Genomic DNA, 60,948 nt, shown 5'->3' with positions numbered 1-60,948 from the left:
ACACACATACATTGCAGAAAGGTTTTTTTAAAGAATTCATTGATGGCATATGGGTGTCACTGGTAAAGGTCAGCATTTATTGTCCATTCTGTAAAAAGATAGCTGTGAGCAGCCTTCTTGAATGCATCTGAAATTGAGGCTAATCAAGAATCAATCATTTTGCTTTGGATCTGAATCATGTAAATTTAACGAGCTGCAATTTGCCAAAAGACAGGAGTCAACCAGGTAAGCTTTTCATAACAATCAATCAGTCATTCATAGTTCTTAATACTGAGAATTCAAATTGTCTGGATACTATAATAGGTCATGCCCAAATCAACAGTGCATAACTCTGGATATCTCGTTTAGTAACAGAACCACTATGCCATTGCACCAGTGCAAGCGTTTACAAAGAGAGGAAAAGTCTGAGCTGACAACAATTGAGGGGGATACAACGCACGGAGCTGCAAAGGCCAATACTTTCTGACCTGTTTTCTAAGTAATTGCACTGCACAACAACAAAGACAACTTGGAATCATACAAGTCATGCATGAGCTACATAACATATATCATACATATAGTGCCCTAGACTAATTTTCTGTCATATATCTTCATATAGAGAGTGGAAGGAATAAATTAAAATGTACAAAGTAATAAATAAATGTCAGAGTTAATCCATTTTCATGGGCAGCAGTGTTCCATTTCACCTTATATTATCAGGCGTGGTTCATGTTGTACGCTCAGAATTCCGAGCATGCCAGGACTGAGATGTGTGGATGGAAAGTACAAGTTTAAACATGGAACATCACCCCCTAATGGCAAGATGAACATTTACAGCGACTGTTTTCTGAGGTACACAATCTACCATCTGGTGGACATTGCAGAAAAGTGCAAATCCAAACGAGACAAATCAGCACTGAACATACCACTATCGGCTCTTGGTTCAGGGTGGAACGCTGCCACTAAATCTAGCTTATAGATACTTATAATTAGCCCATTTCGATATGCTTTGAGGCACCTCTGGAGCAGATGTGGCTTGAACCCAGGCCTTCTGGCTTACAGATAGAGGGATACTGCCACTGCCACAAGAACCCCTCGACTCTAATTTTTTTTGGTTTTTCTTTTCTCCTCAACACAAATACAGTTCCTCACTAACAAATTTTGCAGTCAATTTTTTTGAATTTAGGGTATCATGGTACCTGCAAATCTGAAGTAAAATTGGCTAAAATCCTGATGGGATCTGCCACTTTATAAAATATTTGTACTCACGACATACATAGACAACATCTTCTAATCAACCTGTTTTGGATGCAAGTTATTATACACCACTTGAAGAAGTGAAACGTGAACCCAGGTCTCCCGGCCAAGGGGTAGGGGCACTATGAGTGCCCTCCCAAGGTTTTTTAAAAATTCATTAATGGGATGAGGGTGCCATCAGCCAGACAGCATTTATTGTCCATCCCTAAGTGCCCAGAAGGTAGTTCAGAGTCAACCCAATTGCTGTGGGTCTGGAGTCACATGTAGGCAAAACCAGTTAAGGATAGCAGTTTCCTTCCCTAAAGTGCATTAGTGAACCAGATGGGTTTTTCCTGACAATTGGCGACGGATTCATGGCCATCATAAGATTCTTAATTCCATATTTTTATTGAATTCAAATTCCAACATCTGTCAAGGTGGGATTTGAACCCAGGTTCCCCAGAGGGTTATCTCACTCTCTGGATTAACAGTCCAGCAATTATACCACTAAACCATCATCTCCCCAGTATACAGGCCTGTTTAATTAGCAGTCGTAGAGGATGAATCAGTTGTTAGTCTTTAGAATAAGCGTTTGTATTAACAAGGTGTGGTTTATTGCATGAGAGCAATAGTTCTATTGGCCAGCTATCCATATTACTAAAACCATCAGAAGCCATGGATGGACACATTTGAGCCCATCAAGATGTTAAGCCAGAGTCTAGATTCTCCACATGATGAGGTTATATCATCAGATTGGGCATAGCTTAATGCTGTCTCCAGCATTAGCATTTATCGAACCATATTTTCTCAAATCTTTTTCCTTCATAGTTAACACCTGTACATTCAGGTGTATAACTACCTTAACATTTACCACCACCCCATCAGCTCCCAAGATTTTGACTTCACAAGTTCAGCCAGACTGGAGGTTTCACAATTCTTCCAGAACACATTCTCTTCTGACTGGAAAGATGGGTGGTTTTTTGGCTTGGAGTTTGCTGATCTTGATTCTGATTGTGACCTTAATTGACCTGTAAATCATTTCTCAGCTGGAGGATCTTCTATCTCTTAGATGTCTTCATGGAGGATGTTATTGCTGCCTAACTTAATATTTGGTTTATTACCTTAACTGGAGGATTTAGCTACCTGACTTTCCGTTGTACAGATACTCTTCCTTGCTAATCCAGGTAGCTACCTCATTGCACAGTCAAGTTGACCTTTAATCTCATAAATGTCCGGCATAGAAAATGGAAGCCCTTTTGAAACAAATACTTTCTTCCTTTTAATACCCTGGAATATTGGACCAGGCATTCTTTTCCTTTTGATGCTATGCTGAATTTCTGTCTGGCTTCCATGTAGTCACATGCAACTCACCTCCATTTTGTTCAAGGAAATCTTTATTCTCAATCCATTGATATGTCAGCGTTGCAATATATAAGTCGGTTACTTCATTTGTTGAGTAAGTCGAATGTCTTCATTTGCCCTTTGTGGTTGCCTTCTTAGTGAATTGGACATTTTCACAACATCTGGCATGGTGCGAGAAATTGCTGCTTACTTAACATTATGTCTCACAGATATGAATAATTGTTCTTAATTATTGATTATTAATAACTATTTACTGATTGATTGAAATGTTTGCTCTTGAACTTGTGACAGCTCATCATTTGGTATCCAAGTCAATTCTTCCATACCAATTTGCTTACCAGACTGTTTTGTTGTCTGAAAAATTCTGGTAATGATTCCTCAAGGTGCTGAAGCGCTTCTCATTCCTGTTCTCAGCATTTGATTCTTCTGCCAAACTTTGCAGATTTTTATTTTCTGATCTGTCTTTAGTGATGACAGGAGTACTGTTCGGAATTGACAATCCAGTATATTCTCAGACTTCACACAGAGTTATGAGATCATCAATCTCTTTTGAGATCTCTGGCCACTAGACAGTTGACTTGGTCCTGCCTATACACACGGTAATGCTTAAACATTGCTGGTGTATCTTTATCCAAGAAATCTTCCTGAAGAAAAGCTGGAAAGCAAATCAATAACATAAGTCATTTATGATTCATAAAGAGCACTTTTAGCGTCAAGTCATGTGTTCTTGGCCAACTGGCTGCAGCGTGATCTGGCAGATCATTTTGATGTAATTCAGGGAACACTAACAGAAATCTTAGTCCCTCTTTTATTTTTGCCAAATTTTCTTGAGCCTATTTTGGCTTGGCAATAGGTTTCTCTCAGCCATTTGAAATGTTTCTTTCATGTCATCATTGGTGTCCTTATAACATTATTACTTCTTTTTGGGTTCCACCACGGAAACTGAACCAAAGTTTGCTCCCTTGATCAGTTGGTCAACAACAGTCGTTCATCCCTGGGTACCAGTTGAATTCCTTCTCCTACTTCAAGGATGTGAAAGATGGGGTTTAATTTGGGAAAGTTGGAGATTAACAATTTAAAGAGAAAAACAGAATATTTTTCAGAGATGAAAGACTATTTGGTATTCAAATGGAATCCACATTCAATGGAAAAGTAATGCTTTTCCAGCTCCACATTTGTTAACTCTAGCATTCAGAATCTGCAGTCCTTACTGTCTCCTTCAGTAGATGTCTTTTACTAAGGTCACTTTTTGAAAAGTTCATCTTCTCACAGACTCAGTGTACCTGGAAATATACTTGCTTGATATGCTGTGGGCACAAACTTCTCTACTCACCAGATACAAGACAAGTGTAGGTAATGTGTATACCTCTTTGCCTTATACTTTATAGCTTTCAATAAGGCATTCAACACAACCAACAAAGCAGAGTCAACAAGATTTTGGGAGAAATTTAGCCATCCACAGTTCTAGTCTTTTGAAGACATCACATCCAGAGTGGATAGAGGGGAACCAGTTGAGGAGTTGTATTTGGACTTCAAGAAGGTGTTCAGCAAGGTACTTCACGAAAGGTTAAGTAATAATATGAGGAACAGTGGTGTTGAAGGTAATATTAATGTTGAAGGGGCAGCACGATGGCTCAGTAGTTAGCACTGCTGCCTCACAACGCCAGGGACCCAGGTTCAATTCTACCCTCAGAGACTGCCTGTGTGGAGTTTGCACATTCTCCCTGTGTCTGCGTGGGTTTCCTTCGGGTGCTCCGGTCTCCTCCCACAGTCCAAAGATGTGCAGGCTAGGTGGATTGGCCATGCTAAATTGCCCATAGTGTTCAGGGATGTGTAGATTAGGTGGGATACAGGGGGTGGGTTTGGGTGGGTGCTCTGAGGGCCGGTGTGGACTTGTTGGGCCAAAGGGCCTGTTTCCACACTGTAGGGTTTCTATGATTTCTTTGTACAAAATTGCAAAGTTAACATTCAGGCACAGATTCTATGTAGAAAGAGAAATGGTCTGATAACTTACAAATCTGGAGCAAAAAAAGTAAGGATGTCTGCAGCTTTTATAAATGTCTTTTGTGAGACTACACCTGGAGCAGTATGTACCATTTGGTCTCCTCACCTTTTGAAAGATGCACTTGCCTTGGAGGCAACGTGAGAAAAGTTCATAGAGCGATTTTTGGAGTGGACCTACTATTCCCAGAGGAAAAATTGAGCAGATGGACTGGTTAACTTCTGCAGCTTAAAAGAATGAAAGATAATCAAAGTAAAACATTAAGAAGTTTTTAAAGGACTTTAAAGGATAGATGCCTAGAGGCGGTATACTGGCTGACAAGTTCTAGGACTAAGGATCATTTTCTCGGATGGTTAAGACTGAGCAAAGAGAAATTACTTCAATCAGAAGCTTGGGCCTCTTTGGTACTCTCTACTCTCGAGAACTGTTGGAAATTGGGGTCCTTTAAAAAATGAAATTTTCCTATTAATTACTGTGTGCCGCGAGGTTTCATTTAACAGCCATGACAGCAGCTATTCAGAACTGTCGTAGGCTACTCAGCTCCCTGAACCTGTTCCATCATTCAATGAGATCACAGTTAATCTATGGCCAAACTCCAGATACCTGCTTTTGGCCAATATCCCTTAATACCTTTGCTTAACAAAAATGTATCCATCTCAGATTTAAAATCAATAACTGATCCTATATCCATTCCCATTTCTGGAAGAGAGCACCAAACATCTAGCACTTTTTTTGCGTAGAAATGCTTCCTAATATCTACCCTGAACAATCTGGCCCTAATTCTCAGACTACACCCACTAGCTCTAGAATCCCCAACCAGTAGAATTATTTCAATTTTATCTGCCCTTTCTTGTCCTGTTAATACCTTGAAGGCTTCAATCAGATCACCTTCTAAATTATAGAGAAAACAGCCCTAATTTGCATGAACTGTCCTCATAACTTAACTCCTGAAGTCCAGGTTTCATTCTAGTAAGCCCATATTGTACCATCTCAAAGGCCATTATAACTTGCCTAAGCTGTAGTCTACAGATCTGCTCACAGTACTGCAAGTGGAATCTAAACACAACTATGTATACCTGCAGTAACTGCATCCTTATACTCCAGTCCTGTGGATGTAAAGGATAGCATTCCATCATTTCTTGTTTATTTTCTGCACCGGCTTGTGACATATTAAATATCTTTGTACCTGAAGTCCCAAAACCTCTGTGGACACCTATGCTATTTCATTTTGTACCATTGAGAAAGTTCCCTGACCTATCTTTTTTCAGTCCAAAATGGATAACTTCACACTTTCTTGCATTAAACTCCATCTGCAACAATTTAGCCCAGTCATATAGTATAAAATTAGAAAAGGGTATCTTTTCTAACACAGCCTGCACTGTCTAAAACCCTGCCTATCTCCGTGTCACCTGCAGATTTGGTTATATGACTTGTTGTGCCATTGTCCAGTTAATAAATTGTGTGAATAACTGAGGTCCTAACGCAGAATCTTGTTGGACACCACTAGTCACATTCTGCCAATTTGAATATCTGCACATTATCTCTACTTTCTGCCACTTGCCACTCAACTAACTTCCCAACCATGTCAGTAATTTGAACTGAAAGAACTGCTGAAGCTGTAAATTAGGAACAAAAACAAAGTTGCTGAAAAAGCTCAGCAGGTCTGGCAGAACCTGTGAAGGGAATAACAGAGTTAACATTTTGGGTCCGGTGACCCTTCCTCAGAACTCAGTTAATCTCTGGGTACTAGTTGAATTCTGCCAGACCTGCTGAGATTTTCCAGCAACTTTGTTTTTGTTATGTCAGTAATTTTCCCTCAGTTCTGTGAGATTCTAAAGCAAAGACAGAAATTTCTGATGAAACTCAGCAAGTCCAGCAGCATCTGGGCGAGAAAGCAGAGTTAACGCTTTGAGTCAGGTGACCCATCCGCAGAACAGTTCCTTTGAATTCCTTCCTCAGAATAATTTTAGAACCTGGTTTTATACTTCCATGTTTTTTACCCTCCGGGTAACTCTTCATCAAAATTGATAGCAGCTAGGAAAATGTGGTATTTATGGTGGAAATGGGGTTGGCGGTGTGAGTTGAAAGGATGCTTTGATGGGTGGTGTAGGGGAGAGGTGAGCAGGTCAAAGCCTAGGTGAAGACGTAGCCCAGAGAGGGTGAGAGAGCTATTGAAGGCTTCGGAAGACAATTGAATTATTGATAGTTACCTAGGACAGGGAGAAGCTGAATAAGTGATAATGAGCGTTGAGAGTTGGAGAGAGCACATCCAATATGATAAAAGGGCTAAGAATGTGTGTGAAAGAGAGTGTAAAAAAAAACATAGAAGTGAGAAACCAGGCTCTGAAATTATTCTGAGGTAGGAGTTCAGAGGAACTGTTCTGAAGAAGGGTCACTTGATCTAAAATGTTAACTCTGATGTCTTTCCACAGATGCTACAAGACCTGCTGAGCTATTCCAGCAATTTCTGTTTTTATTTCTGATTTACAGCATCTGTGGTTCCTTTGGTTAGATTTGTCTAAAATTGTTGAACTTAATGTTGAGTCCTAGAGGCTGCAGAGTCCTCAAGTGGAAGATGAAATGCTGTTCTTCCCCTCCTTTGTCAGCATTCTGTACAGACTGTTCTCTCTTGAACGCTCTGGTACCATTCCTCGTCCACTCCCAACATCTCCTCACACTCCCACGCACCTTCCCATGCAATGAAAGGAGGTGTAATGCCTGCCCACTTACTTCCTCCTTTCTCACTATCCAAGGCACCAGGCACACCATCCAGGTGAGGCACGGATTTACTTGCACTTCATTCAATCTAGTGTTTTTTACTTGTTGCTCACAATGCAGTCTCCAATGCAAGAAACATGGAGATCTCAATGTGCATTAAACCAGCGTCAACAATTTATTTGGCTTGGAGACTGCTTTGTGGAACACCTACACTCGGTTCGTGACAAATGACAACATCTCCCAGTCACAAACCACTTCAACTCCCCCTCCCACTCCTTGGGCGCCATGTCCATCCTGGGCCTCCTCTATTGCTACAACAATGTCACCTGAAGGCTGGAGGAACAGCACCTCACATTCCGTCTGGGAACCCTGCAGCCCAATGGCCTCAATGTGGACTTTACAAGCTTCAAAATCTCCCCGCCCCGACCTCATTCCAAGTCCAGTTCCCCCTCTCATCCCTGCCTCCTTGACCGGTCCATCTTCCCTCCCACCTACCTGCCCGTCCCTCCTCATTGACCAACCCCCATCCCAACTCCCAACCTACGCTCACCTTTACTCACTCCACCCCCGCCTCCTTGACCTGCCCGTCTTCTTTCCACCTATCTGCCCTACTATCCATCCTTCGATTATCGCCTCCCCCTCTCTATTTATTTCAGAGCCCCCTTCCCCTCCCCCACTTCTGAAGAAGGGTCCAGACCTGAAACGTCAGCCTTGGTGCTCCTCTGATGCTGCTTGGCCTGCTGTGTTCATCCAGGTCTACACCTTGTTATCTCAGACTCCAGCATCGGCAGTTCCCACTATCTCTCCACAATTTATTTGATATCCAATGTACCTTATAATCGATGTTTTGATTTTGGAAAGAAGAAGTTTATGTTCTTAGAAGGAATTAAGAGCCATTGGAAATACCCTGGGTGGTTTTAATTTGTGTCAAAAAAGGAAAGATTGTTTGGGAAGAAGTTAATTGAACAACAATGAAACATTTCAGCCCAACAACACTGCTGAGGCAGTACCCAAAATAAAAGCTTAGGGTTTAAGTGTAGAGCTGGAAAAGCACATCAGGTCAGACAATGTCTGAGGAGCAGGAAAGTCGATGTTTTCAGCCCAAAACATCGACTTTCCTGCTCCTCAGATCATGTCTGACCTGCTGTGCTTTTCCAGCTCCACATTTATTGATTCTAGCTTCCAGCAGCTGTAGAGCTTACTGTCTCCAAACCCTTAGGTTTTGTTATTTCCACATTTGGATTTGGGATCATTTTAAAACAAAGATGTATCAAGCATAATTTAGCAAATTACTTGTGAGGAAAAAAGGGTATATTTTGCAAGAGAGAGCAAATAAGCAGAATTTGATAATACTTGAAACCACTAAGTAATGTTTGATTTCTGTTTTCAAGATGCAGGTATTATGAAGACACGAAGAAAGAACAAAAGAACAAAAAGAACAAAAGAGCACAGGAACAGGAACAAAAGAGTACAGGACAGGAACAGGCCCTTCGGCCCTCCAAGCCTGTGCCAATCATCATGACGTAACTTGTCTAAATCTCAAACCTTCTACCCTTATTCAGTCTGTATCCCTCTGTTCCATCCCTTTTTATGCAACTATCCAGGTGCCTCTTAAATGTTGCCAACTTGCCTGCTTCTATCATCTCCTCTGGTAGTGCGTTTCAGGCTTCTATCACCCTGAATCTTCAACCCTGGGAAAAAGCCTCTGACTATCCACCCTATCTATGCCTCTCTTAATTTTGTAAACTTCTATTAGGTCTCCTCTCAGCCGCCGTCTTTTCGGTGAAACAATCCTAGTCTTTGTAACCTTTCCTCATAGCCAATGCCCTTGAAACACAAACAGAAATTGCTGGAGAAGCTCAGCAGTATCAGTGGAGATAAAGCAGAGTTAACTTTTCAAGTCCAGTGTTCTTTCTTTAAAAAGGGTGTTTTTAAAAAAATGGACAATAAGACCTCCCCAGGCCTCCTGAATCAAATAGAATGGTAATTAATGAAATGGCTCCACTTAGAAACAAAGAAGAGTGACAGAGAAAAAAGGACATAGCATTAAAGGCAAACTGGAATCACCTTGGGGGTAAGAGCAATTAAATGGAATGTATCATGTGAAAGGAGTGTGTAGATGAAATTAATTAAATTGACTGCTTTCTCTTGGAAATGTGCACCTTTACCCTTTACCCATGAAATGTTTTGTTTTTAAGAGAACTGAATTGGATGATTTGACCTCCATCCAGAACATTGGGACCAAACATGGAGGACATGCATGCCTCCCTTCAGCTTTTAATCTTTTGGAAAGATCACCTGAAAGAATGCATGGCATGATTTTGGAAACCACTGTAAGTGTGCAGATACTATCGTTACACATGAAGTAACTGATATGAAGGAATGCATAGCAAAAATGCACTAAAGGATGGGTTTCAGCCAGATACACCACAGAATAAGGTTGGGCAGATAGATCTCACAGAGAATGAGCTCCCTGACCAGGCTGTTAACCTGGGCCAATCAGGGATCCCTGGCTGACAGATACAAACAACAATGTCAGGGATTTTCCTTGCCTTAGAGACAGGCTCTGAGCTGGTAAAATAAAGGATGACTTAGTGACAGGGTCTAGGCCCAAAGCATCAGTTTTTGTGCTCCTAAGATGCTGCTTGGCCTGTTGTGTTCATCCAGCTCCACACTTTGTTATCTTAGTGACAGGATATGGGCATCTGCAGTTATTTCAACCTACTTTAGGAAATGGTTATTACCTCTGGAAGGAAAGAAAACATAACTTAAGTGATAAGGCTTTGACATAGTATTGCTGAGAAAAAGAGACCTGGGGTACAGATGTATATTTCCTTGAGAGTGGAGTCGCAGGTAGATAGGATGGTGAAAGTGGTGTTTGGCAAGCTAGCCTTCATTGGTCAGTGCATTGATTGTCAGAGTTGGGACGCCATTTTTAGAGTACTTCAGTCAATTTTGATCTCCCTGCTGTGGGAAATGCTGTTGTTAAATTTGAAAAGGCGCAGAAAAGATTTAGAAGGATGTTGCAGGGGTTGGGGGGGTTTGAGCACAGGAAGAGGCTGAATAGGTTGGAGGTTTTTTCCCCTGGAGCTTTGGAAGCTGAGGGTGACCTTTTCGAGGTTTATAAAATCATGATGGACGTGGACAGGGTGAATAGACAAGGTTCTTTTCCCAGGTTAGGGGAGTCCAAAATAACAGGGCATAGGTTTAAGGTGAGGGGAAGATTTAAAAGGGACTTGAGAAGCAACTTGTTCATGCAGAGGATGATGCATATGTGGAATGAGCTGTCAGAGGATTTTGAAAGAGATGTGGATGAGGATATAAAATAGGAAGGATTTGGAGGGATATGGGCCTGCTGGAAAATGCGACTAGATTAATTTAGGATATCTAGTTTTCACAGGCAAGTTGGGCAGAAGTATTTATTTCTATGCTGTATAGCTCTTTGATTCTAAATAATCTATAGAGAAACTGATTTTAAAGCAATCATAGTTGCACTGTTGAAAGGGGATTAGAATTAATGTCATAAATTTGGGTTGGAGGCTAAGAGGGGAAATAATAAGAAAAATTCACAAAAAGGGTACAGGCAAAGGGAGAATTTTTTAAGTCAGTACATAATCTGCTGTTGTAATTGAATGTACAAGCAGTCCCAAGGTTGTGAATAAATTCTGTTTTAAAATCCATTCACAGGTTGACTTGTATGCAAGTCAGAACATAATGCAGGACAATATAACATAGTGGTGAGTATGTGCAAGAAATGTTCTCATGTCGGACCTTTAGAGTTACACTTTATAAATTCATAAGTACAAGTATTCATAAGTTGAAAACAGGTTAGAGGAAAAATTACATTCTTACCTGCCCCAGAATTTCTGAATCCATTGTACAGTGGGGGATCCTTCCAAACTCACCAAGGACAGGAATCCTCACAGAGAGCAGTGGAGAAACTGCGCCACTTCATGTTACTTTCATGGCATCAGCTACCAGATTGCAAGAAGGAAAGAGTATAAAATGCTTAAAGCTTCTTTAACAAAATATCAAGAGGTAAATGGTCAAGGCATGAGGGTGGTAGATGGATGAGACAGGATCTGATGGTCAGTTGGGAGGCAGTCGGATGTTAATTGATGGTTCAGTTAGGTTGGACAGTAATCTGGTTGCGTCATGGAATAGGCAGAGAATTGGGAGGGGTTGTTGCACATCAGGAGTTAAGAATAGTCGAGTAGTGGGAAGGTAATCAGGTCAGGTTGTGAGTTGTAGTTGGGTGGCAGGGATTGATCGTTGGTTGGGGTAACAGGAGGTTGCCGGGATTTAGGGATAGCCAGAAATTTGAAGACTCAGGGAAGGGTCCAGTAGGGATTTGAAGGCTCACCTTTAACATGACAGTGTGTTATTGTGTGACCTTGCCCTATAGAAAATCACGTTCTAGGGAAATTGCTGTAGAAAATCACTATACCTGGACAACAGAAAGTTTGCATTATCCAAACAGTTTACACTACTCACTAATCATCTTACAGCCAGTGTGCATAAACGAAACATGTGTTGCAGTAGAACTACCTGTATAGTTAAACCTAGAATTAGAATGTGTCTAACAAAGGCAGGTCAGAACCTTCAGACGTCTTTCACTCGAACTCAGAGCTGGGAAGTTTATTTGGAGGGTTTTATTCATCGGGTAATTGTCCATTAAAAAGTTTAGACTTCTTAAACAATTACAATGTAGTCAGTATTTTGTATCCTCCAAGGACTCTGACACATACTTTGCAGGATTGTCTAATTTCCAATGATCCAGAGACCAGTGATCCTGGTCATTAAGTTAACAACTTATCTGAAAAGTGGCACCTCTGAGGTTGCCTTACTCCCTCAGTAAGTTAGATAATGTGGTCCCAGCCTCTGGGTTGCGACTTGACCCATGGCCTTCTTATTCATAGGTTCAAAGGCCACAAACTGAAATATAATGGGCAGCTGACATCCATATCTTAATAATTTAAGCTGTTAAAACCCATGCAATCTGAATAAATGCACAGCTGGGGCTGCAGGAAGAACTTTTGGTATAACAAGGTGTAATGCTGGAGGAACACAGCAGGCCAGGCAGCATCAGAGGAGCAGGAAAGCTGATGTTTTGTGTCTGGACCCTTCTTCAGAAATGGGGGAGGGGAAGGTGGCTCTGAAATGATTAGAGAGAGGGGAAGCGGATGGAAGGTAGATAAAGGAGTAGATAGGTGAGCGGCGGCAGACAGGTCGAGGAGGTAGTAATGTTTTGACCTCAGAGCATAAATATCACCAACCAGGTAATATGGAATTACTCTACTGCAAACCAAATAAAAGCTAATAAATGTTATTGCATCCTAATAATTAAACATTCAGTGTGTAACAGCAATTGGCGTTAAGTGAATGTTATCAGTTCCAGGGAGTACTTTGGAACTTTGCTCAACATCGTTATTTTTAAGCCTGTCAACCTGAGCAGAAAATTGACTGTCCCATCAATGTTTTTGTTCACTTTTCGTCTCAGTGGGAGCTATGCACATGTGTACTTGCAAAGATACCAAAGAATCCTTCCCAATATGAAGATTCAATGAGTCTCAGAATATTTACACATTTATCCTTTGAGAAGGGAGCAACAAAGGGAGCATTCTTTTAGTTGTGATACTCTAGCTATTGTGTGCTTGGAGCATGTGCGGTGGAACTGCTACTCTCCCTGTTGCCTTCAATTTCATACCTTCACATGTTTCATATATGTATATAATTGCATATTTCTATTTTTGTATGTTTATATATTCATTCTTAAAAGACCCTGAAACTGGCAGCCATCCTCATGGTAATTGTTATAGACCAGACCAAACCCCCTCAAAATGCATTAAAAAGATAGTCTAGACCCTAACTTTTTCTTATTTTGAAGGTAAGTGTAATGCGTTGCATTCCTGATACAATTTGATTGATCAATTTATCAACATTAGGCACAACATGCTTTATTTTAAACAGAGAAAATATATATAAACTGCAAAAATTAACTATCCCAACATCTCATAAACATACCCTTGGCAAAGGCAATTTCATTAAAATAGAATGCCCCACAAGCAATTCTAGCAGCAGGAAGAGAACCCCAGTTTTTAGTTGTAATAGAGGGAGGAATAAAAGCTTCCACACCCAACTTCAATACCCTAGCAAGGTTAAAAATAAAAATAAATCATGATTCTGGGAGAGATTGAAGACACTCATCCTGGCTGCTTCTATTTTTCCAACCTCAAAAAAACCCAAGGCCTCACAAGCTGTTTACTTCATTGGCTTTGAACCTCCATATGAGCCTTTCTTGACACAAAAAAGACAAAATACAACTCTTAGAGCCAGTGTATCATTACAGTAATTAATTGAAGAAACAATACAGCAAATCAACTATCTCAGATTTTTCATTCATTTACAGGAGGAGTGTATCACTGGCAAGGTTGGTGTTTAATACCTATCCATAATTGCCCTTGGAAAGTTGGCAGTGAGTGTTAGATCTCGTATTTTCCAAGGAGAGTACGAGTTGCAAGGGGTTTTCAGGTGACCTTTATTTTCAGCACAGCTTCATTTCTCCAGAGCAATAATGCACACACAAAGCTTCAGAATGTCTTAACTTATACAGTTTAAACTTAGAGCACAATGCTACCCTTTGATTACTATTGGTCAGTGGCACTATGTTATCCCTTTGTAATTGGCTGTCTGGTAATAACATCTTATGCAGTTCAAGCTTGCCTCAGCAATTTTAATGTGTATCCAATTAAGCTAATCATATCACTGGATGACAAAGAGGTGGGCAGGCTTGTGGTCCACCCCGGTCCTTTGTGATGTGTTCAGATGTTCTTACCTTCCTTCTTGAGATTTTTCATAATGGATACTGTGTTCAAGTAATATTTCCCAGCTGCCCCATGTTAACTGCCAATTAATTGGATATTTGTGTTTAAGTTCAGAACCTTTTAAACTCCTTATTACAGGAAACACGACAGAATGTTGACTTTGATCAGTTCTAACATAGGTATGTGGTTACACCTAATGTTAGATTTCTTCAGCTAACAAATTGTGTCTTAATGTGTTCATTCAATCTACATTCCAATGTCTGCTAATTTCTGCACCTGTGATTCATTTCTCCCTGTAATGATAAGGGGGCTGCTTTAACTGTCTGGAACTGGTTTGATTAATTTTCTCTCATGCATTTAGTGATTTCTTTTGAATATGGGTGGATCTATTACTGCTTCGGAATAGATTGATTAAATACTTCAAGAGAAATAACAAATCAGTTTGAAATGTTCTTATCTCTGTCTTACGCATAAGCAACTACACCTGCACATTCTATCTCAGCAACCTTGAGTCTACAGAGAAACTATTGCTCTACTTGTGAAGACTGCATTAAGCAAATATTTTCCCAAGATCTCTAATTACTGTCAGCCATGTTCTGCTGCAATAGCCATGGGTAGCCGTTGGTCATTTTGTGCTGTTCAGTCATGGGCAGCCCTAATAATGAGTCAAGTTTTTAAACCTGTTATGTAAAACAATGATTCTGAAGAATGTTGATGACTGCATGATGCGGCACCAATCTGATGATGTCATAAATACTTTGGTAGGGAGAGGCAGGGCAGTTTAAGGGATCTTGTACAGTGAAGACCTATATTCTAGGTCTTCTCATAGTCTTATCTCATGGCCTCCATGTCTAACTTACCAATGTACCTTGTACCTGATTGCTGTCATGTAATAAAATGCATTTTGTTTAATACAAGTACATTCTCCTTTAAGATTAATCAGTGACATTCCGCTGTAAACTAAATGGGTTGTTAGATTCAGTCGATGGCAACAAACTATAACAAACGCAAACTGGCAATGATGATCAATGCAACATATATAACCGGACTGCTACAGCTTAAATAATAAAATGTGAGGCTGGGTGAACACAGCAGGCCAAGCAGCATCTCAGAAGCACAAAAGCTGACGTTTTGGGCCTAGACCCTTCATCAGAGAGCGGGATGGGGTGAGGGTTCTGGAATAAATAGGGAGAGAGGGGGAGGCGGACCGAAGATGGAGAGAAAAGAAGATAGGTGGAGAGAGTATAGGTGGGGAGGTAGGGAGGGGATAGGTCAGTCCAGGGAAGACTGACAGGTCAAGGAGGTGGGATGAGGTTAGTAGGTAGATGGGGGTGTGGCTTGAGGTGGGAGGAAGGGATGGGTGAAAGGAAGAACAGGTTAGGGAGGCAGAGACAGGTTGGACTGGTTTTGGGATGCAGTGGGTGGAGGGGAAGAGCTGGGCTGGTTGTGTGGTGCAGTGGGGGGAGGGGACGAACTGGGCTGGATTTGGGATGTGGTGGGGGAAGGGGAGATTTTGAAACTGGTGAAGTCCACATTGATTCCATTAGGCTGCAGGGTTCCTTCCTTCCTCCCTTCCTCCCTTCCATCCCTTCCTCCCACCCCAAGCCTTCCCTGGACTGACCTATCCCCTCCCTACCTCCCCACCTATACTCTCTCCACCTATCTTCTTTTCTCTCCATCTTCGGTCCACCTCCCCCTCTCTCCCTATTTATTCCAGAACCCTCACCCCATCCCCCTCTCTGATGAAGGGTCTAGGCCCAAAACGTCAGCTTTTGTGCTCCTGAGATGCTGCTTGGCCTGCTGTGTTCATCCAGCCTCACATTTTATTATCTTGGATTCTCCAGCATCTGCAGTTCCCATTATCTCTGCTACAGCTTAAAGTCATGTTAGAGAAGAGAGAAATAAGTTGAGTTAAATAAAATAAACACATCAATGTTTGGGGTGCAGACTATTCATCAGAAGTTTGAATGATTAGAATCGATCAATTAAATTTTGAGTATTGTTATTGAGCTGTTAAAAAGACTAAATCAGTAAAAGAAAATAAAGGTCATTGTTGCACATTTGTGCTAAATGTCAACTGACGTTTGGACTGTCAGAAGTATAACAAAATAATTTACAACATCCTTTCTAAAGCATAGTGCCCTTTTGAAACACAGATCTCTACAAGCTTTCAGGACAATTCCTAGGGAGCTCAATAATCATGGGTCAGGCAGCATCCACGAGGTCGAAAACATTCTCCTACTTGGTCCATTTCCTGTAACGAGTAAATCTCAAGTTCCATGAATTTCAAAAGTGGAGTTTTAATTGAAAATTCAGTTCATTCTAGTATGGGCTGTAAATGCCCACAAATTCTAGTCAAGAGTAGACACATCTTACATTATCTTTTATTCTGAGCTTTTTCCCCTCTGAGGCATCTCAGAAAGAAAAGGATATATAAATGGTATGTTTTTCAAGTTCCTCTGAAGATTAATGTTTATGCAGTTCACTGACAAAACCATACCTACCTCCCTACAAAAAAAATCCTTTATACCTCTGAAATCAAAGTGTTTTTACAAATCTGTATCAAATACATTTATTCTCTAAAACTATACAATACAAATGAACACATTAAGTTATTCCCTCTGGACAATACAACATACAATATCCTTTTCACAGCAACAAACTGTCTATTAAATAACTCCAGGCTTTTTGAGCTCCATTCTTTTTATCTAACATTTATACCACATATTGATTATTGTAAGAAAAAATATTGTAACTTTCAAACATCAGTTCTGAATATGATTTTCCCTCATTTTCCACATTATCCCACCTTCATACTCTATGTTACCTTATAAAATTGTCAGGGTATCACACAGCCCTTCAAATCCAATGAATTACTTTACAAATATTGTTATTGTTGTAAAGGGTAACACTTCCCTCCCTGTAATTTAGAATGCTGACAGTGTCAATATTAACAATCACATTGGAACACCATTTCATCCAAGACTCTTTCCAAGTCAACACACAATCCTCAGACGTGTATCACTGTTTTTTCATTGGCACTGGCCAATATCAAGGCTTCCATATCTACATTACTGTGGTGATACAAGCACCATAAAAACTTCAGTAATTCCAAATTCAAGGAAAGGACACGCTGTTCTTATGGAGAGGTGAAACTGATACTGATTTATATAACTGAAACTTTGTATGCATTCAAATCTTATCATGGAAAAATCAGGAACCCCTGGTTAGCAAAACATTGTGTTTTGTTCAAGGATTAAATGTCCAGGAAGGTGGTTGGATTATCATGAAGATCCAGCTGGTTTAGTAATATTTTTCAGGGAATGAATATTTTGTTCTTATGCTGAGCAACCCATGATTCCACTTCCATATTCTGTGCATCTCTAAATGCTTTCCAACTACACTAGAAGAGAGCAACAATTACTGTTGGAATAAATAAACTGGCAATGATGTAATTGTGCGCATAATTATGGAGCTCACGCTTTGAATAAGGAAGGTAACTGCAGATAACAGTCAGGCACTGGTGTGATATTGAAAGTTTGCAGCATTAAACTTAACTCAAGATTTTGAAAACATGTACATTTTAAAATTTTTCCCGAAGAAAATCAACATAAAATTCCACCCATTTCATTGGTTATCAAGGGTGTTAATGAAATGGCTCCTTCAACCTGACTGTATAGAATTGATGTTCTTCAAGTTATAAAGTGTACAGCTGAGTAGAAAAATTTGCTGAGCATTTCTTTGGAAAATTTAATATGGATTGGAAGTTGAATAATCAGACAGCCAATGAATCAAGATGCTGGCCTCTTATTTACAAGAACGCTGCCTGGTGAGACCAGGCATAATAACCAAAAATATAAAACTACCACAAATCCAGTAAGGAATTCAGGATGGTTTATCTTAAGGATGTTTGTAATGTTGAAGTGGCTAAGGCGTGGTTGAGGCAGATAGCATACACACATGCTGATTAAACAGGAATGAAGGTAAATAGAATAAAGTTTATGCTGATAGGCTCAGATGAAGTTAGATGCATTGAGTATGTATATCTATAACATGTCTTCCATGCAATGTGTCTCAACGCAAGTTTTAGGAGTGTTATCAGGTCAAATCTGACATTGAGCTGTATAAGATGAAATTAGGGTAAGTGACAATGAGCTTGGTAAGCTTTTTGGAACAATTTTAAGGGTGCAGCGTTTAAGGGAGAAATTTCAAAACTTTGGGTCCAGACTGCTGAAAGCAACGCCACCAGTTATGATTAAAGATCAGATATGCAAGAATTCGAGGGGCACAGAGATCTTGAGGAGCTACAGCTGGAGGAGATGACTGTTTAAATAAGAAAGAATAAGCCAATGGGAAATGCAGGGTCATGGCGATAGGGTACAGGTTTGAGTATATGTGAGATGCTCTTTGGAGAGTGAGTGTGGACTTGTTGGGCCGAATGGCCTGTTTCTACACTGTAGGGATTCTATGATTCTCTTGGGAAATAAAGTCAAGAATTTAAAAGTCAAGGCACTGCCATATCAGAGCTAATGTAGACCAGTGAGTATAGAAGATGAATGGGACTCGGTATGATTGAAGATACAACAACAGTTTTGGATGAGCTTAAGCTTATGTAAGGTGGGATAAAGGCAGGAGAACATTGCAATACTCAGGACAAGTGTTTCAGAGGAGAGATTCATTAACAGTGGAACTGAGGCAGGCAGCAGAGCCTGACAATATAACTTAAGGGGTGTAGGAGGCTTTGGTGAAACTCAAGTCAGAATATGACATCAAGATCACAAATAGTCTAAGTCAGCCTCCAACAGTTTCCAGTGTTGTTTTACAGAGGCGGAGGAAGTTACGGAGATAGCAAGAGGGCAGGCTTATTGTGTTAGATGCTATTGGTGGATTGATTCAGACAGCTATATACCATCCTGCCACGTTGGCCCCAAGTAGATGAAAAAGTGATGATAAAAATGGCTGAGCTCTGTCTTTTTTTAAACTCTTGGTAACCTTGATTTCCAAGTTGCTAACATGCACTCAACAAAGTCCATCAACAGATAGCAAAAAGTAACTAGCAGCCTTGGATTATTGTCCTTTAAATAACCCACCTCAGGCTTTATTTACATGGTAACAATGCAACTTCTTAACAACAACGGAATAATAATGCAGTGTCAGTTTATATCTTTACAGTGCTGTAAAAATGCATTTCAGATCTAGATTAACATGATGTCTGCAGGATTGTTTGCAGAACTGCTGACTATTTTTAAATGCATTCACAATGATGTGGGCGCTGCTGGTGAGTCCAACATTTATTGCCCAGAGGGCAGTTGAGAATCATCCACATTGCTGTGGATCTGGAGTCACATGTAGGCCAGACCAGGTGAGGACAGCACATTCCTTCCTTAAAGGACGTGAGTGAACCAGAAGGGTTTCTCCGTCTGACAATCAGCACCAGTCTCATGGTCATGATTACTCTTCTAATTCCAGATTTTTTAAAAACTGGATTCAAATTCCACCCTCCAGGACATTACCTAAGGCTCAGCATCAACAGCCAAGTGACAACACCACTAGACCATCAACTTCCTGTACCATGGCTTGATCCCTGTCCATTGACATGTTGATTTTAAAATCCTATTTTTTCGTTTTTAAATTTTTGGCCTTACCTCCCTAAGTTTATAACCTGTTCCAGCCCTCTAACCAATCAAAAACGCTGCCTTTCCCCAATTCTAGCCTTTTGTGTAACCCTAATTTTCATTGTCACACCTTTAGCAGCCATGCCTTCAGCTACCTGGGTTCTGATTCTTGAATTCACTCCTGAAACCTTTCTGTTCCTCCACAGTTCACACCTCCTTGAAAGAAAGACTTGCTTGTTCCTTTCACTATCTCAATTTATTTTAAAGTGCTTTACACTTGGTGAGATTGCAAGCAATTCCCTGAAATGTATCTTTCCAAATGTCTGAAGCTACTGAGCTGCAGCAGGGCTTTACCTTGATAATCTGTAGCTTGACATTGAATGTGACACTGCAAAATCCCAGGGATGGGTTGGGCAATTGGCAATACCAAATGCAGACTGAGTGACTGCAGTACGTCTCTGCTCTGTCCGTGGCTTGTCATTTTAAAAAAAATGCCGTGCACGTATATTAACATTTTTATCCAGCAATGTTCCAGGGAAACACAGTGCGAACTTGAGGAATATTTTCCGCTCAGCATTTTACAGTCTTGAGATCTCAATAATGAATTCAATAACTTTAGAAACTGGTCTCAGTTCTCTGTTTTCTTCACATGCTTTATCTGTGTCTTGTTTGTATCTTGTTTACTTTGCTTTTAGCATAGAGGACCCATCATTTCTCTTTCACAACTTACTTTTTACCCATTTTAAGCCTTTTTTCTTTTTAACCCACTATTAACAACTCCTTTGACTTTTGCAGTGGGCCTCTGCCTCTGTCAAAAGTATGAAAATAGCATTTTCCAACCCCGTTCAATTCCAAAGAAGAGTCATATGTGATTTGTGACATTAACTCTGCTTCCCTCTCTAGATGCTGCCTGACTTGCTGAATTTCTTCAGTATTCTCTATGTCTGTTTCACAGAGTCACTTAAGTGTAATGATGTAGAAGGAGGCTATTCAGTTCATCATGTCTGCACTGGCTCTTCAAATGAGCATCATTACTTACTGCAAATCTTCTGCCCTTTCCCCAGATGCTTGTACACTGTTTCTCCAAAAGCCAACCATTTGTCTTTTTGAATGTATCAATTGAACCTACCTCCATCACACTTTCAGGTCATGCATTCTACCTCTAACTACTTACTGTGTGGTTAAAAAAAAAGTTTTGCTCCTTTTGTAAATCATTTTAAATCTATGTTCTCTCATTCTTGTTCTTTTCACAAGAAAGAACAGCTTCTCCCACTCATGATGTTGAAAACCTTTTAGATCTCTTTGTAACCTTCTTCTCTCCGAGGGATTCCCATCCTCTTCAATCTATCCTCATAATTGATGTTCCACGTCTCTATAACCATTCTTAAATAATCATCCAGCACTGTTTCCAATGTACTTATACTCTTCCTATAATATAGCACCCAGAATCGTTAGCAGTACTCCAGGCAAAGTCTAAAAAGAGTCTTATAGAAGGTCAACATCATCTCCTTGCTCTTGTACACAATGCCACTATTATTAAATCTGAGGATTCTGTACCACATTTTCCACATGTGCTATTAACCACATTTTCCACCTGTCCTGCTACCTTCAATGATCTCTGCTTATATACACGCAGGCCCTTCTGCTCCTGAGACACCTTTACACTTGTAAGCCCTATTATATATTGCCTTTCAATGTTCTTTCTGCCAGCTTTATGTAGCCTGGCATGATGGCCTGAAGCGCATTTCCCTTTCTGGTAAAGACTGGTGCAAGATATTCAGTTAACCCCATAGCCATGCCCCCTTCCTGCTTGAATAAATCTCCTTTTTGATGTCTAATCTGCCCTCCTTCTCTTTTTACTACTATTTTACAAGTTATATGTCAATAGAAGACTTGAGGACACCCCATTACATTGGTTGGCAGTCTTCCCATAGCCTCTCTCCGTAATCTGTCAGCAGATTTATTCCTCCACGTGCTTCCTACTAGTTGTGGCCTATACACTAAGCCGATGAATGTAATTATACCCTTTTGCTGTTTAGCTCTAATAAATTTGATTCTGTCCTTGAATTCTCTGAGGCATTCTTTCTCTACAGCACTGAAATTCTCCTTAACCAATAGCTCCAACCCTTTCCTTCCCCTCACTTTCCATCTTTTCTGAACACCTTGCACCCAGTAATATTTAGTATTCACTCCTGCCCTTCCTTAAACAGGATCTCTGTTATTGCCACAACATCATATTTCCACATGGCAATCTCCCCAATCTTATTTACTGTACTCAATGCATTCACAATCACACACATTGTCTACATTTCTTACTTCCTTATTCTGACTTAGCCCATTACCTTGGTAGTCTCTGTACTAGCAGCAGCTTGTAAGGGTTGTTTGGTTGCAGTGATTGGGCGAGGTGAGGCAATGGAGGGATTTAAAAACAAAGATGAGTACTTGTAAATTGAGATAACACCTCAAGTTGATGGTGAAAATTAGAGAACACAGACAGCAATGGGCTAATTGAATTCTGTGTGGATTAGCAATTGGGAAGCAGATTTCAGGAAGAGCTTAAGCTTAGGCAGAAGTAAAAGATTACACAAAACTATTTAAAAAATAGCAAGGGATTTCTCTGTTATCTTAGCTGACCTTACTGGAAACAGGTGAATTCGTCATTCATCTCATTTCTGCTTGTGGCTTGATGCAATTCTAACATGGCCACCTATTGTTTACCAAATAACAGTCGCTGTACCCCAAAAGCCAATATCTTATAACTATTGAGTCGTAGTTTCAGTACAAAAGAGAAGTAGGCCATTCAACCCATTTCCAGAGAAATCCTGTCAGTCTCATTCCCCTGTATATCCCCTGGACTCTGCAAGTTTATTTCCCTCAAAAGCTCATCAAATTTCTTTTCAGAATCTCTGTTTATTTCTGCTTCTACACTCCCATTAGTTATAGGCTTCAAGTCATTATCACTTGCTAAACAAAAAACATTTTGCATCTAATTTCTTCTGCATGTCTTAGCCAAAACTTTACGACTATGTTTCCTAGCTCTTGCATTCTCAGTGAATGGGGACTGCTTGGCTTTGTCTACTTTATTTAAACCTGTCATAACCTTGTATACCTTTGTCAACTCTCCTCTCAAACCCTACTGCTCCTAAGTCAACAGCAATTAAATAAATATAAGTATATAATTTAGCTGTGTAAATCCACACCTATATGAAAGTATAGCATTGTATGATGGCTGTGTTTCCAACATTACAACCGTGAGTATTCTTAAAAGTACTTCTTTGGCTGTAAAACATTTTGGGACATTATGAGCCCACTCAAGGCCTTATATATATATCAGTCTGTCCTTCTCTGTAGATCATTCTAAGTTATCACATGTTTCAATTAAAAATTCACAAATGCAAAAGACCATTGAAACAAAACAATTTGTAGCATGTAATAGCACTGAAAATCGTGTGCAGTACACTGCCACACAACTCTTTATGACCTGTTAGTGGAGAAGTATAATTTATGAACTATTTTATGGTGCTTGGTTATTTTGAGTGTTAATCCTACACAGCTGTGTCCAACAAATTGGATATCATGGTATTAAAGAACACATGGGCTGGGCAGCTAACGTTTATTTTCCTGACTGTAAACATAGTTTTATTACAGTCAGCAATCAATCTGTTATACTGAACAACTTACATTTGTCAGCTGCTCCCAGCACAAGGCAAAGTGCAGAGATACGTAAATAAGCAATGCAGGGCGGTGTACTGTGCTTTGTCATTTAAATAAAGCTGTACATCATCAAAGGGTAGCATAGCTTCATGCATTTTGTACTGGGGTGTAACAAACAGTGCAATTCCATTTACCTCCCTTTCCGTATTATGAATATTTGGCAAATGGGTATTGCTGGCAAGACCTGCATGAATTTTCCATTTTCTGTTTAGCATGAGAAAATAGTCAAAGACTACCTTCCTAAGAAACACTCCAGTCTGTGTGCTGCCAATTAACTGCTTGAACCGATACTCAGATCATACTTTTAAAATATATTCTATCGTTAGATGTGAGTGTCCCTGGTCCATGTATATATTAATGACATAGGTAGAAAGAGGGAGGAAGTTCTGCTGAGAGAATAGGAGCATCTAGGGGCCCAATTATGAAGCAAAATCAAAATGCTAGCAATCAGGATCACTAACTGAGCCACGAGCAAACTGGCAGAGGGTCAACAAAACTAAAGAGGTAAACACATGCTTCAAAGATTGGTGAAGGAGAAATGGGTTCAAATTCATGGCTCACTGGTGCCTGTATGGAGAAAGAGGGCGCTCTTCCAATGGGATAGGCTCCACCTGAATCATGCTAAGACCAGAGTTGTGGCAATCCACATAACTAGAGCTGTGGGTAGGATTTCAAACTAAACAGTGGCGTGCGTGGGTTCAGTTTCATGGAAAATTATGGATAATGTTAAAGGTGCAGGGGGATTAACAGAAGTTAGTAAAGTTTCCAGATCTAATAAAAGGACACAGAGTATGGAAAAGCTCAGGCACCTAACTTCAGACACAGCAGATGAGGGGACAACTAAGAGAAGGGGACAATCAAGGCAGGACTAAGGCTACTATTTTTTATGCACACATTGAGGTTGTTGACTTGCTCACTGAGCTGGCCTGTTCTCATTCAGACATTTTGTCACCATGCCAGGTAACATCATCAGTAGAGCCTCCGATGAAGCATGTTAATCCACCCCGCTTGGAATTTATACTGTCCGGTCCATTGTGGTGAGTACTGTTATTTCTGGTTTTGATCTGCATGGGTTTGTATATGGGGTCCAATTCTATATAAGATAACAAGGTGAGAGCTGGATGAACGCAGCAGCCAAGCAGCATCAGAGGAGCAGGAAAGCTGACCTTTCAGGTCTGGACCCTTCTTCAAAAATGGGTGAAGGGAAGGGGTCTCTGAAATAAATAGAGAGAGGGGGGAGGTGGATGGAAGGTGGATATAGGAGCAGATAGGTGGAGAGGAAGCGGACAGGTTAAGGAGGTGGAGATGGAGCCAGTAAAGGTGAATGTAGGTGGGGAATTAGGATGGGGATTGGTTAGTTAGAGAAGAGGGACAGGTCAAGGAGGCGGGGATGAGGCTAGTAGGTAGGAGGTCGGGTGGCAGTTGGTCAATGAGGTGTGAGGAGCAGATAGGTGGGAGAAAAGACGGACAGGTCGAGGAGGCTGGGACGAGCTGGGCTGGTTTTTGGATGCAGTCGGGGGAGGGGAGATTTTGAAGCTTGTGAAGTCCACATTGGGACCATTGGGCTGCAGGGTTCCCAAGTGAAATATGAGGACCTGTTCCTGCAACCTTTGGATGGCATCGTTACGGAGCTGGAGGAGGCCCAGGATGGACTTGTCGTCCAAGGAGTGGGAGAGGGAGTTGAAGTCTTTTGCGACTGGGCACAGTCCATCCCCGCCTCCTCGACCTGCCTGTCTTCACTTGACTGACCAACCCCTATCCTAACTCCTGACCTACACTCACCTTTTCTGGGTCCACCTCTACCTCCTTGACCTATCCGTCTCCTCTCCACCTATCTGCTCCTTTATCCATCTTCTATCCGCATCCCCTTCTCTCTCTATTTATTACAGAACCCTCTTCCCTTCCCCCACTTCTGCAGACGGATCCAGATCAGAATCGTCAGTTTTCCTGCTCCTCTGATGCTGCTTGGCCTCTGTATTCATCCAGCTCTACACCTTGTTATCTCAGAACCTCCAGTATTGGCAGATTCTATTATATCCAATTCTACATGTTTGTTGATTGCATTATGGGTGAAAAACCATGCCTGTAGGATTTCCCAAGCATGTCTATGTTTGGCTTGGGCCACCTTGGTTACCTTGTCCCAGTCAAACTGATGACCTTCATTGTCTGAGTGTACCGATATTAACAAGAGTTTGTCGTGCTAATTTGCAGCTAGATGATGTTCATGTATTCTGATGGCTAGTTTCCTTCCTGTCTGTCTGATGTAATGTTTGTGGTAGTCGTTGCATGGTACTTTGTGAACCACATTGGTTCTGCAGGTTGTGGGAATGGGGTCTTTAATCCTTGTAAGTGTTTGTCAGAGTGTGGCTGTGGGCTTGTGGGCCACTATGATTCCTAGTGGTCTTAGGGGTTTTGTTGTCAGTTCCGATATGTTCTTGATGTAGGGCAGTGTGGCCAATGTGTTAGGGTGTACTGTGCCCTCCTGTTGTTGTCTGTTTACTAGGCATCTGCAGATGAAGTTGCGGGGATTTCCATTTATAGTGAGCATTTTGTATGGTGCTCTTCCTCTTTCCTGCAAAGTTCCAGGGTGTTGCAGTGTGTCCTGGCCCATTTAAATAGTGCCCTAATGCAGCTTTGTTTGTGGATGTTCGGCTGGTTGCTGCGGTATTAGAGTATTTGATCCGTATGGGTTGATTTTCTGTATATTGAAGTTGGAACTCCCTGTTGGTCATACGCTCAACTTGAACATCCAGAAACGAAAGCCCACAGCCACTCTTACAAGTACTTACTTAAATACTTACAAGGATTAAAGACCCCATTCCCACAACATGCAGAACCAATGTGGTTTACAAAATACCATGCAACGACTGCCACAAACATTACATCAGACAGACAGGAAGGAAACTAGCCATTAGAATACATGAACATCAATTTAGCAGCAAAACGGCACAACAAACTCTCCTTAATATTGCTACACTCAGACAATGAAGGTCATCAGTTTAACTGGGACAAGGTAAGCAAGGTGGCCCAAGCCAAACATAGACATGCTTGGAAATTCCTAGAGGCATGGTCTCCACCTGTAATGCAATTAACAAACATATCGAATAGAACACCATGTACAAAACATACAGATCAAAACCAGAAATGACACTACTCACCATAACGAACCAGAGAGTATAAATTCGATGTTGAGTAGAATAACATTGCTTCATTAGAGGTCTCATTGATGGTTATCTAGCATGGTGATGAAACGTCTGAACAAGAACAAGCCAGCTCAGTCAACAGCCTCACCCACAACCTGAGCTGCAGATCTTTGCCAAAACTTTAATGCACACAGTATACGAGACAAGGTAAATGAGTTTCTAGCACAGATTGAAATTGGTAAGTATGATGTTGTGGGCATTATGGAGGCATGGCTGCAAAGGAATCAGGGCTGGGAACTAAATATCCAATGATTCACGTCCTATTGAAAGGACGGCAGATGGGTGGGGTTGAGGCTCAGGTTTGCCTTGTTAATAAGGAATGAAATTAAATGGATGGCCAGACGAGGTATAGAGTCAGAAGGCATAGAATCTGTGTGGGACAGTTGAGAAACCGCAAATGAAAAAATGACACTAATGGGCGTTGTGTACAGGCCTTTTAGCAATAGTTAGGATGCCATGAATAAAATGCAGGACATAGAAAAGGCATGTAAGAAAGACACTATTACAATAGTCATGAGTGACTTCAACATGCACGTGGATTGGGAAAATAAGATACCAGGAAAATAAATTTGTAGAATGTCTACAAGATGATTTTTTGGAACAGATTGTGGTAGAGCCCACCGGGGAAGGCAATTCTGGGTTTGGTAAGGCTGAGGGACTTGGGTCTGTTCTCATTGGAGAGAAGGAGGCTAACAGGGGATTTAATAGAGACATACAGGATGATCAGAGGATTAGATAGGGTGGACAGTGAGAGTCTTTTTCTGAGGATGATGACTTCAGCTTGTACAAGGGGGCATGGCAACAAATTGAGGGATGATAGATTTAAGACAGATGTCAGAGGCATGTTCTTTACTCAGAGAGTAGTAAGGACGTGGAACGCCCTGCCTGCCAATGTAGTTAACTCAGCCACATTAGGGGCATTTAAACAGTCCTTGGATAAGCATTTGGATACTGATGGGATAATGTAGGGGGAGGGGCTTAGATTAGTTCACAGGTCGGTGCAACATCAAGGGCCGAAGGGCCTGGTCTGCGCTGTACTGTTCTATGTTCTATGGTACTGAGGCGGACTTGACTGGGCAGCCCCGTATGAAGCAACAAGGGAAATCAGGGACAACGTTAAGGCAGGAGAAAAAGCATACAATGTCGTGAAGATTAGTGGGAAGCCAGAGAATTGGAGAATCTTTAAAAACCAGCAGAGGATAACTGAATAAGCTATAAGGATGGACTTGGGTGAAAAATCAGCGTAAGCTAGCTAGTGACACAAAAGAAGACTGCAAGAGCTTTATTAGATATATGGACGGGAAGAGAAAGGCAACAGTGGACAATGAAACTGGAGAAATATTAAAGGGAATGAAGTAATAGTGGAGGAACAGAATACTTTGCATCAGTTTTCACTGTGGAAGACACTGACTGCATTCCACAACTTCAAGAGAGTGAAGGAGCAGAGGCAGGTGTACCAGCCATCATTAAGGAGAAGGAGCTAGGGAAGCTGAAATCTCTGAAAATGGATAAATCACTCAGGCCAGGTGGACTCTATCCCAGGATTCTGAAGGAGATAGCTGAGGGGATTGTGGAGGCATTGGTGATGATCTTTAAGGAATTACTGGAGGCATGGAGGATCCCAGAGCACAGGAAAATGGCTGATGTAACACCCCTGTTTAAGAAGGGGGAGGGAGGCTGAAGACTGGAAACTGTAGGCTGGTTAGACTGATTTCAGTCATTGATAAGATTTTACAGTCCATTATTAAGGACGAGATTTCAGAGTACTTGGAAATACATGATAAAATAACAGGTATTTCTCCTATAATGCAATAGTTGCATTCTTTTGTGACCTCACATGAGAGAAAATCACATTATAGGGAAATTGCTATAGAAAATTAATATACCTGTACAGCTGCAAGTTTGAATGATCCAAACAGCATCCACTAGTCATGAACCGCAATGCAGCCAACTCGCATTAGCAAAATATGCGCTATAGCAGAACAACCTGCAGGGCTGTGTCAGCATGGCTTTGTCAAGGGGCGATCACACTTGACAAATCTGTCTGAATTCTTTGAGGAGGTAATGAGCAAGTCAGGCAACAGACAACCAGTGGGCATGGTCTATTTGGCTTTCCAGCACCTTAAAAAGGTGCTGCACAGGAGATTGCTAAATAAGATAAGAGCCCACAATGTTAGAGGCAAGGTACTGGCATGAATAGAGCATTGACTGACTGACAGAACGCAGACAGTGGGGATAAAGGAGTCTTTTCCAGGGTGACAGCCAGCAACTAGTAGAGTTCTGTAGTGGCCCATGTTGGGACCACAACTCTTCATGTTATACATGAATGATTTGGACAAAGGAACTGAGGGCATTGTTGCTGAGTTTGCAGATGACACATAGGTGGAGGGACAGGTCGTGTTGAAGAAATAGGGAAGCTGCAAAAAGATTTGTACAGGCTAGGAGAGTGGACAAAGAAGTGGCAGATGTTATACAATGTGAGAAAGTGTAAGGCTATGGACTTTGGTGGAAAGAATAGAGGCACAGTCTATTTTCTAAATGTGGAAAGGCTTCAGAAATTTGAGGAATAAAGTAGTCACAGTTTTGGATTCTCTTAGGGTTAACATGCAGGTTCACAGGAGGGCTAATATAATGTTAGCATTCATTTCAAGAGGGCTAGAATACAATAGCAGACGCTGAGGCTGTAGATTGTGATCAGTTTTAGGCACCATATCTATAGAAGCACATGCTGGCGTTAGAAGGGGTCCAGAGGAGGTTTACAAGAATAATCCTGGGGATGAAGGCCTTATCACAGAGGGAGCGATTGAGAACTCTGCAACTGTGCTTGATGGAGATAAAAAGGATGAGGGAGAGATTTCATTGCAACTTACAGAATACTGAGAGACTTGAATAGAGTGGACATGGAGCAGATGTTTTCCTAGTAAGAGAGATTAGGATCTAAGGGCATAGCCTCAGGGTGGAGGGATGACCCTTTAGAAGTGAGATAAAGAGGAATTTCTCCAGTCACTCGGTGGTTATTCTGTGGAACTCATTACTGAAGAGGGATGTGTTGGCCAAGTCATTACTTAAGACAGAGATAGATAGGTTATTGATTGGGGGTCAAGGGTTATGGGGACAAGGCAGGATGATGGAGTGGAAAAACATATAAGGTATGATTGAATAGTGGAACAAACTTGATGGGTTGAATGGCCTAATTCTGTTCCTATATCTTATAGTTTTATGGGAAGACCAGCATTTGTTGCCTATCACTAATTTGCCACTCTTTCAGAGGGCTGCTAAGAGTCAACCAGATCGGCTTCAGAGAACCAAGGGAAGGTATTCATTAGACCTGCAATGCTTCCCATTTTAAGGCCTAATTTAAAACACATGATTTGTTCCTAAGAATACTCTTCGGATTGTGAACTGGTAAAACTACAGCAGTGTGTATCATCTTCAATATGCACTGCAGAAATTCACTAAGACTCCTTAGATTTGTAAACCCATTACCATCTGGGAAGACTAGTAACAGCAGATACATGGAAACACTTTCACCTGCAAGTTCCCCTCCAAACCACTTGCCATCCAGAGTGGGAAATATATTACAATTCCTTCAGAGTCATTGGGTCAAAATCCATGGAACTCATTCACGAAATAATGGACTGCAGTTGTTCAAGGTGGTAGATCACCACTAACTTCTCAGGGGAAATAAAGGATGGGCAATAAATGTTGGTGCAGCTGGTGAAGCCTATATCCCTTGAATGATAAACCAAAAGTTGAATCCAGAATATAATATTGGCAATAGATCAGGGAGATGTGGATATAGTGGAGCAAAAAGTGGAGGAAAACGTATCAATTAGCGGCAAGTGCGAATAGCACTCTTAAATGATCCATCGTATGCTCTTGTGGAGTAGCAACAAAATCAAAATATTTCTTACTATCAAGAAAAAAAGTCTCTATTTTTGGCTCGAAATGAAGAACATATGTATTATCTATCATTAAATAGCTAAAGTTTCAAAAAAACGTTGAACAAGCTGACAGTGGCACAAAATATAGAGAGTGATATTACAATTGTTTCCTCTGACACTGATGGTGAAATTGCTGAAATAAGCGTTCAGGAAATATATTAGATGTAGATTTTGATTCTGTGAACTTTGAGCATGATACTGAAGATCTAAAGAAGGATTGGCTAAAATCTTAGAGTCAAAGTTATATGTCTAATAAAGAGCCAAACATGTAACCTTGCGGATTTTTTTTTGTTCCATTTCTGAGTTAAACTAATGATTGTGGATTTAGTCATTTCTATGTCATATTTGAGAGATTAAAACTGTTAATTTAAATAATTGCATAAAAGAAGGGAATTAAGGGAATTATTGAATTAAATCTGTTGGATAATCAGACCATGTGTCAGACAGACATATTTTGTTACTTAATGGAAACATTTTCTTCACTATGCATTTTTCAATCTCATTTTTAACATTCATCCTTTGATTGACTTGGTACAGGCAGGTGGCCCAGTTTGCTTTAGAACAATCACCATATCATCAACGATCAGCATACTTTAACTTGGTTTTTATAGATTACAAGCCAGTGGAGAGATTGGAAATACAACTTTTTTTTTCCTTTTGTGGATAGAATTTGTTGACTTCTCTAGTCTTATCAATTACCTTCTGCACCCAGTGTTACAGGCACTCTCTATGTATATGTGTAGTGGAGAATTAAGCACTGTGTTTCCAAACACAAAAAGATATTTACAAATTTGACAATGTGATTAACTAGAAATTAACATGGTCAGTTCAGATAGTGACCATCATTAATGACATACAAAACTGTACTTTTGTGAAATGATGATGTGAGAATGATATTGAAGATGCAGGTAATGTTATACTGCTCAAGAGCACATGTTACTTCACTGAGCTTTCTATGGGTTTCACAAGCTGATTTACTCTATTGTATAGTTAGGACTGAACTTTAAACAAAATGATGATACAATAGTCATGTGGAAAAGTACCAGCACAAAATATTGCTACATAGCAGAAAAGATATTTACAAACTGAAAGGTTTTCCTGACAGTTGGAGTTTATGATATCTTATCTCAATGTAAACAGACATCCCAGGGAATTGTGCCAATAAAATTCTATCTTAATATTAACCACAGAATGACAGTCTACAAGATGTGGAAGGTTATTTGGTCCACTGCAACTGTTCCACTCCCGACTACATCGTAGTAATTGTCCCAAACTCTTGGAAAAATAACGCGGGAGATTTAATCACATTACTTCCACCTGTGACTGTTTCACCCACATACATCCCTTATTGGCCACTCAGCATGACTGTCCTCAGACCTAACCTTCGGATGGCATCATTGTGGCACTGCAGGAGGCCCATGATGGACATGTCATCTAAGGAATGGGAGGGGGAGTTGAAATGGTTTGCGACTGGGAGGTGCAGATGTTTATTGCGAACCGAGCGGAGGTGTTCTGCAATGCAGTCCCCAAGCCTCTGCTTGGTTTCCTCAATGTAGAGGAAGCCACACCGGGTACAGTGGATACAGTATACCACATTGGCAGATGTGCAGGTGAACTTCTGTTAATATGGAAAGTCATCTTGGGGCCTGGGATGGGGGTGAGAGAGGAGGTGTGGGGGCAAGTGTAGCACTTCCTGTGGTTACAGGGGAAGGTGCCGAGTGTCGTGGCGTTGATGGGGAGTGTGGAGCAGACAAGGGAGTCACGGAGAGAGTAGTCTCTTCGGAAGGCAGACAAGGGTGGGGATTCTTCCGGAGAGACCACTCTCTCCGTGACTCCCTTGTCTGATCCACACTGCCCTCCAACCCCACCACACCTGGCACTTTCCCCTGCAACCGCAGGAAGTGTTACACTTGCCCCCACACTTCCTCCCTCAGCCCCATCCCAGGCCCCAAGATGACTTTCCACATCAAGCAGATGTCCACCTGCACATCTGCCAATGTGGTATACTGTATCCGCTGTACCCAGTGTGGCTTCCTCTACATTGGGAAATCAAGCTGAGGCTTAGGGACAGCTTTGCAGAACACCTCCGCTCCGTTCGCAATAAACAACTGCACCTCCCAGCTGCGAACCATTTTAACTCCCCCTCCCATTCCTTAGACGACATATCCATGGGCCTCCTGCAGTGCCACAATGATGCCACCCGAAGGTTGCAGGAACAGCAACTCTTATTCCGCTTGGGAACCCTGCAGCCCAATGGTATCAATGTGGATTTCACAAGCTTCAACATCTCCCCTCCCCCACTGCATCCCAAAACCAGCCCAGCTCGTCCCCTCCCCACACTGCATCCCAAAAACAGCTGAGCTTGTCCCCACCTCCCTAACCTGTTCTTCTCCTCACCTATCCCCTCCTCCCACCTCAAGCTGCACCTCCATTTCCCACCTACTAACCTCATCCCACCTCCTTGACCTGTCCGTCCTCCCCGGACTGACCTATCCCCTTCCCACCTCCCCACCTATACTCTCCTCTCCACCTATCTTCTCCTCTATCCAAGTTGAGTCTGCCTCCCCCCCCTCCTAATTTCTTTCAGAATCCTCTCCCCATCCCCCTTTTCTGATGAAGGGTCTAGGCCTGAAACATCAGCTTTTGTGCTCCTGAGGTGCTGCTCGGCCTGCTGTGTGCATCCAGCTTCACACTTTTTTTAATCTTGGATTCTCCAGCATCTGCAGTTCCCATTATCACTGAACACTTTGGGCTAATGCTCTATGCAGCAGCTGGAAAACCACAGGGATTGCTGCCCTATTGGAGACCTCAGTTCATTTACAGGCACAAGCTCCTGATAAAGTGATAGAGCTACTGCTGAATAAGGTATGAACAAGTGGTGCCAACAATCTAACCTGCTGGATCTGGTGCTGTGAAACAGTCAATAGTAATGTCAGATGCAAAAACAAATACTGCAGATACTATGAATTTTAATTTAAAGACAGAAAATGCTTGAAATGCTCAGGAGGCACAGAGAAAGAAAGTTAGTATTTCAGGGTTGATGGCCTTGCATCAAAATGGGTGCAAACCATAGCTTGCCGGATTGAGGTCTTCACCCAGTATTCAATGATCTGACCTCCCAAACCTGGACCTCAAGCTCTGGTAACTGGAAACAGCAGAGGGTGCTGTGGTCCATTGGAGTCCATTGATAACCAAAATACGCTTCCTGATCTTTGCTCTGAATGCTGCAATATCACGTTCAATAGATGCTTTATGTGTCTAAGTAAATTAGCTCAGTTGGCTGGACAAACATCTTGTGATCCTGTGTGAGGCCAATAGTGTGGGTTCAATTCCTGTACTGAGGTGACCATGGAGGACTCTCCTCACCTGAGGTATGGTGACCTTCAGGTTAAACCATGATGAGTATCCTGCCACCCCACCTCCAATGTTCTGGTAGGACAGAGGGGATTTGTTTATGTTGACTATCATGTAAAATGCCAGTATCATGCAATCGATTATTAATAAGGAATTAGAATTGAGTAGAAGGCACTGTCTTTGATAAATTTATTTCTTGATCGCAAGGAAGAAATTGCCTCTGCAGTTGAGATACAGGCTGGGCTGGGAGTCCTGGAGTTAGGATGAGGTCTATGGCTGAAGATTGCGCCTTTGCAGCAAGCAACAGTGGAATAGGCAGCTGGTTGGTTGACCTTGAGAGAATTAGAAGGTGGGGGAGAGGTGGTGGAAGAGAGTTTAGTGTCAGAGTTAGTACTGTAAACCTGTGAAAACTGAAGCAATTAGGACCTGGAGGGAAAGTAGTTCTGAGAATATTTGACATGCAATATTAACTCGGTTTCTGTCTCCACACATGCTGCCAATTCCTGCTTCTATTTATATCATAAATTTGCAGCATCTACACTGCGTTGCTGACATGGGAAGATCCACATAAATGTTACCCTATAAACGGTTTTAGAGCCCTAGCTAAACAAGATATATTAAACGGGACTCCCTCCCCTTTTATAAAGATAGGAAGTGTCTCGGGAGGGAGATAAAAGATAAGTGATGTTGCCTGAAATTGTGAAGGACCCATATGTCAGCCACTTGTCAGGAAATCTGCCCTTCATGTACATACATGGTCACCTTCAGATTGAGGTTACCAGCAAGGGTATTCCTTCCTACTGACAATCAGAAGATATTGGTTCCTCATTGCTTCCTAGCATCAGCTAGTAGCGCTGATTCAACCCCAGGGCTAGGATGACAGAGTGTCTTGAGGCCACAGGTGATTAAAGATGAGACTTGGGTGGATTGGGAAAGGGAAAGTCCGAGATGGTGGTCATGAGAGTGGCTGGGGTCAAGGGTGAGGGTCCAGTGCCATTCATCAGCTGCTCCTTTGCTGATGCCTAGCCCCTCAAGTGGGCACAGAGTGTGTAAAAGCAAGGGAGGCCACTCCGGGTGACATCTGGAAAACCTGATTGGTTTTGCTGGGATGCTTTTTGAATGCGTGTGGGTCCCTGTCACGTCTATTTAATCCCTGAGCTGCCTCTAAATTTTCGGGTGTTTAGGGAATACTACATCAGCTCCTTCCACCATCCAAATTAATTGAGGGGAGTTTTTTCCATCCATTGGCAACGGATGAAGTATCTTATGATTAGTGAGGCTGGCTTCTGCATTTGCCTAAAGTGGTATACATCCCAACCCATTTTTATATCCACTGATTTAAACATAAGTAAAAATAGGAGGACGAAGATCTGTGACAAAGCTATATAAGAATGTACTATTTCATTAACATTTAGAAATTTGAATTTTCAAACTAGAGACAGTTGGGTTTTAGCTTTAGTTCTGTGAAGGTAATTTTTTTAAGAGGTCAGAAAGTCATTTTGAACAATTACCTAAGTACATAATCTGCAGGAAAGCAGGATATTTGTGATATTAATTGTCTAAATGCTTAAACTGCTGAATTGATCTTTGAAAGAAGATATAGACCAAGGGCCACTAGTTTAGTTCCAAAGAGCCAGGAGATCAGCTCAGGTGAAGTTTTGTGCCAGCAGAAGAATCAAGAAGATTGGTTTTAGGTTACGAAGTCACAGAGTCTGAGAGCTGAACCATACATTTTTCTTGGCTAAGTATAATTTATTTGGAGGGATTTTCATCACAGCTACCAAACTGGCAATGTTAATTACCTACAACACCAACAGCAACAAAAACAAAGTTGTTGGGAAAGCTCAGCAGGTCTGGATGTATCTGTTCTTAGGGACTGACACATGTCAGATGCCAATATCTGTGGACATGGGTTGCATATGAGCGATGCCCATGGAACGTGCCCGGTGATGTTAATTCCTGGCATTTAACATGGAGGCTGATTGGAGCAAGAGCCAGGCTGCATTTGCTAGGTGCTTGCCCTAGTTTCTTTCTCCACGTCCAGCTTGTTGGGTGCCTTTTGAAAGATATGGAGCTGAAAGTGAATGAGGTGAGTTGGGCCATCAACAAGCTGTTTAACAAGCAATAAATGCTATCAACTGCCAACTCACTGTCGCTTCTGAACAGCTTAAAAATAGGGTGGGATACTCCAGGGATAAAATGCGCCTCACTGGGGCTTCTCATCCGATTCTGCCACAAATCCGACCAAATACTCTTGCAGCATAGAATGAGGCCCTTTGCCAGATCTTCACTAGTGTGGTCAAACACTTATCTACTCTAAGACAACAAAGTGTAGAGCTGGGTGAACACAGCAGGCTAAGCAGCATCTTAGGAGCACAAAAGCTGACGTTCCAGGCCTGGACCCTTAATCAGATTATGAAGGGTCTAGGCCCGAAACGTCAGCTTTTGTGCTCCTAAGAAGCTGCTTGGCCTGCTGTGTTCATCCAGCTCCACACTTTGTAGTTTGGATTGTCCAGCATCTGCAGTTCCCATTCTCTCTGATATACTTATCTACTTTAATCCTACTTTCCAGCACTAGGCCCCATTTCCTTGTATGCTATGTTGTTTCAAGTGTCCATCTAAATACTTCTTAAATGTGAGGGCTCCCATCTCTACCACCTTTTCAGAAAGCGAGTTTCATATACCCCTCCCCCACTGGGTGTACTCAAATCCCCTTTAAACAATTCCATCGTTCATTTCAAATCTTAAACCTGGTTATTGATCCCTCTACAAAGGGGATAAGTTTCTCCTTACCTGCTGTGTCTATGTCTATCATAGTTTTGTATGCGTCAGTCAGATCCCTGCTCAGCTTTCTCTGCTTTCAGAAACATAACCCCTGACTGTCTAATTTGTAATTATAGTTGAATTAGCCTAGCCAGGCAGATACTTGGTGACTCTTCTCTGCATCCTCTGTAGTGCAATCATATCTTCCTGAAATGTGGCAACCACAACTGCACACTGTATTCTAATAATGCCTTGCATAGCTCATCATAACCTCCTTGCTCTTGTATTTAATGCCTTGACTAATAAGGACAAGTATCCCATATTGCCTTTTAAATACTGCATCTACCTGTTCTGCTGCCTTCAAGAATCTATAGACATGCACACAAAGGTCCATTTGATCTTCTGTACTCCGTACAGTCCTACTGTTCAGCATGTAGTCTCTTCTTGTTAGCCTTCCCAAAATGCATTACCTTGAACTTTTCAGGATTAAATTCCATTTGCTGCTGTTCTGCCCATTTGACCAATCCATCAGTATCATTCTGTAGTGTAAGGCTTTCCTCTTTACTATGTACTACATCACCAATTTTCATGTTATCTTTTAACTTGCTGATGAAGCATCCTACAATCATATCCAGATCATTGATGTCCACAGCAGATAGCTAAGGGCTCAGCACCAAACCTTGTGGTACTACACTAGATATGGACTTCAGTCACAAAAACACCCTCTAGCTATTCTTGCAACTGAGTCAATTTTAGTCCCAATTTGTCAAAATGCCCAGGATCCTACAGGGTCTGAGCTTCTTAGCCAGTCTGCAATGAGTGACCATATCAAAAACTTTTCTGAAATCCATGTGGATGACTTCAGCTCTATTACCCTCACCTAAACACCTTGTCACCTCCTTCAAAAACTTAATCAGATTTATTAGATGTCCCCCTTACAAAGGCATGCTTTTATTCAGATTAATCTTTGCCTCTCATGTGGACATCAATTGGGCCTCTCAGAATTTTTTTCAGTAGTTTCTCTACTCCTGATGTTAAACTCACTGGCATGAGGTTCCTGGGTTATCCCTACCACATCTTAATAATGGTAGTACATTAGCTGCCCTCCAGTTCTCTTGCACCCTTCCTGTGGTCAGAGAGGATGTGAAAATTAATGTCAAAGCCCCTGCCATCTCCTCCCTTATTTGGATGAGATCTATAATTTTTCAACAGAGAGACAATGATATAATGGCAACACCCATAATCTAGAGACCCAAGTAAATAGTCTGGTCATATGGGTTCAATACTAATACACCAGTTTGTGGCACTCAGTACAAAGGCAACTAGAGATGGGCAATTATTGCTGGTTTTTCTACTGATAACCAAATCTTATGAAAGATTTAGAAAAACTATTGGGCCATAACACAAGAGCCCAAAATCTCCTGTAGTGAGACCTCTTGAAGTGTATTCCACTGTCCCCCTCATTCTTAACCTCTAAATTGTTTTATTGTCTAGCTTTCTGGAAGTGTGAGCTAATAATGGCTCACAAAGTGTAGAGGGGCATCTGGGGCCTCAGTGAATGTTGACTCACTGTTTAACCAATGAAATTGAAGGATAGTGAAAGAAACAGAGGAAAGTGCCATATGTTCATGTCCAGCCACTGGCAGCTTGTGTTTTGGTAGAATCCTGCCACCAATCCTCTGTTCTATATCCATGGGCCCGTTCATTAACAATGGTAAAAGATAAACCTCTGAACTTAAAAAAGAAAATTCTAATAAGAGGCACTTGTCCTAACAACAAGATGCAATGTAATACTTGATAGCAATAAGTACATGTTACATTGATGAGTTTGATGTGATTAGTAAGACTATCAGGAATCAGGAAAGATATTTTTGATCCTATTTGGTTTTCCAAGCTAGATTCTCCGTCTCTCCACCTTGGACTATATGGCATCATCAGATTGGGTGGAGCCTAAAGCAGTCTCAAACATTATCATTTTCAGGACGATTACATCACGCTACAGGAGACAAGTTAAATCAGTCAGAGAAGAATTTAAGGGAAGTAAAGAGGGGGAAGACCAAAAGTTAAATTTTATGTCCCTCTGGTTGCTGACTGGAGGAATTAAAACTGCCCAGTTTCAATTGTTCCCTTCTTGTTCTGAGAGGTTGATTGACTTTGCAGGAAGGTTAATCCTGCCACATTGAAAGATCCTTATCCTACAAAATATCAATTTCTGTTTTGAGTATAACTTTTAATCCAACATACCTAATGCAGCAATATGTTTACAGTCATGGGAGGTTGCTGTCAAGCCCACAGTTTCACAAAGGTAAGGATGGTGACACAGATTGTTCTACCACTTGTGACAATTTGTAACTCAAATGGTGTCCTTTGTATGAGCTGCAGGACAATTGATTGCATTAATAACAACACGTGTCATCAAACTCACCATGACGGAGGGAGTACTGCATTATCTTTTTTTGAATAATTGCCTTGGTGGATCCAAAAGGACTTCTGATGCTATATCAAAGAAATGCTGAGACATTCTCTTTAATGTCCTCTCAAATATTTGGCCCTCAATTAAAATCACAAAAACATATTAAGAACTGAAAGAACTGCGGATGCTGTAAATTGGGAACAAAAACAAAGTTGCTAGCAAAACTCAGCAGATCTGGCGGCATCTGTGAAGGAAAAAACAGAGTTAACATTTCGGGTCCAGTGACCCTTCCTCAGAATGGAGTTCTGAGGAAGGGTCACCAGACCCGAAACATTAATTCTGTTTTTTGCCTTCACAGATGCTGCCAGACCTATAAAAAACATATTATCTGGTCATCATTGCATTGCTCTATGTGGGATCTTGCTGTGCACAGCTTGGCAGCCATGTCTCCTACATTGCCACAGTGTTTACACTTCAAAAGCTATTTTATTTTAAAGTATTTTGAGATGTTCAATGGTCATGAAAAATGTTATAACATGCAAATGTTGTGTTATTGTGTATTTTGTCAACAAATTCAGGGCTTTATCAACAATTTACTATCAGAATTTTCATAGATATTTAAGTACATTCCTCTAAAATTTAAGTTGCTATGGACACAATCGTTGTTTAGTCAACAGGAACTGTGATCTTTCAGACAATAAACTGGCAACAACATCAATCTTTTTGAGGTATGTACAGGTTGAGCAAGTATATAGTGGCGACACATATATACCATGAAATTACAGGAGTCAACATGATCAGCCGCATATTTCAGAACTGAAGAACAGAGTCATTAGTGTTTTTGGGATAAGTTTACGCTCACCAGCAACAATCAGGGAATAGTTCATGTCTAACGATGACTAAAGTTGTACCAAATCATTCAGGATTAAAGCAAAACCCATTCCATCACTTCTTTTAGAAGCAATGTTATACTGAGTTTTTAAATCATAGTGAAAGAAAGTGGAGATGGGGTCGTCTTGATAATGGATACTCATGCCAGTCTTAATGCCAGTGACAGATTCAAAGTGACCCCCAGTTTGTCATGCTAATCAGACAGAAAGCAAACATTGCGATTGGGTCATCCACTTAGCACCCCTGCAGTTATGAGAAATCCAATCTTTTTAACAGTCAGAACCCAAATAATATTGAGCATCTCTCCTTCTCAGAATCATTTGTGGTCTGTAGGCATTCCTAGCAAGGTGACAAGTTATTGCCTATTCCTTCTAATTGGACTGGTGGGCTGCCATCTTGGAAAAAACAAGGTGACTTGATTGAGCAGTTAACGATTAACTGCGTTGCTGTGCACCTGATTTGTGTCATATATAAGATAGACCAGCACTAGCAGATTTCCTTCCCGAAAAGACATCAGCAAATTAGAAATAAAATCAGAAATTGTGGAAAAACACACAGGTCTGGCAGCATCTGTGGAGTGAAAGGAGAGTGGAACAATTTCTGAAGAAGGGCCAGTGGACCTGCAATATTAATCTGCTTTCTCTTCACAGATGCTGCCAGACCTACTGAGTTTGTCCAGCAATTTCTGATTTTGTTTCTAATTTCCAGCATCCATAGTTCTTTGGTTTTACCTTAGCAAATTAGATGGGCTTTTACAACAATCCATTCATTGTGTGGTCACTATCCATGGTTCACGATTAATTTTTGAATTCAAATTTACCAAATGCTCTAGAGGGATTTGGATTCATGTCTCTGGATTATTAGCCCAAGCCTCTGGACTACTACTTCAGTGACTCAACCATTAGAGACCCTGTGGACAACCTGCAGGGATATTGGAATATCAAGTGCATCCCATACTTTGCCAGCTGACAGGATTAATCTGGTGAAGGTTTGAAGATCAGTGAAAAGACAATGCCAATGAGGGCCACACAGGGATTGGAAATGAATGAGTGTTTTTTGAGGGGTCATGTGAAACATTACTCCTGCTCTCAAATCCTCAGATACATAATGAAAATTGCCATCTTTTGATAAATTGGATACTATGGAAATCAAGTGGTATGGAATGGGGGAAAATTGATGCAGAAGAGCAGCCATGATTTGATTGAATGGCAAAGTAGATTTGAAAGGCAGCTTGGCCAACTCCTGCTTCTACTTATGTTCATACATTTCTGTTCTGCTGCACAAAGGATTAATGGTGAGATGTGCACTGCATGTGCTGGCCCTGGCATAAGAAAGCAGCAATAATGCTCTACAATAGCTATAGAACTCCTATTCATAAAACACATTGAGAAAAAAAATTCCAGTGCTGACTGCTCACTCCGAATTCTGTTCAAAAAGCAAGCTGTATGGACAATCAGTGAATAACTTATTTGTGTATCTTCAGCTTGATGGCTTCCCTCCTTCTAGTACACAGGAAGCAACAGGTGTTTGAAAAATTCACCCTGCGACCAAGAAATAGAATTGACAGTCACAGCTATACAGCAGTTATACCAGTGATGCAATTCACAACTTGGTGGTGAAGTTAATATTTTAAAATTGTTTCATGTTATGGTAACATTTTTTATGAATATTTGAAAAACTTGTGCATGAATCAATAGTCCTCTCTCTCTGTTTATCAATGACATAGAATCTCTCCAGAGTGGAGGCAGGTCATTCAACCCATCAGGTCCACACTGGCCTTCTGAAGGTTAGCCAACTCTGATGTACCTGCCATAACCCTGCACTTCCCCTAGCTGAACCACCTAGCCTGCACATCTGTGGACACTATAGACAATTTAGCATGTCCAATCCACCTAGCCTACACATCTTTACACTGGGAGGAAACCAGAGCAGCCAAAGGAAATCTACACAGACACAGGTAAAACCTGCAAACTCCACACAGAGGGTAGCCTAAGGCTGGGATTGAATCTGACCCTGGTGCTGTGAGGTCGTTGTGCTAATCACTGAGCCATCATGCCTCCCCACATGCACTAAAGTGGTTTGTAGGATGGCCCCGTCTGCTCCCACTTTTTATCCTTCCTCACCTCCAAAAGATTAAATGATTGCAGCAGAATCAATGATAAAGAATATTGCACACATGCTCAACAGCCTTTCCTCACTTTGCATTTTATTTTCTTTCAATCTCAAAAATTGTATTCTTCTGTATTAAATATTATCATAATTATCTCACATTTTTGAAATGTTCCAAACTGAATTACTTTTCAATAAATATAAACTACTTGTGCTTTTGATCAATGTAAGCAGAGGCTATGCTGAAATTAGATTTTAGTAGTCATTTATCTGTGGAATATAGTTAAGGAGGCTATAAACCAGTATTGCATTACAAAATAATTAAAAAGTGCTGTTTGTATGATGGGGAGATTGGAAAAAAATCTTATTTTTAAATTCCCTTTCTATATCGTACAATTAGCATATGAAAGGATTGGTTTTTACTTCGTGCACTTCACAAACTTAGGATGTTCAGATATGCTTGCTATGCAATGGTGTCCTTTTGAATTGCAGTTTTTCTTCTAAGATAAGAAATGTACAGACTGAGGGCTCCCTGAAACAACAATGAAATTAAGGAATAAGTCATTTCTCTTCAGTGTTAAATTGAGGGATCATTTCAGTCACAAAGTTGGGAGAAATTCCCCAGCATTGCCCCAGGTTGTTTACTGTGCACCTGTGGGAGCAAATAGGGGTTTGGTGTAAGCTTTCCCTCAGCACTCTGTGCAGCATTTACACTGAGTGTGTCAGTCTGTGTGATTTGCTCACACATCTGGAATGCCTGGCCCAGAGTTGGGCTCAGAGTCGAAGATGATACCATTACACCAACTGGAAAATAGGATGGATTTTTCTCTGCTGGTAGTTCTGGCTAGACATATCCCTGGAGGCTTCCTTTTCAGTCTAACCTTCCCAGTGGTTAAGCATCCTTTTCAAAGACAAACTTTCAATTTAGCCAATAAATGTAAGTAATAAAAGAGATAAAAAAACACAAGCAATGTTTTATAATACGCCTCTGATTTTTCTGTCTTGTTCAGAGTAATGCCATAGGATAGATCTTTAATTACTGGCGAGTTTACCAATGGAGCGTTGGTAACCTTCAACATTTCTGTCAGCAGATATTCTTGGTGCAACATTCCATGTTTGAGGAAATATCTGCAATGATATAGGGCTGTTTCTACGACACACATGAAAGGTTTCTGCTCTTAGAGCGCAGCCTGAACAATGATCCCTATGGTATAATTGGAAAGTGTAAATTGTATTTTTCCAAATGAGTTGACAGTCAACAAGCCTATACAAGTTGAAAGAGCCGAGGACTCAGAAAACACTGATGCCAAACATTTTCAGAAACACAAATTTAGGTCACTGAGACTTGAATGTTCTACTTCCTTTCTAGTTGTGCTAGTAACCTGAGATTGATGATTGTGATCTATCTGCAACACTGATAATGTTCCATATCATGACCCTCCAGCAAAATAGGTAAATAAATTATGCTAAAATATTCACACAGCAAAATGAAAAAGTCAATAATTAAAACCATTATTGACCCTTATTGCTTTGAAGACTCTAAATGTCACTTCTGCCAGAACAGAAGAAGTCATAGGAAGACCAAAGTGCATTTAGTCAGTCAGGTCGAACCCTCCCCCTGGAGTTTCCAGGAATTGAAAGCTAAGCACAACACACTGTTGCAAGCAACACATGAGAGAAAATAGAATCACAGGAACATTAAACCACATGATGTTCTTTTCAATTTCTTTGACTGCTTAAATTTATTCATTGTAAAAATATTGTAGAGGGAAAAAAGTTGAAAGAAGGTCATCAACCTGAAATGTTAGTTCTGTTTCTCTCTTCTCCAATAATGCCTCATTTGCTGAGTATTTCTCAGATCTCCAGCATTTGCAGAATTTTGCTTTTGTCCTAGGGAGAAAAGGCTGTTCAACTCACGGTCCCTCAAGGCTAATCCAATAGGGTAACAAAAAAGCCTGTTTGCTTGCCATTTGGTCTGTGGAATGGTTTGAGGCAGGTCATATAATATAAAATTTCCAAGAATGTGTGCCCATTCAGAATTTACAACTCTACTGTTAGAACATGTACAATCTAAATAACTGTCTTAATCGTCATTTGAAATCCCGCAGGTTGGAAGACATGCAACACCGATCCTTCAAAGACTAAGCCTTGAGGAGAACCTAGATCCTACTCTACTCCAACACACTAGGATTGTAGAGAGATGAAAAATTCTGACAGGTTGTTTAGCCAAACCCATGCAGAGGATCATACTTGGCTGTAGTTGTGAACCTTCTCAGCTCAACTGAATTTTCTTATGCCAGCAGGTAAATTCCTTACATACAGTAGTTGATGGACAGCCAGCACTGAAATCCTTTTCTATGTACTCAAAGTAATATATGTTGCCTCAGGGCAGTGCTGATTAAAGACACAATTCTATGTTACTTGACCTGGTATGAAATCTGAGACTTTTTATCAGCAAGAAGTAAATCTTTTTGGATAAAAAAAATTGTTTTTAAGGAAGTCAAATCTTATTGATAATTTATCTCTTCTTAGAGTAAATTTAACTATCTATACCAGCACTATGGGACATCCTGACATCTGAAAGGTATAACTAGTTGACTAGCTTTCTATTTTAGTCCACCTCCTGCCAATGCACTGGAACAGGAAGGTGGTACCACTTACACTATCATTAAGCGTCTGCACTTCTTTGGAACTGGAAGTTTTCTGAGGTCATGATTGTGCACCTGCAATGCACGAGAAGTTGTGCGCAGGCCTGTTGCCTCATTTGCTGCACCATTCTGTGCTTCACTTGCTGTTTCTCACTCCCTGTCTTTCTGTCCTGTTAGCTGCTTCCCTGTAGAATAACTTGTTGGAATAAATTGTTCTACTTGTCAAATAACTTATTAAACAACATAATGTTTGAATGCTGACAATATAGCATAATATGTCAGTTTGTTCTTAAACGTTATATTTGCATTAAGGAATCAACTGAAAATTTTGTTATGGAGTGGAGAATGCAGATGAATTGGTTGCCTCACTGTCTTTTGCAATGCAATTTTATGGAGTATCCAACTGCCCTTCTATAAGTTATTGTTGCAAGATTCCTGCTAGAATGCAATGATGTCACAGGCACAGTGCATTTCCTACATTACAGTTATGACTATACTTTAAAGGTGGTTGCCTGCATAAGACAGAAATTGAGCACTGTATCTTATTAATGATGTTACGTGAAATAGCATTCAGCAGGCTGACACTCAGGAGTGACTACGTTGCTCGAAAAGCAACTTGAAATGGTCACAGCAACTTATACCACAGCTGAAAAGGGAGATGATTGTTCGGCAAGTCAATTTATTTGAAATTTGGAATTCTTGTGTTTGTGTTAGTGAGTGCAAAATGAAAAGTTTCAGCAACAAGTTTCTTCTCAACAATAAATCAGAAGTATTTCCTTGACTATAAAGGACTTTGTGATAGCTGATGGTCTTAAAGGTTCTATATGAATTCAAGGGGTTCTTTATTTTCTCTGTTCTTTCTGGTTTCATTTTACCTTCTTTCTTTTCCCTAACTTGTTAAACAATCAATTTGCAAAGCTGACATTTGAAGGTTCGCAAATCTCAGCTAGATCCATTCTCGGTTTTTCCACATCTACATGCTGCTTCTGCAAGCCTGAGGTCTGAATCCAGACAAACAATTCCTCTCACTGACCACATACATATTTGATGTCTTTGTCATCCCTCCCGACTCTCAAAATATGTTGTAGGGCTTCAGAACAAAAAGTACTGTAAATACACATTTGGACAGACAACATTCTGTGGACAAAGATCACATAATTTACCAATTACAGTATCTACAAGTGAAATAAGAGAATAATTTGTATATTTTAATGTTGGCATATGTACATTTTGATCCAACTCACATTACTATTTACAATCAAAGGCTTCTCATTAGAAGATTACTAACATATACAGTATGTTGCTTTTGATCTGCATGAATGCTTCAGATCTGCGCTGTTAAGTGGCTTGTGTATCTGCTATGCATCTTAAATCCATTCAGCTCAATCTCAGAAAGATCATTTTAATTTGTCTTCAGACCTTACCACAAAACATGATACTTTGGAATGGCTTTCATAACCTTTCCCTATCCCTTTCTCATGCTGATCCAGATTTTTCACAATTTTGCATCTTGTTTAACTATTAGATATTACAGTGCGTCCATCACAGAGACCATTTTCTTCCACCTGCACAATATTAATCACCACTGTCCGAGATTAACCTATCCCCCGCTGAAACCCCTACATTTGTTCTTGCTATCACCAGTCTATTATTTCAACAACCCTTGTTCCACTTTCAATAGCCTTCCACCAACATTCCCAAACTCAATTTCTCACTCAAGTCTTAATTGCCCCTTGACCATGTTTTTATTGTCTTACATTTGCTCCTTATCCCTATTGACATTCAATTTGAAATAAAAAAACAACAAAGAACCGCAGATTCTGGAAATCAGAAACAAAAGAAGAATTTGCTCAAAAAACTCAGCAGGTCTGGCAATGCCTGTGGGGAGCACGCAGAGTTAATGTTTCGGGTTCAGCGAGCCTTCCTCACAACAATTTAAAATCTCTGCGCTCAGCTTTCAGTGTTTTTGACTTACATGTTCCTGCAGCTTCTTCTAGCCCAGCTTTCCCGAAAACCCTTCCTCCTCTGACTCCAGCTTTTTCTTCATCATCCTTCCCTTTGCTTAATCGTTTTTGATTGCCCAGCTTGCAGCTGTTTGAGGCCTACTCTATAGAAAACACTCTTTAAACAATTCCAACTCTTTCTTGTTTTTCGTGTATCTCTCACAGCAAGTTTGCTGATGAAGCCCTCAGCCATTCCATATAATTATTCTAAATATGCATGCCTCAATGTTTATCTTTCCCATATACTGAGTTGTGGAGCATGGTTTTGCACCAAAGATGCAACTTCCTGCTCTATTGGTTATGATATTCTAATTGGATATGTAAAAGGTATTTTATTCCTTTTCTTCGTTTGCTTCCTAGATCTTTCCCATCCTCCTTTTCTTCAAACAAAAAAAATGATCTGGCAAAGTAGTTTGTTCTATTTATCCACAAATTATAAACTGATTATGATGACTTGTCCTTTGAGAAGAGATACTGTTTGACAAGATACTGCTCTATATCTTTGTTTACAAAATGTTATGGCCAGAAGATAATGATAAATGTTAACATTAACTTTGTCTGGTTACATAACAAATAAAAAATTTTTCATTCATTGATAGCTTTAATTGAAGTTATATACATTTAAAGACATTTCAAGGTTTGAGGCCAGCTTTTCCTGTAAGCTCTGGAAAACTTTGCCCGCACACTTTTGGACCTCATTAAATGAACTATCGTCTAATGTGTGACTTTTCCCAGGATTGTTGTCTTTTTAGTCGAGGGTTCAGTTCACAATGGAGCTCGTGAGGAGTGTGGATTCATTTAAAAAGCCTAACATAAGCCTCCAACATGCAACCCAGCTGCAAGCATGGTTCTTTCACAGTCTATTCCAAATCAGCGTAGACAAAGAAAAACACAATTGTATTAAATATTCTGTCTGATTTCTCAATCAGGAGACACAAGAATAACACACAATATATTAGTCACAGAATATAGAATCGTTGAAGATGGATCAATATGAACATCAAAAGAAAACATTGGTAACTAGAAGAAATATGTTACAAGAAACTAGATCAAGGATTAAAGTGGATGGAGTTGCAGAATTAATAGATAAAATTGTCTGTATAGGATAAATGATAACCGAAGGTGGCAGATTTGTTGCAGAAGTTAGAAGGATGGAGATAGCCAGAAGTAATTTTGTAAAGGTGAAGAATACATTAACAACCAGAAAACTTGAAAAAAATCAGAAGGTGCCATTTTTGATCCATTTTCCTCAGAAACCTGGGTGATATGTAAAAAGCAATGGAAAAAAATGGAAGGCTTTGAAATGCGGATGCTCGGATGAATACAAAAAATTTATATATAGACTGTTAGGAAAATAAAGGTCTACTTGAAATTGTAAGAGCAAGACCTTTCGGAAAGAAAATGTTCATATCTTGGCCTTTTGATCAGAATTGAAAAGTTATAGTGATCTCCTCTGGAGGACAAAGTGGATGGCAGCAGACAGTGGAGTTGGCTAAGGCATTAACTCCTTTGCAGAGGAGCTACAGGGGATGTTTGTGGGTAGTGCAGGACGAACAATATGGCACACCATGCCAGCAGATCTCCCAGTGGGTGGAGCTACCCACAGCAGCAATAGTTACAGAGAGTTAAAAATAGGGCAGTGTGAGAATTCTATTTTTTATTCAGTTGTTTCATACTGCTTGGGAAAAAGAACATCTTGTCAGCAAACAACATGCTTTCCAGGTTTATTTTTATCCTCATCAAAACTTATGATATCATACACTCCGAACTTGAGTTGAAAGAGATGGTTTGTATCCAAAAGCTGTCTGCGCGGTGCCCAGGCCTGGGCTCAGGAGTAGGGAAATTAGCTCTTTTTAAATGTGATCAGAGATAATGGGAACTGCATTGTCTCTCCATCCCCCTTTTCTGATGAAGGGTCTAGGCCTGAAACATCAGCTTTTGTGCGCCTAAGATGCTGCTTGGCCTGCTGTGTTCATCCAGCTTCACACTTTGTTATCTTGGATTCTCCAGCATCTACAGTTCCCATTATCTCTCTCCACACTTTGTTATCTCTTTTTAAATGTGTTCCTGAATATGTTCCATCACATGCCACTTTCTGCTTTCAACTTGTGAGGAGAGGGCAGAGCCTGCAAACTATTGTGATTCCAGTTGACAATAATACCAGACAAGCAGGGGAGGTGATGACCTAGTGGTATTATTGGTGAACTGTTAATCCAGAGACCCAGATAATCTTCTGGGGACCAGTGTTCGAATCCTACCCTGGCAGATGGTGGAATTTGAATTCAATAAAAAATATCTGGAATTAACAATCTAATGATGACCATGAATCCAATGTTGGTTGCTGGAAAAACCCATCACTAATGTTCTTTAGGGAAGGAAACTGCCATCCTTGCCTGGTCTGGCCTACATGTGACTCCAGGCCCGCAGCAATATGGTTGACTCTGATCTGCCCTTTGTGCAATTAGGGATGGGCAATGAATGCTGCCTAGCCAGCGACACCCTCATCCCATGAATGAATAAAGGGAAGCAATATCCCAGAATGAAAGCTGGCTTAGAGAAATAGAGTCATACAGCATGAAAGCAGACCCTTTGGCCCAACTTGTCCCTGCTGACCAGGTTTCCCAAACTAAATTAGTCCCATTTGTCTGCTTTTGGCACATGTCCTGCTAAACCTTTCTTATCTATATCCCTGCCCAAATGCCTTTAAATGTTGTAATCCGCCTCCACCACCTCCTCTGGCAGCTCATTTCCATATAAGCAAAACCCTCAGTGAAAAGGTTGCCCATCTTTTGCCTTTTAAATCTTTCCTCTCTCAACTTAAACCTACGCCCTCTAGTTTTGAACTTGGCCTTCTAAGGAAAAGACCTTTGCAATTCACCTCATCTATGCCCCTCATGATTTTATGAATCTCAAGAAGACCACCCCTTAACCTTTTACAAAGAAGTCGCAGCTTGTCCAGCCTCTCCCTGTCACTCTACTCCTCTAGTCCCAGTGACATCCCATTAAACATTTTCTACACCTTTTCCAATTTAATACTATCCTTCCTATAGCAGGGCATCTAGAATTGTATGCTGTACTCCTAAAGTGGCCTTACCATTGATCAGTACAGTTGCAACATGACATCTCAACACCTGTACTCAATATTCTAACCAATGAAGGTAAGTACTCCAAATGCCTTCTTCACCATCCTGTCTACTTGTGACACCATTTTCAAGGAGTTAGGTACCTGAACCCCTAGGTCTCTCTGTTCAACAACACTACCCTACCATTAATTGCATAAGTCCTGCCCTGGTTTGTCTTACAAAATGCAACATCTTGCATTTATCTAAATTGAAGTCCATCTACTACTCCTCAGCCCACTGGCCCAGGGAATCAAGATCCCTTTGTACTCTTAGATAGCCTTCTTCTTCACTGTCCACTATACCACCAATTTTTGTGTGCTCCCCAAACTTACTAATCATGTTAACTATATTCTCATCCAAAATCACGTATATAAATGACAAGCAACAGTGAACCCAGCACTGATCCCTGTGGAACACTTCTGGTCACAGTCATCTATCTGAAAAACAAGCCTCTATAGATAACACAGTATGGAGCTGGAGGAACACAGCAGGCCAGGCAGCATCAGAGGAGCAGGAAAGCTGAAGTTTTGGGTTGGGATCCTTCTTTATAATGCTATAGATGTTAGTTTTGATTTCGTGTGAAAGTCAATCACTGAACTTAATCATGACAGTTACCCATAGTACTTTAACAGAAGAATATAAAATTTTATTCTGTAAAAGAAGAAGTGTATCAGGCTAGGTATAAATCATTGGATTGACTTTATTACAAACATCAAAAATAATGATTGATCATTTCAATGCATTAATACCCTTACTGACACTTAGACTTCAGTGAATAGTGTTATGGATCTGACCAAATCCCCTCAAAATAAGAAGATAGTCTAGACCCTAACTTTTTATTATTTTAAAAGGTAAGTGTAAGGCGTTGAGTTCCGGATATAATTCAATTGGTCAAACTACCAGAATTTGAAACAAAATGCACATTATTCATACACTATAATTAAGAAAAAGTCAAAATAAACAGTAACTCTATTGAAATACTTAACAAAATAATATATTAATTATCACTTCATTACTGTTCCAATATTAGTAACATCCTATAAACGCTCCCTTGGCAAGGGCAATCAGTAAAGTAGATAGTCTGACATGCAATTCTAGCAGCAGGAAGAGAACCCCCAGCTTTTAGGGAGAGGAAGAAAAGCTTCGGTGTCCAGGTTTGACACCTCAGTAATTGTTACTGAAGGCTAAAACTTAAAAAAAAATCTTGGCTCTGTGGGAGCTTGAACTGATCCATTCAGGCTGCTCCTATTAGAGTGATAAGAGTCAGGGAGATAAACAGCAAGGAAACAGAACCTTCGGTTCAACTTGTCCACACTGACCAGATATCCTAAATTAATCTAATTGCATTTTCCAGCGTTTGGCCCACATCCCTCTCAACCCTTCCTGTTCACATACCCATCCAGATGCCTTTTAAATGTTGTAATTGTACCAGCCTCCATCACATCCTCTGGCAGCTCTTTCCATACAGGCACTACCCTCTGCATGAAAATGTTGTCCCTTAGGCTCCTTTTAAATCTTTTCCCTCTCAACTTAAACCTATGCCCTCTAATTTTGGACTTCCCTATCCTGGTAAGAAGACTTTAGCCATTCACCCTATCCACGCTCTTCATGATTTTATAAACCCCAATAAGGTCACCCTCAGCATCCAACACTCCAGGGAAAATAGCCCCAGCCAATTCAGTCTCTCTCAATAGCTCAAACCCAACAACTATGATAACATCCTTGTAAATTATTTCTGAACCCTTTCAAGTTTCACAACATCTTTCCTAACCAATGTCCTGTAGAGCCACAACATGACCTCTCAATTCCTATACTCAATTCACTGACCAATAAAGGCCAGCATACCAAATGCCTTCCTCACTACTCTGTCTACATGACTCTACTTTCAAGGAATTATGAACCTGTACTTGTTTGGCAACACTCCCCAGGATCTTTCATTAAGTGTGTATGTCCTGCCCTGACTTGCTCAACCAAAATATAGCACCTCTCATTTGTCTAGATTGGACTCCACCTGCTGCTTCTTGCCCAATTGGCCCATGTGAATAACATCCGTTTTACTCTGAGGTATGTGTTTTCTCTTTCCACTACACTGCCAATATTGGTGTCATCTGCAAACTTACTAACTATACATCCTATATTCACATCCAAATCATTGAAAAGCAGTGGACCCAGCATCAATCCTTGCTGCTCCAACTTTTAAAAATAAATTAAGGCCTCACAAGCTGTTCGCTTGATTGCCTTTGGAGTAGATCTCTTGGTACCTCTGTCTTAACCTTTCTTCATAAAAAAAGCCCGTAAAAAATATACCTCTTAAAATCCATAATATCATACCCCTACCTTCACGATAAAGGTCCCTGTCATTCTATTCAAGCCCCTTTGTCTTTTGCAAACCTCAGTTAAGCCTTCAGCATCCTTGCAGGATGTCTTTCTCTCTGTTACCTCCACAGCCTCTTGCTTCTGGAGCTTTCTTCTCACTGATCTTTAAGGATCTCAGGGCGTTCCCACTCCCTCCCAATCTTGACTGAGTGAAGGTTGCTAATAGTAGCATCTCTGCGGTGTAGGCTTCTTCCCCCTCCATGAATACGATTCTTCTCTTTCTCTTTCTATGAAGGTTTGTAAAATGCTTAGAAAGCCCAACAAATACCTTCATAATTATCACCCCAGGTGGCTTGCTGGCAATGTTTCCTCTAATTTTTTTTCTGTTACGAGCCTATAGAACCTCTGAGGACCCTGCACCTTGGTGGCTTCCAAATCATGCATCGATGCTGGGAATGTGTTAGCATGCCAGTTGGTGTGTATGGAACCTCTGAGGGGCTGTGCAACCTAAAGGGAATGTTGCTTGATAGTCCTTTAACTTAAATCACATGACTTCTTGTAAATGTTGTTTCAGAATATTGTTCAAGGTGATTTTTAAAAAATCTTAAACAAAAGAAGCTAGGGTTTTCTCAGATCTGTAAAAGAAAATTCATTCTTTGTCCACTTTAGAACCCAAAGTCTCATAATGAAATAACCGCTCTATTCATAATAAAATTGATGTAATTAGGTTCACGGAGTGAACAAAAATTTGGCAGTGGAACATAACATTGTGAAATATGAGATTTTCCACTTTGGTAGAGGAAGAAAAAAAAATTAGAGCATGATTTCAGTTGAACTATACAACATGAAGCTACAGAGGGACCTGGGTGTATTTGTACATGAATCATAAATACGCAGTAATGCAGGTGCAGAAAATGGAATGTTGACTCTTATTGCAAGAGGAAAGGAAAATCAAAATAGTAAAGTTCTGTCACAACTTACAAGACATTGGTGAAACCACATAGAGGTCTGGATTTTTGTCCATGCCCTGAGTGCACAGATGTGGGAAAATTCCCTCTTCTGTAAACTTTGCTCTGAAATCTATCCAGAACATTAGACTTTCAGTCCAGTGGAGATATATCTTAAAATTTATATCTGACAAGGCCAGGAATTTTAAGAATGATTCTAGGTACTAGACTGAGTGGCCATCCTTTGCACTTACCCTTTAGAATGCTAACTTACCCCACATTCACCATGGAGAGACTCAAAACCTATTTTGTGACCAAATAAAATGAGTTGCTAAGTGTTTATTTAAAACTTCAATTTTCTGAAATTCATTCACTCTGTACTCTAGTGGTGACCACAAATCCTTTGTTGATTATTGGTAAAACCGATCTGGTTCACTAATGTCCTTTAGGGAAGGAAATTGCCATCTTTACCTGGTGTGGCCTACAGGTGACTCCTGACCCACACAATTGTGTTCACTCTGATCTTCTTTGGGTGGTACGGTCGCACAGTGGTTAGCACTGCAGCCTCACAGCTCCAGGGACTCAGGTTCAATTCCAGCCTCGGGTGACTGTCTGTGTGGAGTTTGCACATTCTCTCGTGTCTGCGTGGGTTTGCTCCAGTTTCCTCCCACAGTCCAAAGATGTGCAGGCTAGGTGGATTGGCCATGCTAAATTTCCCATAGTGTTCAGGGAGGTGTAGATTAGGTGGGTTATTGGGGGATGGGTCTGGGTAGGATGCTCTGAGGTTCGGTGTGGACTCGTTGGACTGAAGGTCTTGTTTCCACACAGTAGGGATTCTGTGATTCCCTCTGGGCAATTAGGGATAGACATAAATCCTGCCTAGCTAGTGATGTCCTCATCCTGTTAATGAATTTGAAAATGCATTTATTATAATTACATTCCTTCAACTATGTATTAGAACAATAAATATTTCATTCAAGTTAACAGCTTTTGTAATAATCACTAGAATTCATAGGTTCACTTCAGACAGTCTGTAACCACGTCTATCTGTCAATCAAATAATGGTAAGGCACCCCACGGTGACAATGGTGATTAAAATCATTCCTGTAACATAAAATCCAGTAATGGAAGTTCTAAGGTTTGTATCAACATCTGACTATAACAGTAAACGGTACTTTCTTTCAAGAAAAACACACCGAACATCTTTTTCAAAAATTGAAAGAACACAACTTCTAAATGCAATGACAGCTTCTTTTGAAAATGGGATTTGACAATTTCTGTTGATATGCCTGACGAGTGCTTTCGGTGGTTCTTTCTGACATTTATGCCAGGGTTCCCTTTGTCAAGTCCACTTGACACCTTTGACAGGTTCCCTTTGACAAATCCTTTTTATAGCTAATTTTGACATCTGTTGGCAGTTCAAATGAGCTCGACAGTCATAGTTTTATGAACATTTGATGCATATTCATGCTTACTTTTAAGAATTCCAAATGGTACATTGCCTCACCCAAAGGGAAACTAAGCATCCCCAAATGTGGCCCTGATACACTGGCTATCCAAATAATTCCACAAAGTTAGATTTGCTCTACTAGCTCTAATCTGTGCATTTTGTGCTTCAAATGCCCAGTTCGCTAAGATGACAGAGAAGTGGAAAGAGCTGCTGATTTCAGTGGGCAATTGCTCCAGTAATGTGCACATTCATAAGTCCCACCCCATCCTCACACAAAAGGTAGGTGCTATGTTCAGGGGCAGTACCACCAATTTTCAATTTTGTCTGGTGTTTTCACCATTGTGGAACGAATCCAGGACCTGTAGTACTGTATGCCATTGTGGTCACCTTACTAAGGAAAGATATACTTGCATTGGAGGTTTTTCAAAGAAGGTTCATTAGGCTGATTCCTGGGATGAAGGGTTTGTCTTATAAGGAAATGTTGAACAGGCCTGTACTTATCGGAGTTTAAAAGAATGAGAGGTGATCTTATTGAAACTTGTAAGATGAAACGTCTCAACAGTGTAGATGCTGAGAAGATATTTGCCTCATGGTGGTACGTAGAACAGTTTCAGAATAAGATGCTTCATATTGAAAATGGAGATGAGGAGACATTTCTTCTTGAGTGGTCATTACAATTGGACTTCTCTCTCCCACAGTGAGACACTGAAAATGTTCAAAATGGAATTAGTCAGAGTTTTCATAGATGAGGGATTCCAGCATTTTACAAGACGAGCAACAAAGTAGAATTAAGGCTACATCAGATCAGCTGTGATTTTATTGACCTGAGGAGCTGAAAGACCAAATCCTGTTCTTATTTCTTATGTTCTTATGTAACTGCCCCACTGCCCGCACTCTCTCAATTAGTTGGCTAACATATCCATCGTCAGCATAAATCCATCATATGTGGATAACTGCAATGTGACAAACTCAATATAACTCTCAGGCAATTAATTCCATTAAAATGGAACTGTTGTGATGCAGAAATCGTAACTGTTGCTTAGTGCATGGAATGATCTACTAAAACACTAGTGAACTGAGGGAGCAGAGCAGGACCAGCTGTTTTTGATGATGTTGCTTATCTACGAAAGAAATGGTAGACAGTGAATTTTGTGCTTTTCTTCCACAGATTTTGTCACACCCGCTGGAACAGGAAGAGAATGTGTAATTTCGCATATCATCCAAATGATAGCGCTTCCAGAAAGAATACCGCCTCACAATTGCCTTGAAGGGCATTCTGGAAAACGCTGGAACTGGAATTTGAACAGACCCTTTAAAGTTCTAATCAACTGGTTGATAAAGTGTTAAAATTGACTTAACTTACAGCAGTGAAGAATAAAATGAGAATTATTGTGTAAATGTGAAGCTTGGCATTATCAGCTGTGCACTAAAAGATTTTATGACCTGCTAACTCTGCTGTGTTTCCTGTCTGTATTAGTCAGGAAGTATGTTTGCTTTGCTTTATACATTTACAACCTAACATAATGCAGGCGCTGGCAGATTTTCTGCTTACATGCTGAGATTGATACGTTTTTACTAGGCTAGACTATTTAGGATAACGAAATCATGGCAGGTAGATGGGATTGAGATATAGAATCACTCAATCTAACTGAATAGCAGACAGGATCAAGGGACTGAATGGCCTTATCCAGTTGCAGCCTTAAGTAGCATTAAAATATATATTCTTAGACTAGTCATCAGACTGGATGCCTGATATAATGAGGAAGTAGTTTGTAAACACATTCTATGACATATTTCAATTAGAATATATGAAAATGGAAAGTAACATGTCTGTGCCAAGTGTTAACTGAATGAAAATGTTGGCTTTTGTTGAGGGGAATGGGTGATTAAATAACACAACAATATGATCATCCTCCACTACCTAATCAATTGCAGAAATCCTCTTCCCAAAATATTTCAAGAAATGTAAGGGTGAAAAATAAATTCAACTGCGAAAAAAATGATGCCATCCAGCCAATCTTCTCCCATCTATTTCACACCAACCTGTCCTTGTTGAATTCAGTCCCTAGTATTTTTAAAAAATTATCAATCTCTAACCTAAATTCAAAATGGTTTGTGTGCAGAATGACCTCCCTGAGGAAGTGGTGAGTGTGGGTACAATTACAATGTTTAAAAGACATTTAGGTAAGTATATGAATAGGACAGGTTTGGAGGGAAACAAGCCAGGAGCGAGCAGGAGGGACTAGTTCAGTTTGGGATTAAGTTCAGCATAGACTGGATGGGTCGAAGGGTCTGTTTCTGTGCTGTATGACTCAATAACTCTATTTCTAGAAACACTTACATTGAAATACCACTTTATTACATCTTTGAAATTATACCAGTGGGTATTATGCAGGTGATTTCCGCTTCATGAGTATCTGACAGAACAATAACATGGATAACCAGATAAACTAAGATTTTTGGCTGTCATTTACCATCTTTGGTTGCATGTAACTGTGGAGGTTTATTCATGAGACTACCATTTGTTTGCACTTTCCCACCATTTGTCACGTCTGCTATAGCTGTGCTGCCATTTCAGTCAAATATCTGTATTTAGCTGACATTGGTGTGGATGGTGCCAGCTAAACCAAACCTGAGATGCTGAAATGGTAACCTTGATAATGAAAACCTATGCATGGGAATCATCTAAAGAAATGTCTTGAAATTTTCAGGTGAAGGGGTGTTGACTATTGGTGGCTTGTTCACGGTGTGATTGTCCTTGTTGATACTCCCAGCTTCGAAACGGGCAATCTTTGTAGTTGTCTGGATTATCACCCTAGGCCAGAGCGCACCAGGTTCATGTTTCTGTCAATTCCCATCATATTTGACACGACATGCTCTGCTTAACCTCCTTTCTCCTGTGCCCCACTGTTTCCAATTCCAAATCTTTGATCAAGGATGTGACATTGGTGTATTTTCCAGACTGATTCAGAAAGAATCACGCCGGGCAGCACGGTGGCTCAGTGGTTAGCACTGCAGCCTCACAGCACCAGAGACCCTGGTTCGATTCCAGCCTGGGGTAACTGTCTGTGCGGAGTTTGCACGTTCTCCCCGTGTCTGTGTGGGTTTCCGCTGGTTTCCTCCCACAGTCCAAAGATGTGCAGAATAGTTGGATTGGCCATGCTAAATTGTCCGTAGTGTTCAGGGGTGTGTGGGTTATAGGGGGATGGGTCTGGGTGGGATGCTCCAAGTGGCAGTGTGATCTTGTTGGGCTGAAGGGCCTGTTTCCACACTCTCGGGAATCTAATCTAATCAGTATCTTTGGATCAGTTCAATCTTATTTATATCTCCTGGCGCATAAGGATCTGCATACAACTCATACACAACATATTCAAACTCATGTTGCAGCACCACCAAACAGTTAGTGAGAATATATCACTTTAGTGTCTAACAGTCAAAAATCATGCAAAATACTTAGGGTAAAATTTTCCCAGACCCTGAATAACATGGGCAGTGATGAGTCAGTCATGAAAATATGGCCAAAATAGGAAAAAAAAGAGTCTCAAAATTGAGAAAAAGAAGTCTAATTTTCCACACACAGTTTTGAACAGCTATATTAGTGAGCAATGAGGAGCCTATTTGCATTCATTCATATGAAGGTTTCAATTTTCACAGACAGTAGAGAGAAAATAGTTGGTGCAAATGCCTGGCATAAATGCTTGAGCAGCTCATTAGTATCTTACCTATGTCGCCATGTAGTCAATATTCCCTAGCACCTCAAGGCATACCTCTGGGGGCCGTGAAGGCATGCACTGCCCACTCATCCCCCACCCCAGTCCACGTAGGTTAGAATTGGACAAACTCGAGCATCAAAACATCATCATGGAACCTTTCTAACTCGTCTATGATAGTTCATCATGTTAGTTCTGCCTTTGGAGCTCACCAAAACCTTGTATTGTAGTGCTATTTTCATATTGCTTTTCACACAGGGACAGGCACACATACGTGCCAGGGCAAGGTGCATCTCATGGCTCTCAACTTGGTGGTCTGACTAGTAACTTATTTTGCACTTAGACGTGTACAGCATTTCTGCCTTGCCTTTTTGTGCATTACTGTCTCATTCAGAACTTTCAGGCTCACAGTACTTGAATCTTACTCTGATTTTAGTGTAGGCACAAAACCAGGTGGACTGTTGTTTGCCAACAATGATCAGGCAAAGGGTCAGATATGTTGTTATATGATGCCATGCTATGTCATTGTCACATCTACATTATTAGCCAGTGGCAAACACACTGAATGTGCATCAACCAAATAGCTGTGCCTCAAATTCTAAGGGGACTAGTATTCAATGAAGTCCAAGGGGACTATCATCACGGTCGGTCAAAGGGACTGTCTGATCTCGGTACTGGTGCTTGAACACAGTCAGTTTAGCACTTGGGATGGTCAGTGTCAATGGTTCCATTTCATCACAATCTGGGAGTGGTCAGTCTTGGTGGCTCAGGGCAACCAGTTTAGGGATTAGTGGTAAATCAGCCAGGATCCTGCACAAATGTTAGAGATTTGGTCATTCATCAGTCAGGGCTGTCATAGAGTCATAGAGTCATACAGCAAGGTAACAGACTCTTCAGGCCACCCAGTCTACACTGACTATAATCCTAAATTAAACTAGTCCTTCCCAGATGGTCATGGTCATGGGCATGGGCAAGGATCAGCCATAGAAACATTGGAACAGGAATAGGCCATTCAGTCCCTCATATCTGTACCACCATTCAGTGAGTTTATGGCTAATCTTTGGCTAAAAACATATACTTGCCTTTGGCTCATATCCCTTAATATTTTTGCTTATCAAAAGAGTTATCTCCCTCAGGTTTAAAGTTAATTGCTGACACAATAACCAATGCCATTTGTGGAAGAGAGTTCCAAACATTTACCATCCTTTGTGTGTAGAAATGCTTTATAACATCTCTCCTAAACAGTCTCACTCTGATTCTCAGACTGTGACCCCAAATTCAGGAATTCCCAACGAGTGGAAACAATCTAGATCTTTTCCTGTTAATACCTTGAAGACTTTGATCACTGTTTTAATTTCTAAATTCTACAGAAAACATGCCTAATTTGTAAAATACCTTCTCATAACTTAACTCTGAAATCCAAAAATCATTCTTGTAAACCTGCATTGTATTCTCTCTGAGGTCATTTTATCCTTCCCGAGGTGCAGTGCTCAGATCTGCTGACAGTACACCAAGTGGGGTCTAACCAGCGTTTTGCATACTGCAGCAGAACACCTACATCCCTGTTCTCCGATCACAAGGTATAAAGGGCAGCTTTCCATGAGCTTTCTTGATTACTTTCTGCACCTGTTTGTGACATTTTAAAGATCTACGCACCTGAACCTTCTAAGTATCTTAGGACATCCACTGTATTTAACTTCACACCCCATCCATAAAATATCCTGATCTATCCTTTCTTGCTCCAAATGAATAACCTCACACTTGCTTACATTGAACTCCATCTGCCACAGTTTTGGCCATTCACTTAGTCTATAAATATCCTTTTGGAATTTTATACCATCGTCTGCATTATCTGTAATGCTGCCTCATTATATGTTATCAGTACTTTGTATCTATGATTCTCTGTGCCATTGTTTAAGTCATTAATAAATAACACAAATAATTGAGGCACTTGTGGGGCACCACAGGTCATGTCTGGCTAATTTGAGCACTTACCTATCATCTGTACTTTCTGTCACTTGCTACTCACCCAATTCCCCAGCCATGTCAATAATTTGCTCTCAATTCACTAGGCTGTTTGGTGAAAGTCAGGGGGTGTTATCAGGAGGCACTGCTGTTATTGTGAAGTTGGGCAAGTCATTTGTGGGGATTGGAGGCAGTATTTTGGGATACAGTGGAACAATAATTGTGAAAATGGGCAACTAAACTTTTGAGGATGGAATCGATGAAGCATTGGAAGACACGAGTTCCTGTGGGTTTGAACTGGATCATCAACCGGGTAACAGTGCCTAACGATGTTTGGCAGACTAAGTTGCAGGTCTAGGGCTCAGGGTGTAAACTGGGGAGGTGAAGCACGTATAAGAGGATGGGGTGGGAGCTGTGGAAGCTACAATTTGATAGGGTCAACAGAACGTGCAAGACAGAAATGAAAAATAAATTTTGGAGATCCCCTGTCTGAGAGGCTGATACCCACTCTTTGAAGTGTGATCTGTGTTGCCTTCCATCGTTATCCAAATTGCAAATGTGCAACACAAATGAAAGATGGCTGCCGTCGCAGCAGGAGTGGGTGGGATAAATGTTGACAGCAACCACCTCAAGCATTAAACTGACTGTCCAAGTACTGAG

General features: G+C 40.7%; 1 long non-coding RNA gene across 1 annotated transcript; it reads left to right on the top strand.

Moving 5' to 3' along the window:
* The first annotated feature begins 9,517 nt into the window (after positions 1-9,517).
* LOC125464906 (uncharacterized) lies at positions 9,518-55,904 on the top strand. Its single transcript, XR_007250117.1, has 4 exons — positions 9,518-9,630; positions 10,985-11,034; positions 44,236-44,430; positions 55,782-55,904. It is a non-coding gene; the product is annotated as an uncharacterized LOC125464906 (long non-coding RNA).
* Positions 55,905-60,948: the final 5,044 nt, after the last annotated feature.

This window comes from Stegostoma tigrinum, chromosome 24, assembly GCF_030684315.1.
Source record: "Stegostoma tigrinum isolate sSteTig4 chromosome 24, sSteTig4.hap1, whole genome shotgun sequence".
Taxonomy (NCBI): Eukaryota; Metazoa; Chordata; class Chondrichthyes; order Orectolobiformes; family Stegostomatidae; genus Stegostoma; species Stegostoma tigrinum.
The sequence above is the reverse complement of the archived record's forward strand: the minus strand, read 5'-3'. Positions and strand labels throughout refer to the sequence as shown.